This window comes from Xiphophorus couchianus, chromosome 24 (assembly GCF_001444195.1).
Source record: "Xiphophorus couchianus chromosome 24, X_couchianus-1.0, whole genome shotgun sequence".
Lineage (NCBI taxonomy): Eukaryota > Metazoa > Chordata > Actinopteri > Cyprinodontiformes > Poeciliidae > Xiphophorus > Xiphophorus couchianus.
This window is the reverse complement of record NC_040251.1, coordinates 13,462,078-13,534,166: the sequence shown is the minus strand read 5'-3', so window position 1 is coordinate 13,534,166 and position 72,089 is coordinate 13,462,078. Positions and strand designations below refer to the sequence as shown.

The 72,089-nt window shown below is 38.2% G+C and overlaps 1 protein-coding gene across 2 annotated transcripts; it reads right to left on the bottom strand.

Annotated features, from left to right (window-relative positions):
* Positions 1-11,377: 11,377 nt before the first annotated feature.
* LOC114140829 (rho GTPase-activating protein 6) lies at positions 11,378-71,853 on the bottom strand. 2 transcript variants are annotated; one of them, XM_028011074.1, is made up of 14 exons: positions 71,268-71,853; positions 24,988-25,147; positions 22,078-22,149; positions 20,081-20,229; positions 19,165-19,293; positions 18,850-19,045; positions 18,698-18,753; positions 16,867-17,017; positions 16,573-16,721; positions 15,320-15,499; positions 15,004-15,095; positions 14,707-14,921; positions 14,554-14,625; positions 11,378-14,093 (listed from the first exon to the last, which is right to left on the bottom strand). In XM_028011074.1, exons 1-14 carry the CDS (start codon positions 71,742-71,744, stop codon positions 13,597-13,599), a joined length of 2,595 nt encoding a protein of 864 aa, XP_027866875.1. In that variant the 5' UTR covers positions 71,745-71,853; the 3' UTR covers positions 11,378-13,596. The 2 variants fall into 2 exon arrangements, with proteins under 2 accessions (XP_027866875.1, XP_027866876.1); XM_028011075.1 differs by lacking the exon at positions 71,268-71,853 and adding an exon at positions 43,252-43,609.
* Positions 71,854-72,089: the final 236 nt, after the last annotated feature.

Sequence of the window (72,089 nt, the reverse complement as noted above, 5' to 3'; positions counted from 1 at the left end):
GTCAATGTATAATAGAGTCTCTATTTGGCCTCTATAAGTAATAAAGTCGCATCCATGTACAAACTTGCTAGCTGTTATATCAGCCTCTACTTCAGCCGTGTTGGACATTAAATAAAGGAACAACGAATGAATAGAAGGACTAGTAAGAGAGTTGCAAAACTTTATAATTGTTGGTGATTACCTAATTTGATTTTTAGCATGTTTAAGTCAGCTTTGTCCTTTACTTTGAAGTTATTTTCAGATGTTCTTCTGTATTCCTGAGAGGATGTCTGAAAGGCCGCTTTATGGTCCTGTTTTGCATTCACGGCTATTGTGCTAAAGCTTCTGTAGATCAGCACTTTCTGAAATACTCAGATCAGCCAGTCTGGCACTAACATCCATGCCACATTCAAAGTTATTTAAGCTCCTTTCCTTCCAATTCTGATCCTCTGTTTGAACTTCGACATATCGTCTTCACCACGTCAAGTTATTATCTTTTTTTATTAATTTTGCTAACTATTTTAACAATCAGTAAAACAGATGTACCTAATAAAGCAGCCAATGAGAGTAAGTCATGACTAAACCCACATTTTCACTTTTGCAAACAGGAGAAGCTGAGTTTTGTCAGTTAGCTTTAAATCCTTATGGAGAAAATTGCATTTCAGTGGAGTTTGCTAAGGTAATTCCAGAGCCATTGTTAGTTTTAACAGAATGGGATTGACACCAAGGTCCTGGGAAGATAGATTTTGGACAAAAATTGGTAGCAGATGTGTCGGACTTGCCCTTTAGAGCTCTACCAAATAATCAGTTTAGATTTTCATCAGCGACTGACAGAACAAATGTTTGACATATCTGAAGCCTACATCATTATGCTTGTGGTCACTGAGAAAACAATAAGTCAGTTGCTCTGGGTCAGAGAAATGGAAAGGAGTGGATGCCGATTCAGTCAGTTTTGACTAGACCACAGACGTGGACCGGCACGCCCTGCTCCAACCACATGGTAAGTGTTTCCACTCACAGAGGACATGAAGAATTTGAACCAAAATATTTCAAACAAAACAAGAGGAAGTGGTTTTCTTTAAATCCTTTAGAACTGAAGTAGAACTTTCAGAAATATTTTATGGTTTTCAAATAATATCTGAAACAGATCAGCTTCTGTCATCCTTTACTATACGGAAAGGAGTGTTTATAAAGCTCAGGAGATTGAGCTCTACATCATCTTCAGCTGCCTTGAACAATCTCTGGTTTCTTATAAATTCACAGATGCACATGAGGCTTCTGCCCCTGCATTCTGTTATTTTGTTTCTGGTGTGTGGGGACAAAAAATAGCTTTAAAAAATGCTTTATTCAGCTGCTGAAATACAGAAATCCACTTTCTCCGCTTGCTGCAGCACCAATTTGATCACACTTAAACAACATGCCCACATACATTTCAATCCTTGCAGTGCTGTGCAAAGCAATTTAATATATAGCCATTAATTCTGAAAATTGTAAAATTGCCCAAACACAGCTATAAGTTATATTGCTGATTTATTATACGAGTGAAATATGAGAATAAAAAGCACAATTTCAGCTGGTTGGTTGTCTGCAGTTTCAGGCCAACATTTTTTGACCTTGTCCTGATTAATCTGCTGCCAAAGGCTTTTGTCATCCACTGGCCTTGTTTTTTTTTGGGGGGGGGGTTACCTTTTTGAGCCAAAGCATAAAGAGAGATGTCTCACTTAGTGTAGTAAACAGCTCTTTTTTTGTCATAAAATGTTAAGCTTGAGACTTTCTGACCTTTCTTGATTTCCATTGGCATTACACAGGTACATCTCAAAAAGTTAAAACTTTGTGATATTCTCACATTAATAGTAATGTAAATATTTTTTTGTTATTTTCTTTAAAAGAATACAAAAGACGCACTTGTTAGATTAGTTTTTTTTGTAAAAAAAAAGAAAAGAAAAATGCAAGACATTTTCCATCATAATGTTTGGACAGCCATTCTGTTCAGAAAAAATAACAAGCAGACATATTTGATCAGAAAAGATATGAAAAGTATTAGGAGAAAGAATCACCAGAAAGAATCAGAAATGTAGGAAACATCTGAAAATATAATTGCAAGGTTAGAGAAGAAGCAGGTTAGTCAACATGTCAGATGATTTTAAGGTATTCGATAGACTTTATTGAAATATGTTGATAATGTCCGACTGTGTTTCCACAAACACTGATGTGGTAGGTATAAAACATGCTGCAGCATGCATAGCTTTTTTGTTTATTTTTTTACTGCCAAGTAAATAGTCTCTACTGAAAACTCACTGCTAATTCAGTTGCCAAACGCTGAATGTTAAATATCTTGAAGCAGTTAGTATTTTTAACATGACGAGCCAAAAGACGGCATGTTTAAAGTCTCAAATGACAATGAATCTAAGTCATGTGGTTAGGGGGATGAAAAAGCTCAGCAATATGGTGCTACACTAAATTTAGGACCAGTGATGCATCCAACCAGGATAATGAAATGTTTCTTCTTTTTTTTTAAAAAAAAAAAAAAGAAGTGTAGTAAGGAAGTGCAATGGAAAATAAGCCCAACACTAAAAGTGGAGTGGAAGTGACAGCCAGGTTCCTTATATCCCATAATTACAGCTCCACCACCTCATCTCCTCTCCTAACCTCCTGTCCTGTCATTTCTCCTTTTAACACCCGGCTTCACACTTCTGCTCAATCACAACACGCATTCTCCTTCCTCCAGCCCTGTCAACTGTCATTTAATAACACTCTTTCTTGTGACTTTCTCAGCTCCTCCTGGAGTCACCCAGGCCACTTGACATTTTTGCTCACCCTTGGGAATGCTTCTTCTGTTTGTTTGGCATCCAGTCTGTAAGAAGACCTCTGTTTTGTCAGTCACAAGTAACCTGGCAAGAGCCAAATTACATACAAGCTAAGTAGTGCAGCTAGCTGGATCCTTGAGCTATACTGTTTAAAAATGCTAACATCTTAAAATAATAAATATAAATTGATTTCAAAAGATTTTCATTCTAATATTTATTATTCCTGCAAACATTAGTCTTTAATATTTTATGGCAATACATACCAAAGATCATATTTGAGCATGCCGTATTTAAACACTAAAGCAATACTATATAGACTCCTACCTTTCTTTTTAATTTTTGCTCATTAAAAGTTGACAACCAGATCTAAATTTACCAGACTCCAGCACAGTATGGTAAAGTTTGAGTTTCAATGACCAAAGCAGATTTCCTGGCTGCATACTGCAGGACACAAGGTACAGTAGGCCACCGGTATTCAGAGATTAGAGACCACAGCGTGTCTAAAATATCTAAAACACTTTTAGCAGCCTATTGTAGTAGTTAAAGTAATATAATACATTATAGTTGTGGTATATTTGGTGCAAATATACACCAAAATGCATTAATACGCACAGTAATATCAGGTTAATATCATCGAGTATGTATTATAATGTATTCATTTGTTAAAACTATACTAAATGCAACACTCCAGTTTGAAATCAACATATTTTTGGTCTTTTGGAGTGGCATGGTATTGATGTTAATCTGTCATTCCAATTTCTCAAGGACAAAATTGCTTTTTATCATATTTCATATAATCGTTGGCTTAACCACTTACATCAAACATGCTTATCTAGTCTGAAAAGCATTATATCTTGTATGGACTTTCCACAAGAGAATTCAGTAAAAAAAAAGCCTAACCCTTCCTAAAAGTCAGACAACATCCAAACAACAACTTGTAAGTGGTGAATCAATATTTCAGTCTTCTGTGCTGCATTGTGAGCAGAGGGCCTTCACCAAACAATAGGATCCTGACCTGCATTATTCATCTCTCACTCTTTCAGTCCTCTTTGACTCAGATGCACAGGGGAATCAACTTTCCCAAACCACACTTCAGATAAGAAAACCTTTCAGAACACTTGCCTTTTCATCCTTGATTTTTTTTTTTGTGGTACTCCAAGTTACTTTGTGCTGTCCCTCATACATTAATGCTAACCAAGTTGAATAATGCATTACTGCATTATCGTTCCTAAAATCATTGTGCCTTAAGCCATTGGGCCTGACAGAATACCAATGACTCCAGCAAACAAACCCACTGCTATTGTGATCATTTTCATTTTAGCTGGAAAATTTCTAGTTCACATATAAGCTCACCAAAATTTATTTGGTATCTGTGTTTATAAGTAAGAGAATTGCATTAAACCACAGGACAGAACATTTCTCTGGAGCATCAGTCTCTATCTCCAAAGTCTGGCTTGTTGGACTGAATTTCTCTGTCCTCTTCGGTGTTAAGTCTGGCGAATGGAACAACCAGAAAATTCTGTGCCTCTGAGCAAAGACGGTACGCAGCAGTATATTTTGTAAGAAGATTAGATGAGTAATCTGGGGCCTGGTTGTTTAGGGCTCCATATGTTAGTGTGAGAATTTTAAAAACCAATCCTAAAATCCATTGTAAAGAATATAAAATGGAGACAATGTGAGCTTGCTTGCTGGAACACCGGCATCAAATAAATAAGTTATGTTCTTTGCATAAGTGACAGCAGTCAATTACTGAGCCATCCATTAAATTTGGGTTAAGAGTACGGATCTAAAAGTTGCAGGTCAGGACAGGTGCATAAATAATAATGTTCAGACATCACTAGCATATAATAAGTCAAAGTAAATTATTCTGAAATTTTAAGTATTTATGCAAAAAAGCCAAGCCATAAAATAGTTCAGTCGCTACTGTGACTGTAATGTTAAGTATCCAATTAGCATAGTCAGGCTTCAACAGAATGGCTCAAAAATCACGCAGCAGATTTTTAATGAACTTGACATTTAATGCTTCATGGCTTTTAGTAGGTTTTTCCCTAATGTCTTTTCACAGCGTGTAATTAGGCATGGACCTTAAACAATGTGTGCGTGCTAAGGTTTCTAACAGGATGAGATGAGGATCGCTCTGCTTCAATCAGTGTATCATCTGGGTCTGGACTATTACAGAGTCTGGCTACTTAATAGCCTTTGAATTAGATGTGGGGCTGATTGCTCATTGATTAGATGGGAATGAGGGCAGTGGATGTCAATCGCTTTACCCAAAGTGACTTTAAAGATCTCGTAGAGTGGACCCTGGAGGAGAATTTTACTAATGGAGATGTAAATCAGGACACATATCACACCTATAAGTCTGCCATTAGAATTACCATAATAAGACTCAGAATTCTCTAAAAAAAAAAAAAAATAAACTTTGTTTCAATCACCTCACAAATACAGATTTTTGGTGAGGTTCTACTCTGTGCTAAAATATGATAGCAGTCTGGCAAGTGTCAAGCAATTGTTGGTTTGCAAAGTGTTTTCTGGGACTGATGCCTCCAGAAAGGTATCACAGCCAAACAAAAAGTCTGATCAAGTGTAGTTACTACAGAGAGACAAAGAACTGAGAGCAAACATAAAAGTTAATAGTCAAAATGACAAATATGGCAAATCTGAGACTAGTTGTAGAAGAAAATAGTGAGGAAAAGTGTGTCCTTCTGCAGGCAAGGCATAACTTTCTTATTTTTTTTCTTTATTTAACCAGGTAAACCATTGAGTTCCAGATCTCTTTTTCAAGGGGGACTACAGACACAGCTCAGGAAAGCAAAACCCGTTAGAATGAGGCATGAAAGCATCAAAGCCAGGGAGAACCATCTTTCCAGAATGCATTCACCCCCACTGGAAAGTCCATCAGAGACATGTAGGACTGTAGGCCTCAGGTTTGAAATTAGACACCGCTGCCCAAGGCACTTATGGTCTCCCGTCTGTTAAAGTGAAAAACAAAACATCTGTTAAAGACTGAAATAACTTTGAAAGATCACATTTCCTGAACTACAAAAGCAAGGAATAATGTGAACTGGAATAAAATAGTTCCAAGATCTGTAAAAAAAAAAAAAATCTGATCACCTCAGGTTCTACTGAGTGTTTTAGTACCTTCTGTAATTTGTTTGGCATTGCTAAAGAGGCATACCTTAGCCAATATACTTTATCTGTCCTACATAGACTCTTTGTTCTTTCCTTTCTGCAGTGATGTCTTCCTTTTTCACTTCTCATGGAGCTCCTCCGTTGGAGAACTAACATTCAGCTTCATAAATGTCCTAATAAAAAGTGTTGAAAACAATTAGACAAAAAAATTCTAAGTTAGTGCCACATCCTTTAAGTCTTCAGAATTTAACTATTTTTCACATCCTAAAACAGGACTTTCAAGTTGTTTCTTGGTCATCTCTGACTTAATGATGTAATGTCAGCCGCATTCCACTCGGAAAGCGGCGACAGAGTTGAAGACATGAATTGAAACCAAATGGTCACCAGAAACCTGGCTATAAACAGGATATTCTCAATATCACGTCTCGGCATGCTGCACAGCTCTATCCACAGAGGACTCAACAAAAACCAGCTGGCCGTCTCTCTAAGAGGCTCATCTGTTAAACGTGAGGTTGGGTGATGAAAATCTGTCTCTTTAGAAGATTGCTCAAAGGTCAGCGTGAGGAATGTGTTTTTGTAGATGTTAAAGGGAAGTTAAGAAGTAGGGTTGATGGATGGAATTACACATTCGTAGGTGTCCGACGTGGCTTAATATAAGAATTGTTAATGTGAATTCTTCACTTTCAATTTCAGCTCAAATGTTTAAATCAGCAACCATATTTTATTTAAAAAAAACTGTCAATGAGCAATAAACATCAGTCATACTGTCTCTCCTGGTTACTTGCCTACTGTATGAGGACCAATCAAAGCAGAGTTACAGTGTCCTTCATCTTTTACTTCTTTTCTGCTTCAGGGTCATCCTTTGTCATCCTTTACTCCTGTACAACTTCAGCTGTGCCCACTGAGAGAATACTTAAATATGCTGATAGATACAAAACCATAGCCATGTTTCAAAATGTATATGTCTTGCAAATGTAGAAATTACTTGTTATATTTTGATATTATTTGCTAATGGTTTCATTTAACAAAACTAAACTAATTAAGTAACTGAACTCCATTTTTGATCCTGCTTTACTATCTGCTCCTTGTCCTGGTAATAGTATGACATGTAGAATCACTTACAGAGAATGTTTGACAACATAAAGTTGGCTAAAAAATATCAAAGACAAACGATCTAAGAAAATTAAGAAGAGAGAAGAAACAAATTATTACAAAGCCATTTGTCAGGATTTAAGACAGAAGTGAGAACAGTTATTCAAAAATAGAGAAAATATTACATTTGAAAATGGTTGAAATTTTATAGGCTCTTTAGAGATTGCTTTTTAGTCCAGCTTCTCTTGTCTTGACATACCTGTTTGGTCACTGCTGCAGTGCTCCCTCATTAAACCTAATTGCACTGGTTGCTCATTGATTGCAGCCAGATTTGCTCTACTATTGATTTTGGTTTAACCTTTGAACCTTGCTTCATGACTTTGTTTGCAGCCATTCAGACGAACCTCAACAAGAAAAACTAGGTTGTTGGCACAGAACAGAAGGTTATATATGCAAAACGCCCAATCTGAATTGAACACAATAAAAAAAAATAACTGATTAAAGCACTTTATATGAATGTTTTTTTAAATTGTCTTTCTAGAATATTTTTGTGCCATCTAGCTAAAAAGAACTGCTGTAGATTTAAAAATCATACGGGTGGGATGAAAGTAAGGTCTCTCATTTGGTCTTCAAATGGAAATGTGCGTTTTGAATTTTGCCAAATTGTGTAGGAACATGTGTGCATCATGACCTCCTGGGGCAGATCAGTGTTCTGGTTGGCTGGTTACTGCTGCCTATGTCACATGACTGCAGTTGTCACATTCATGAGTGCACGGTGCAAATAATGCTGCTTCTTCATCGCCTTGTGGGCCCTGTAGCCACAAGGGGTTTTGGAATATATTCTCTTTTTAATGTTGCATTCAATTTTCACTCACTATATGACAGTTTTGATTCTTAGATTATTTTTTTTTTGGCTGTTTTATTGAACAAATTGTTGCAATTGGAAGTATGACCATTTTTGTGGGGAGAGCCAGTTGTCTCCTTTGACCTCCCCTTGCAGTTTAGAGCACTTGTCATTTTTACACGTCTTAGCTAAAATGTCCAGATACTTTAAAGAAAAAGAGCTTTGGGTTTAAATTGAAAACACTGCAGTGGAGACTTGTCATCACCTCAGTCTATGCGTGTCAAACAGCCATGCAAGGCAAAGCCCAGCCATGAAGGATGGCAGGTTACCTTTAACACTTTCTCTCTTTGGGGAAAAAGGTCATGAGTGATGCTGTTGGTGTTTTGACAGAATGTCTCATTTATAGGATTCTTAAAATTTTATATGTTTATAGAACTGATGATTTGTCCGAGAAGGTGATCCTGTGGGCTTTTTGTTTGGTTTTGTCTGAGTTCATACTAGTTTTGTTTTTTCTTGAGTTTTTGACATTTGGCTTTCTTTTCTTAGAGTTGCTTGTGAATAGTAGTTCTGCTACTAATTTTTTATCATATGTGGTGTTAGCTCACTTTTGGAAGCTATAACAGTTTCAACTTCACAAGGAAAACTTTAAAGAAGGCTTAGGAGTGTGTTTATGGGATATTTTGATTGTTCTTGAATAAGCACATTTGTGAGGTCAGACATGAATCTCAGATGAGAAGGCCTGGCCTGTGCTGTTTATGCTCGAAAGACTTGACTGGTTTTCTGGGTGCATGCCACACAGCAAACCAGTATGCACACAACCTTTCTACATTGAACTCGCTCATTTGTTTTTAGGAACCTTCCTTTGTACACTGGTGCACCGCCATGTTGGAACAGGACGGGAGCATCCCCACCTGTTGCCATAAGGTTGGGAAAATGGCATTATCCAAAATGACTATGTATTCTGAACTCCTTGGATTTGCTTCCCTCACATCTGCTATTCATCCTGTCTATTTGACTAACTCGATTTATTTGATCCTGGTCTCACTAAGCAGGATCAAACCTTCCCTTTGGGCCCTCAACAGATTTTCCTGTTTACCAGTCTTCCTCTTGTTTTGTCTGGTGTCACCCTGTTGTCCCAGGGATTTTGCCCCTCTCCTCCCTATCCTATTTGCCTGTAGGATTTTTCCTTTTTCCAATAAAGCACCTGGAACATGATCAGATGTCCCACTGTCTGCATTTGGGCCCATTGCAACAAACCCATGACATCTGCTATTTAAAGAAGTATCCATTTTCTAAGTGGAATAATTTAGCACTACATATGTTAGGTGCATTGGGTTAAGCAAATGCTGTGAAATTTGATTCAGTCTTTCTCTGCGTTAGCCAGAGCAGTGAATTTTGGTGCAAACTATAAGACTAAGCGGTCTGAAAGAAAATCTTGTAGATACATGAGTCATGCAACCTCTAAGCAGGTCATGAACTGCAGCTCTTTCAACTTGTCTTCCCTCCAGTCTTGAAAAGAAAATATGAGGTACTCAAACATTTTATTTTAGCTTACTTTCAAATAAACATTTTATTTTCACTCACTGATTTCCAAACGGGCCTAAAAAGGAAGGAAACTTTTTCTGTCTTTTGGTCTGCATGAAGCAAACGCATGACTAGAATAAACCAACTGTGGCCACTAATGAGGACCTTGTGGGTACACATTCCTTTCAGGATGTGTCTGCGTGGAAATGTTTCTGCAAGTATGGGCAAGAAGAAAAAATGTTTTGCACACTGTCCAGATTGTTGCACTCACAAAACATTACCTCAAACGACCCTCCTAAAATATGATCAAAGGAAATGAAATCCGCATTTTATTTAGTGGCGTGCATGAATTCTCCTTTCCCTTTGGGGCTGAGCTTTTGAACTGGCAATTTCAACTCTCTCCGTGTGGGCGTGTTCATGCGTAGCTATACGATTTTCTGCCTAATATTTTTTTAATTTTTTTTTTAGCTTGGCCAACTACATAGCTTTACTCCAGGCCAAGTCATTAGCCGCTACAATAAAGCAGCTTTGTTTTGTTGTCATGGTCCGCAAAATTCTATTTAAAATCCGGCTCCTTTCCAATGAGCCGACAAAGAAAAACAGAAGAAGCGCACTTGCAGTACGGAGTGTGGAACAAACTGCTTCTGTGTCTACGCTGATCCCAATTAGTCAGAATGTCCTGAAGCAGACATGCTCATTTCAAACATGAGCTGCATGAGAGAAGTTTGATTGTCTTCTAAAGTAGAGTTAGTGTTCGAAAGAGTCAGTGGATAACCTGAATAACCTTAACATAAATTGATTTCTAAAGATATTTATCTAATCGGAAGCTATTATTATTCCAAAGGCCCACGTTGAGAGTATAGTCAAAGTAAATGTTAATTGAACCTTGTCACTATCGCAGTTATCAGATTCTGCCCTTTCAGCCATTGACTAGCACAGCAAGTAAACACTCAAATCTCGATACTATATCTTGCCAGTATGCTAACTGGTACAAGACCTCTGATGGAGTCTGTAAAAAGCTAACAGCCAAAAACCATAAAATCTTACTCCTCTTTTTTTATTCTCTTTGCTCAAACATGTTTCTATTCACTAAACTGAGGAAGACATCTTTAGTTTAGACTTTGTCATTTCTGTGCCGTTTGTGTAACTTTATTAATCAGCTGTTATTTTGATGTCAAATAAAAAGGTTTTGAAGCTCTTGACTGACCTCTAGTGGCAGTCTTGGTCAAAGACAACAGATGGAATAGCAGCAGATGGAATCGAAGTATGACTGATATCTCAATGTTACCTTGAAAACGAGTTTATTGGTTGGTAATGAGAAATATTTTAGGAATTTTTACAAAAAACAGGGATATTTGTTCACATTCAAACTACAAAATTCTATATTTTTAGATATAGATATAGAGTTGAATCCCTAAGCAAGTAGCCTACTTTCTCCATTTGCTGATCACCAAACTTTTTTTTTTCCCCTTTTTGTTCTTTACAGTTTGACCACAGATATGTTCTCTCAGGTGTCATGCTAGGTGAAAGCTCTGTATCTCTAAACCACTGGAAGCAGATGCAAAAACTCCCGACTCGGGCCTCGATGCCTGACATTTAGCCGTGAAGAGACTTAGTCGCTTTTCTTCTTCTCTACATTTTCAAACGAGCTGTCACAGACGAGGCGCACAAGGACGTCATCACTCTCTCTGACTTCCTGGCTGATGCTACTTTTGTTGCTTCTCTGCTGGCTTGCTTAAAAAAGCTTTCACAGCCTCTTTGTATCCCGAAGCACCTAACAAAGCACAGCCTAGAGGTCGCTTTGATCTCCCGCAGCAAAAGCTGCCGAAATAATGCAACAAGGCACACAGACGGAGGCAGTAAACTCTGCAGAGAGTGCATCTTGGACTTTAATCTACAGGTTGTCTATTGGGATTTGCTGCTATATATATAGAGAGAGACTGGATAGAAATGAATGTTCATGAAATGTAGTATGAAAATATTAAAGGACATCCAGGTGTAAACTTTATCATATTTAATTCAATGGTAGCATATGCTGATGAGGACACGCAGTACAAAAGCAGTAACCAAACACAACCTTTGACCCCGTAAAAGCCACCAAAACAAACAGGCTCTGGTGGTTTAATAGTTAAGTCAACAAGACATGACATTAAATGAAGACCATTGCTTTCTTTTTTTCTTTCTTTTTTCAGTTCAGATGGATACATTTTATTTCATATTATAACAACAAAGAAACCCACAGAAGTATAAAATAAAATGAGCTATACATGGAGATACCAAACCTATGGCACACTCAATTCCTAGCATTTATTCCAAAAGGTGCTTTAAGTCACATGCTTCGAATCTCCGTACTGATAGGCGGGTGGGTTTCCATGGAAATTTTGCAACGTGGGAGGCAGGAACAAGCTGGAGTGCGTTTTTCCAACACTAGATGGCACCACCTGCATTATGAAAACCATTTCTTCTGTTATAGGGCTATATTTTGCTGACCAATAGAAATCAAAAAGGGCTTTATATGAGCAAATATGATTTGTGTAGAGAATAAAAAAGTGAAATATTTGCCTGCAAATATTTCACTTCAGAGTCAAATCTGAGAAGAGTAGGCCAGACTGGATCAATGTCGTTAATCAGTTGGGTCTGTTTGGCATTATTCAGTTAAATGTGTGCTATGCAAAAGAATCAATTAATAGCTCTGAAAAAAACATTTGAAAGAATATTTCCAGCACCCTACATGACTATCAACACTCCTGGTAAAGATCTGTAAAAGATCTCAGAAATAAATTATTTTTTTTATTGCAGTGCATTACCTTTAGCTGTTAAGGTTTGCCCATATCTACAGTCAAAGGGATAACTGAAAACATTTTACAAGTGCTATGACAAAGGCACACATTTACCTCAATACAGTCCATAAATCTCCAAAACTAGTTTTAAAGAAAACTGCATCAACATGTGCCAGTTTGAATTCTCCTTCTCTCCATAGCATTAGATCCTATCAACATGTTGCTGTTTGGTAGGTATTATAGGGGGAAAAAACCTGTTTGACAAATGTAAATGATTGGGAGTTACACTGCAGAATCAATACAGAGACAAACTTAAAAAAAAAAAAAGAAATCTCTTCCCGTCACAATCCTAGTCCTCACTTAAATTCTTTGGAGAACACAACTTTACCAGGGGTGCCAATAATTATAGAAGAGGCTGTACATTTTTTTTTATTTAATATTTTACATTAAGTATATATATGTTTTTTCTTCTTTTACAAAAATCAATAATACCATGAAAAAATATCTTCTTTTTTTTCCAAATTTGTCATATTTTGAAATACTTGTAAATATCAGTATCTATGCATGGTGTCTAAGGCTAAACTTTGTGTTTTTGCATCAGAATTTGATTAATTTTCTTTTAATGACCTGACACTTTGCTTTTAAAATCAGATGTTTTTTTATGCTTGTGAAATAAAGGAAATATTTACAAAACCTGTCCAAATACCCATCTTGAACATTCGACAAAGCTCCCCTAGTGGAGCTTTGTCACATTGTGTCCGCAGTCCAGCAGGCGGCAAGAGCGCACAACTTACAGCATTTAAGCCAAAAGAGAAACTTTCCACATTCAAAAGGAAATATGGTAACAAAAGAGAGACAAAAAGCATCTAGACAAACCAGCAAAGCAGGTGTCTTAATTTTACGGAGATACTCTGAGGAAAACATACATATGTTACATTATCTTACATATTGTACAGTCCAATAACATTTAACATTAAAGCATAATTAAAAGTTTGATCTTTGCAGAAACGTGGCTGAATTACATCAACAGAATTCTTATTCACAAAACAAGTTAGCAGCAAATAATGATGCGTACATCTTAGAGTGTGTGTACAAAATAAAAGCAATAAAATGTGTTTACAAAATGGAAAATAGTTTTCCATCATGGAGGATAAGCTGACTCATAGTGGAATACTTGGGTATTTTCTCTACAGGGGTATATATACTTTGAGGTATTTTTGGTGGACTCCTATCTCACAAAAAAAAGAGAGGTCACAAAATCCATACAAAGAAGAAATACTTGTGGCTCGTAGATTTAAAAAAGTCTGTATAAGGCAGGAGCTGCGCATGTAAACATCTTCAAGGCGGTGAGATGCAAGAGCTCAAAGAGGGTTTCTTAAGAGAAGGAAAAGATGGAAGGGGGGGTCAATGAAAGGTTTTGGAGACTACAGTCTTAAGATCACACCAGCGTCTCCGGCAGTGTGTCGGCGTTGTCTGACGAGAGCAGCTGCCAGATCTGCCACCGTTCCCGCTGCCATTCCTGCCACTCAGAACTCTGCGGAACCATCTGGCCCAAGTTGGTCTGCGGCGTTGTCGGTCTGCCGGGCTGCGGTGGGGGCCGAGGGGGTGCAGCAAGCTGCGGCAAGCTCTGAGAGCCTGCCACACGGTGATGGGCGTTGTATGGGGGAGGGGAGCGTCCGTCGCTTGGTGACTGAAGGGGGCCTGGCATGCTGTTCAGGTGGGCTGTCACAGGGGGTTTAATGTTCAGGTGGAGGCGCGGCCGCCCCGCCTCCGAGTGGGGGGCCGTGCACAGTCGGGTAACAGGGGGGTGGGATCTGCACTCCGGTGTCCTGTGAGTCCGTTTTGCGTCGTTGTGCAGTTTGACGTCACCATGGAGTCCGTCAAGACCTTCCTGAGAGCTGCGGGAGCTTTCCTCTGACATGTTGCCATGGGAACCTAGGAACAGCATCACATCATGAGAAAAACTCATTATTTTTAATAAATAAGAACACAGAAATACCTGAACACTTAAAATTAGTAATAGAAAAAATATTTTTTATTAATTATATATAATTATATATATATATATATATATATATATATATATATAAAATAATGGTTATGATTAATTTTCATAACGAACTTCCAAAATCATAAGACTAACATTCTACAGTTGCGTATTTAAAAAAATGAAGTAATTTCAATAATTCAATTAAAAATGTAAACTAACACACAGATTCAAGTGTTTATCTCAGATATTAGCTTTGAGAAAACTATAGAACTTTTCTATTTTGCTGTTATATCAGTAGGTTGATGACCTCAGGAGAATCCATTGAATATATTTCATTTTGTGGTATTAGTTTGAAGTTATAATCCTCATGGTGCTCAGGGCAGTAACTGATTTCAAAATGGTTACCGGTATGCAATTGATTCTTGAGAACTGGCTTGAGAGTGGTGTGCCATGTGCCCCAAATGTTAGCATGCTCCTCTGAAAAAGGTTAAAAAATGTTACTTAGTACCATAGGAGAAAGAAAAGACTTAGTGAGTTGATAAGTTCTACAGAGCTGACCTTTAGAAGGCTCTCGACTCCAGTCGGCCACCTGCTCCACTGCAGGGAACTGCTGGTCAGCGGCTGGACTCCCTGGATCTCCTCTTCGCTCGCTCGGCACCGGCGAATTGTTGTCGTAAGGAGAAACTTCACCACTGGACACCTTGTTGGAGTCGCTGGACGAACGTCGCTCGCTCAGAGCAAAGGGCTCCTCAGACTGAAGGAGGTCGGGACTCCTGTGGTAAAACCAAAAATTAGGGAACATACAGACGGTTGAAGAAAAATGAGACATGGAGACGGTGAATGAATGTGACTCACTGTGAGGCTTTCCTCCTGAGAAGATAATCAACCACATCTGGATCTGTCTCCAAAAGGCTCATCAAGACTTCATTTTGCAGATCGGGGGGCACCTATAAGACCACAATCAATCACATTGAATTCTTCAATCAATGCTTGAACACTCACTAAGACCTTAAATCCATATTTGTGGGAAAAAAGTTGCAAAAGTAAAATAAAAAATGAGAGCTCAGTCTAAAAAGTTTAGTTCTTCTCAAGTTATTGAGGACTCTTAAAGTCAAAACAAGCAAGCAAATGTGAAATTGAGTGCATATGTGCACCAAGCAAAGCTACAAACCATGAAGAGGGTTTGGCACCCTGCGATCATCCTCTGCAGCACGGCGATGACGGCAGTGCTCTCCTCGGCCCGGGCAGAGCTCTGGACGCTGAACTCCTTATCTGAGCTCTTCTGTTTGTGGAGCAGGTTGGGCCCGAAGATGGTGGCGAGATTTAGAGACGTCATTTTGTTCCCTGGAATCTGAAATAGAATCGATTTAGGCAACAAAATTAACATTATACTCGTTATACATTTATATACTAAAGTACTAAGAGTATTTTTGTAGTTTTTCATAACTTCCTAGCACTTTCCCATTTTGATCATTTGGTCTCGTTTTCCATGTTGTTCCTAATGCCTTACATTCTACTCTAATTTTGAGTGCTTGGGCACATTTAACACAGTGTTTTCTTTTGTGTTGAGGCATAGTAGCTCATATTTGGTAACAAAATGTACAATCCCAGCTCAAAAATCTGAATCCAGTTAACTTTCTCTTGTCCAGTTCACTCCCTTTCCACACCCAGTCTCTGTGGAGGGATGAGAAGCACCAGCAGCCAAAAAATGTAATGAAGAGATCTTCACAATCTGATGTGGAACATCCGGACTTCCTGTGACAGGGTCAGGACGTGGGAGCCTTAAACCCACTTTCAGTGTTTGAGTTTATTGTCATCTAAACACATTAACACACACACACACAAAATACATTTTCATGTGCATAAGAACTTGAGCAAAAACCACGAACACTCCCTTGAAGAAAATGTACTCCTTAAGGGAAAAAGTAAGAAAAACAAATCTTTGAAACACGTATAAAAAGGTATTGGTGTGGAAAAGTGATGACAATCACAAAAAGATGTTGCTGAAAAACAATTGGAATAGGATAAAACAGTTTCAACGTGTTTTTATTTTCTCTAATCAGTCTATTTCTGAAATGAAAACCTCATATGTGCCTATATGATTCCCCGTCTTTAGGCTGTTTCTGTTGCAGCCAATGGTAGCTAAATGTCAGTTTAGTTTGCAGATCTGGGTGTAAGTGCAGCCATTCACATAATATCTGATGTCATAGCCACTCCAAGACCACTTGGTAATCTTCCATCAGTGTTTGTCCAGAGCATTTTCTCCTCCAGGGCTGCAGATAGAGCCTGGTTAAACAAGCCGCTTCCTGTTACTTGTTTTTGGTTATTTCCACCAAATGAGGTGGAAATAAACCTTACACAAACCGCCCAGAAGATATTTAAGCGCGTTCTCTACTCAACCTGATACTTCTGTTCGGTCCTCACCTCCTGACCGTCCTTGGTGTGCTGGTCATTGGCATGGTCCGCTACGGTGGACAGAAACTCAAGCAGGCGGTGAAGAGTGTCGCTGTTGCATGCTGGGAGAAGGTAGATCAGCAACTGCATGACGCTCTGCTGCTCATCCAGATCCAACACTGTGCAGCACAGATCAGGAGGGAATAAGATAGAGGAAAAAATACCCGTCTGGGGAAAATGTTCACTTTCTTATAGGTTTGATTTGTTTTTGCAGTTTTTAAGTATGGTATGGTAACCAGAAAGTAGCAGGTTGGTGAGGCTCACATGTGGTGTTGATGAAGGCTGTGTAGAGCTCCCGGGTTAGAAGCGGGTCAGGCATGTCCCTGAGGAACTCCTTCAGCAGAGCCGCCACATCGTGAACGCTGTGTTCCTCGTCCAGCTGCACGTCGATACCCCGATCGAACTCCTCCCGCAGCTGAGAGCCAAGGAGAGGAAGAGCGACTTTCAGAAACATCCTCTCCACTAAACAATGGACATTATATTCTTTGAAGCGACACACCCGTACACATTCCCAACCTTTTGACCCTCTAAACGACTGTATCCAGACCACTTCTGCCAGTATGAGTTGTAATCTTGACCATCTAGCCTTTTGGAGGACATCCAGACGGCTCATTCCAGTTTTGCTTTTCTTTTTTTAGGAGACGATATAAAACACATCACTTCCAACATATTTTGATTTGAGAAATTTGCTCTAATAACCACGAATCATCCAGAACTATCTGAAACAAACTCAAAAATAAGTTACACACTCTCAGGTATTGGCTTTACATAAATAATATGATTTATGCGCAACAAAAAGGTTGTTGATCTTCAAAAGAACGTCATCGCTTCTAAACACAACATACCACTCTGACTAAATGTTCTCCCACCTAAACGCCATCCCCTCCCTAAGCAGCCGTCCATCCATTACCTCTGAACCATTACAGCAGATAACACCAATGCAGCTGACGGTTTACAAGCTGATTATATATCAGCTCATGCTACAAAAAAAATGTAAGAAATGCAAATTTATGAAAGATTTGACCTGTTCTGGTTGACTGAGCGAGTTGTAAACCATCCGGGACAAAAACTGATTAATTTGAAGATCAAAGATAATCCTTAAACCTCTTCCCAAATAAGACCTGGCTGTTGTTTTTGAGGGAAACAATAGTCAGGCAAATATATATAAAATAACTTATGTTTACAACAGAACTTGTATACCTTCAACTTCAGTTTTTTGGGGGGGTTTTTTACACTAAAACCACAAAACTCAGTGTATTTTTAGGGCTCCAACAGAAAGTAATGTTGAATTGTGAAGTGAAAAGAACAAATATCTAGTTTTCGATACTTTTTTTTACATCACGCCTTTCAGATTTGTGTGTTGACGGATGTGTGTTTGTGTTAGCATCCATGAAGAGCCAGAAATGCATCAATCAGATTGGGTGGTGCTACAAAAACATGTTGCCACCATCGCAGAGCTTGTTCATGTTTGACAGCAGGTTGGTGAGTGTGCATCTGTCCAAAGGGTTTTAAAGCAATAGCATAGTGATAAGAACTTTTGTACGAGGAAAACATCAAAGACAGACTGAAATTCATTACGAAGCACAAGGATGAACAGTTAAAGATGAAACCTCCCTTAGATTGATTGGAATCGGTGGAAAATAATTTCTCCAGAGCAGCAAAAGTGGCCGTGCCAACCATGAAGGACTTTGATTGAAACCATGTGAGAGGTTTCCTTTCATCCAACAGAATGGTTTTCTTCCCAGTTCTACCTTAGAGCAATGCCATTAATAAATGCTACTTTTTTAAATAGTCCAGGTATTTTTTTGTGTGTGTGAATTTTCCCATGTTATATAGAGCTGTGTCACAATGTAGAGATAACAAAAAATAAGTCTGAAATTTTGGACCACAAAACTCAAGAATGAACCACCATCAGACAGGATTCGGTCTAGACGATGACCTGCACCCCAGCATGATTTTGTTAAGTCATAAATAAAGAATTTGCTAAGCCAGTGCCAATATTTCTGAAAAACGAAAAATTTCTGGATTGAAGTGGATAACTTTGTACCAACTGAAGAAAAATCCTGTCAAATGAGAAACATTTTGGAGAACTCACTTGTCTTACTCTCTTCTTAGAGCTTCCCACTCTGAAGATTCCCACAGTCTGCAAACCTGAAAAGAAACGAAAAAAAACCCCAACAAAAATGAGTTTGAAAACATGAAGTGCGAAATGTTTTCACCAACTGCTCAAGTTGGGCATATGCCTACCGTATTTCTCGATGTGCTGACAGCAGCTGTCGACCACCCGGGGCACCTGCCGGTAGATGGGGTTCAGGCTCAGACGTTTGTCTCTGTGCTTTTCCTTCTTGCTCTGCGTCTCGGCCGGCAGGGAGAGCTGCAACGCCTCGAGGAGGCGGGACTGGTTGTCGTCCAGGTCTGTGATGGAATCCACAGACATGCCTCCCTGGTGGGTAATCATGCATTTGATTCAATCTAACTCCAGTGAATTAAACAAACAAAAACAAGCAGGTCCATGTTTGGGATTCGAGGAGAGGAAGGAGGACTTTTAAAGCGCTTTCTTACCCTCCGGCGGACTCGTGGTGCAGACTCGGGGGTGTTGGGTGATGTTGACTCATTGGCCGTCTCTGACGTGGAACTGAGTGAGGAGTTACTGCTGGATAACTCTTTGTTGGAGGGTCGCTTGGTGGCGAACTAAACAAAACATCCATCCAGGGTCTTAATTTGTGTTTTTCTCCACAATTGAAACCCACAATTGCTTGTTTTTGTCTTATTTTGTCCCAGTTAAATGCTTCAGATTCGACAGATATAATTTGAAAATTATATCTAATTATATCTATATAAAATTATGACAAAATGCAATTTTTAAAACATTTTCATTTTCATGCCAAATATTGCAGGATCACAAGCCTGTTACACATTTTCTAAAGAAACATCTTGAAGTTCATCAGAACCTGTGGAAAATGTTCAGTGGATTTTGTGTTTTTGCAGCGTTTGAATTCTACAGAAAATCCTCAAAAGTCCAGATTGCATCTTTAAACTCGAGCTAATTTTGCTTTGGTTATGTGGTCCAACAAATGATGAAGATACACCAACAAGTCAAGCTCCCAATAGCTAAAAACAATCTAAATAAAAGTTTTGGAGTGACTTAATCAAAGTCCAGTTAGTCCTTCTTCAAATGACTCGTATATATTGAAATTAAAACAATTCTTAAACAAGTGGACCAAAAGTTTTCCATAAAGATGTAAATTATGTTTTGTCAAATTTTTTTTTTTTTTTGAAAGGCCAGCTTTAGTTCCTTCATAAATGACATAATCGTTTGAAAAATCCATTTTGTATTTTTCAAGTTATATTTGTCTGGTATTAAAAGCAAAATTTAAAACATCTGTGAGGGAGCAATCACTTTTCTTTCTTTTTTTTCACAGCATTTGTGTAAAAAATTCTGTGAATTTCCAAACAGTAAAAGTAGATGATTAAAGACCTGCAAAATGGATGACACAAGGTCGGAGGAGTCTTTGTGCTCCTCCCTTTGCGGAGGGTCCAGGCGGTAAGCATCCTGGCGCTGCCTGTGCGCTCTGTCATTAGCAATAACCTGGGACAGGGGTATGCTGAAGGCCTGGGGTACACACTCTGTGGAGAGGGGGAAGAAGCAGGTTCTTTTAAATCGAGACAATAAAACGTATGAGGCATGAAACTACCAAAAATAGTCCTGAAGATGGTAAGCAGAGGCTCTGCGTCCCATCTGTTTCGGCTTGGCCTTTTACGCAGACGCAATAAAAAGCATCAAAAAGCATGTTTACCGTGTCAGTAAAAATCTTGCGCGGTGATTAAAGCGCAACATCTGTTTTCCAAAATAATACATCAGAGGAAACGTGACGATGCCGCCTTATTTTAGCTTTCTTGACCAAAATAACATGGATGGCTTCCTGCCAAGCCATCCCGTACTCCGCCTGCCCATCATCTACAGTTGAAGAGGATCGTTCTCATTGTATGCTTCAAACCTTTTTGAATATGTTCATAAAGACTAAATTCTGTCTGGAGAGTCCTGTAATGCAAAATCTAAAAGCGCAGGTCTACGAGCGACTAAGAGAGAGAAGAAAAAAAATCCATTCCACAGCCACAAATGCAGGCCTGCGGTTTTTAGACAACATGATGGCTTCCATTGTGACACAATGTGTTTGCTCTGGAGTCTCACTGTGTTAAAAGGCTTTACATAATTGCACATAAACACAGAAATGCATTTAGAGTCGATGTGACTCCCGATTATTGGATTTCACAGATGAATCCACAGCCAAACCACATTTCTCATGCTGTCAGTGGTATCAAAATAGCCCTGGGGAAAAGTTGGGTATGGTTTGAATCGTGTATGCTAACATGTGAAGGTAGGTGGGGATTAACTTGCAGTTCAACAAAAGTGCTAAAAAACATATGAAGGAAGGATTATTTTGTTTACCAAGATGAGTCTGGATCAGACTTTTGTAACGCTCTGCGTAGGATAAATGGGCCATATTTGTTCATGTTGATCTCCCAAGTCTTTTCAAAAATACTTCTGCCAACCAGATTTCTGCAACCAAATTAATATCTTCCATTTGTCCATTTGGCTGTCTTGCGTAAAAGCCTCTAAGTGAAAACCAAGGTTGATATCAAGGACCATGAAGAGAAGAAGTAGTTTAACACATAGATGCATCTGAGCCATGTATGCAATGGTAGAAAAAGATGACTACACCAGATTTATGACTCTTTCAAACTGACATACATCTTGGAGGGACAAATGAATCACCTGACTTTGTTATTCTCCTCAACATGAGCTCACATGTAACCCAACTAAGTATTTGCGCAGCTGGAGTGGAGAAGCCTCAGCGTCATTTAGGTCTAAACCTGGACTGAAGGAAATAATGTTGTTTCTCCAATTACAGTACAAATATAAAATCTGTACACCCCTGTTCCACTGGTTGACTTTTGTGATGGGCTAAAAATTAAACACTTTTATATGTTTTTCAATCTTTAATAAGATTTAAAATTTGCACAACTCAACCAAAAAAATAAACTAAAGTGGTCACATAAGTTTGGACAATCTTAAAACTTTCTAGAAACCCCGTTTTATATTCCTGAACTACCTCTATTTGCATTAGGAGACTATTGGTGTGGTGCATTTTAGCCCTCTTCAGATCAACCCACAGATTGTAAAACCAGATTTACTTTTATGTTCTGGCAGGGCTTTTCCTCCTTCTGGTAAAGTTGTCTTTTTTTGCTGTTACTGGTTGTTACCAAAAACTGAAGCTCCTCTTTAGAATGTGAAGTGTTATCTTTGTACCAAACATACCTCAGTTTATGGCTAAAACATTTTACTTTGGTTTTGTCACAACCTAACACATTTTACCAAATGATTTTGGGAGTCTAACTCCCTTTCAGACCCTTTTTTTTCTCAGAGAATTGAACTCCTGTCGATTTTTAATGTTTTTAAAACACTTTACTTACCTTTATCTTTGCCCTTTTCTTTGGCTAGAGAGTCCAGCTTCCTTCTTAATGACTTTTTCCTCTTCTGTCCATCTGTCCCAGGCGGGGGAAAAAAAACAATAAACAAGTAAATAAATCATGTGAAACAAATAGTTCCCATATCTTCGCTTTCTTATCTGACTTTTATGTTTAATAAAATTATGCCAGGAATGCAGACATAAATTAACCACAGAGGAAAAACCATTTCAATGAACAGTCAGGTTAGAAATAGTAGCTGCCACCACAAAAAAAAAAAATAAAAATTAGTGAGACACAATTAGTGAGATTGCTTATGCAAACACTCCGCTGTATCTTTTATTAACTTTGGTTATTCATTGCCATACATGGTCATCTTGGACTGTCTTCCTCTTTTGATCTGCCTGGATCTCTTATCGACTCATAAAAATGGCAAAAAATAAACAAACGGCAACAAAAAAGTAGCTCGGCCCAAAAGAAGAAAAAAAAAATAAGAGTAACACACGAGAAGTTCAGCAGCAAACGGCTCAGTTACGGCTCGCAATCACATGAGGATATTTGTGTTTGGATGGAAGGAAGCCACTCTGTCAGCTCCCAGCATGATAAATGACTCTTGGATCTGCTGATTAACAGTCAGGAAACTCTGGAAATCGAGACACAAGCAGGTTTCAAGTCTTTCAGGGCATCTTGGAGCATGATGTCATTTGTTGGAAAGCTTTTAACTCCATTGTTTGTATTGGTGCTGTCCAAAACCGACTGCTTAATGCATGAAATCCCTTTTGGTTAAATTAGGATTTCTGGCTTGAAGACTTCTGTTTGAACCTCACGAGTTCTGAATAAGAATGAATCTCATTTAAAGTGCTTTGGAAAAAGATTTATTCCCTTTGAGCTTCTTCATATTTTGTCAGAATACACTGACAAAAGTTAGTCCATTTGTCATAAAAGCAGTCAAATAAATGGCCCACAGTAACTCTGGAGGAGCTGTAGAGATTCACAGCATAGATGTAAAAATCTGAAAATGTTTAGTTTCACCAGTTTAGTTTAGTTTAGTTTTATCTATTTCTCACTAATCTGGATATGTTGGAGCTCTGAATGCTACCCAAGATCCCGAAATCTTGTTTATTTGTGATCTATAGAACAGCAAAGAAATTCTGGGTCTCCGTGACACAACACCAGGGAGGACGGGGTGCAAACTGTGAGGAGAAACTGCAGCAGATGTTGTGATGGAGGCCGAGGGAGAATGAGAGAAGGGAGATAGGAAATGGTTTGGATTTTTGACAGATGGCTCCCAAAGCCGTACGGAAATCCCCCAAACCTCCGCACTCTCTTTCTGCTCCAGACCTGTGTTGCAGCGCCTTCTGATGAACCTCCGCTGACTTTCTGTCTCATCGCATCGTCTTCTCGTCCGTTCTTGTCTCTCTTAATTTTGTCTATCTTTAATCTGCTTTTTCGTCTTGAAGAAACGCCAGAAATTCAGCCCTGTGGCGCTCGCACAAATATTATCTAAAAAAATCTGGGACTGGAAAACAAGCATTAGCTGAAATAGCCCTCACAGATGTGCACACTTGTCCATTTGAGATATTTCCCTCGCCTGCACATGGCAGCAGTCAGGAGCTCTGAAATTCATAAGCAACACAGACAAGTATGTATTAAATCATGGTGGGGAGAGGTTTAACCTTCAGCTGGAATGCAGAGCCCTGGATAATCCATTAGCTGCTCAACACTGCTGCTATGAAACTAACTCCAGCGCTATACAGTGCAGTGGAACAAATGCAGCCCTTAGTGTGCATGACGTGGACTGTTGCAAAAACAAGACGTAATCTCTGAAGGAAAGTACGGAAAAATGCGACACTGAGGAAATCCAGAGATTTGGAAACATGGAAAAAATATCCATTGATAAAAAATAAGTTAAAGGAGAATATAAATTGTTTGCACCACTTGAAACCAGATCAAAGGCTCATGAAAACGTTGTGAGAAAGTAAAAAGCCAAGTCAGCATATCAAAACCACTGGGTAGGATTGCAACTTTTCTTCTGGTATTATGACTATAATCTCATGAGATTCCGACTTTATTATTATTCCGACTTTATTCTAAGTTTATTTTCATAGTATTAGAACTTTTTATTGTATTATTACAACTTTATTCCTACTACTATGTTTTCTCTATTATTACGACATATGATTTTATAATTTTGACTTTGATCCTGTAACATTACTTTTTCTCATGATTACAACTTTTTCCTCATTAAGACTTCTCATAATATTATGACTTTTGTTGTTTGACTATATTCTTGCACAACTCCTCATATTACAGACAAGTATGTCTGTTACATGTCTGTCTTCATATTACAACTTTATCCTTGTGGGGTTTTTTCAACTTTCACAAATTGATTTTATTCTCATACATTTTTTTCTCGCAAAGTAAATATTTTTCTGTCTTTTCTTAGCCTAGTCCTAATACTGTTGTAATACAAACAACAATTATGTGGTTAAAAAGCGAAAGAGTGGGAAGCTGTCTTCGTCAAAACGTCTGTCGGCATCAAAACGAGTTTGGAAAAAATGTAAAATCTGGGAATCGCTAATTCCGTATTCCACGAGTAGCAGAGGGTTACTTGGGAAACGATTTCCATCTTGGAACTGTTGCCCCCCAAGACCTAATCTTCGCTACAGATGGATGGCACACTCTTTTGCTTAAAATTGAGTGGAAATTATTAAATTTTTCCCTTGTACAGTTTTTGACTCATAATGGGACATTTAGGATGGGCGAGTCCAGTAGAAAACCACCGACTCCTTCTGTATTCTCATGTGCTAGATTTGCAACAATTGTTTAATGTTGTTATTTTGTAATAAATGCCAAATTATCAAGACTCAAATTTTATAAATCATATCAGAAAAAAAATGCATGCTTTGCTCCTACCCTTTGGGATGGTTATTTGACATCCCAGGTCATAGTCCTGGAGTAAGCGGGTGTAGGCTACTTCCTGCAGCCTGGCTCTTTCCAGCTCTGACAGGCTCTGGACGGCGACCGGAGTCAGACGTACACTCCGCCCCGACAGACTGCTCCAGGTGAAATCTCCCTGAGATGGAAACAACCGGGGGAATGTTTAGACAACATTAACAAAAGACTGAGACACAAAAGAAGGGACTAATGCACCTTCTGACAAAGAAGGACTTAAAGACCCACTCTCCTGGGTAGTTGAGTTTTTCTTTCCAACTCTGCCAGTATGCAATTTACTCACGAACAAAAGAAAACTAAGCACTCAAAAGTCCAGGTGCTAAATAAAACAGAATTGTGCATTCTTTGTCGTCATTTTTCACCCCTATAAATCTTTCAACACAGATGTTAACTAAAGATATGTGGTCCTTTTGTTGCTGTTGTTTTCCATAATTGCACAAAATTATGATCTGTTTCTGGTAAAGAGGGAAAACAGAATCACGATTAAGCATTGATGAGGGGAAAAAATGAGTTTAAACACAAAAACACACAAAACTATCCTGATGTTTGGACTTCACAAAGTTAGTTTTAGTTTTTGGAACTTATCTGAATAAATCCAGTGTTAAAACACAATGGAAACAGTGGACAAATGGAAAGAAATTACATCAATCCTCAAAATAAGCATTCATTCCTTACTTGTATTTACAAAAAAATACATATAAGGGGGGAATAAAAACATTTTTCATCAAAGTAAATACTTGATTCATGATTTTATGGTCTGACATCAGCAATGACTACTTCAATCAGGGGAATAAAAAGAGAGGAGAGTAATAATGAGTTGCTTGAAACCTAAAGATGGACAGTGGAGATTCTCAATCTCCGGTCATGCATTCTTGCGTCTAAGTAGAAGGGAAAGAGAAGACTTTGTAAAAGTCCCTTTAATGCCTCTTTCAGACAGATGGCTTAACAATGTCCTCTAAATGTGTCTGTTTACATAATTTTGTAATTTTGCAAGCAGACAGCACACAGTTCACATAGAGGATATACTTTTTTTTTCTCCAAAAGCAGTAACTGTAGATCTCCAAGCAGCAATCCTGAAAATCTGACCCGCAAATAAAAGAACGGTCACGAGTCAACAAACCACGCTGCCGCCTTGCTGCATTTCATCCAGCACAGCTGTTCTGTGTTGTTGTGAGCGCATGCCTGTGTAGGCCATTCCTTATCGCTGGCTGAGGAAAGCCTTTTGCCTCCTGAGTGACCTCACTCACGGCTCAACGGTGCACAAAGATGCACATGCCTTTGCATGACCACGAGTCTCCAGCGAAAGAAAAGACAACAGGTCGGAGAAAACTGTGATAAGCGGGCCGCCGACCGTCGAGTCGGTTCCGCCCAGCAGGATGTTTGACGGGGATGGATGAGGTTGAGTGAAACTACGGGAATGCTGGCGGTGAGTGATGTGGGAGATTAAACGCAAGCGTGACTGCTGGGCCTTGGAAGCCTGATTGACCTGTAGTGGCGTCCAAACCGAGATATTGGTTTAGCCAACAGCTAACTTTGTTTGCTACGTCATTCATGCTGCACAGCTGATGAACAATAGTACATAGATTGTCCTCTACATGCCTAGACTCTTACTCATGTGAGTTTTTTGTACAATTCACAACGGGCTGCAGCTACAGATTGATGGATCAGGGCATTTATCACATCTGTGATCGAAAACAAGTGTTGAAGTTGTTGTTCTTGAGTTACAGGTTCATCATTCTTCCAGTGCTCATCTAAAGTTAATGAGATTTCGTTTATGAGATCTCTGCAACTTCTGTTCCCAATGGGTGTCAGTCAGGGCAGGGGAGTTTGAATACCACGGTCTTGTTCAGAACTGCTCACAAGGTCTGACCAAGAGATTTTGCGATAGATCGGGCCCTTCTGATTGGTAGAAAGGATGATGTCTCTGTCTTTCGTAACAAAGGAATGAAGCTAACCCATTTGTCTTCTGACGCTCACCTAATGGTAATTACTTACTGGGACTTTTAAAGAAGAACTTGGCTGGCTTATTATCATTGATGGCATGATAAATTTTAAATTTTAGCAAAAAATCTTTAAAAAAACATTCTGCTGGTCTGCGCAACAGTGAGGCCAAAGAACAGAACTATGCAAAAAAACATTGGGTCAGGATCAGAAAACAAACACCAAGATGTTGCTCTCGATTTTACTCATTACAAATACTGTAATGTTACTTGAATTGACTGGTACACAATCTGGGCATTCAATGTTTATAATCACTGTTAGAATCTTGTTTATACTGAATTATAATCTTGAATACTATTTCTCTTTTAAAGTGGCACTTTGCATTACGAAGAACAACCACCTTGGATTTGTTTGAACTTTCAAACCATCAACTTTCGATGTTAATGGTTGTTCTTAATGATGGCTCTTCACAGCAGATAAAAATGCTGCTCAAAATGTTGCAACACATATAGTCCGCATGGTTACATAACAGACAGAAAATAAAAACACTAAGCTGATTAAGAGCTTGGTTTCTTTACTCTTCTTGTAATGACAGCCAGTTACTATTATGTACATATTAAACAGAACCCATGGTAATTAGTTTCTGGCTATATCAATAGAACAAATGAGCAGTACAAAACACACACGCATGATAACATCACAGCCAATTTCCTAATACTACACTGAGACCCATTAAGGTTAATGAGATCATATATTACTGGGCCACAAATTCCATTTAAAGACAAATGTCAGGCCACTGTGCAATAATAGCTCTGATGGCATTCATTCTGAGAGATCTGTGTATGATATGAAAGCAAACAGTTTGGATAGTTTGTGTAAGGACAAATCTGACAAGCTATTATTACAAGCTTCTGATTGTATTTGATAGACATTTCAAAATATTTGTGGCGTCGTACCGCTATCTCTTTGTGTAACCCGCATGCGCCTCCCACAAAGAACAAACATGCCACCAATCTGTGTTTTTTGTGACCTGAGTTGGCTGTTGTTGCAGCTTGACAAATACAAGCAATCATAACTTCTAATCTGCTTCTAATAAAACAAGCACCAAACTATGATAGCTAGTATTGTTTTCAATTGAACAAAATGGCGTTTGAAGCTTTGTTATCCTCTCAACCAGCAAACGCCGGCTAGTTAATAAGCTAACATGAAATTGTCAAGGTGTGTCTTGTTGCACAACATCAACTTTTCAGTCTACCTGCTTGCTTTATTTTCTACAATAGAGCTTAAGCTTGCACTTAATGAATCTTAGTAAGTGATAAAGGTTTGGTATTTATTGACTAAGTTTATCATTCAGTCAGAATCTCATCTCGGCCTTGGACTAGACTCAAAATGCAATGTTTAGTTTTTACTTCCTTTAAACATGCCAGAGATCCATAAAAAAAAAAAAAGCCTATTGAGTTGATTATTGTCTATCAATTTTATTACTTGGCCAGACTAATTATAGAAAGCTTTTGAAAAATGGAAATCTCTGCTCAGAATCCTGTATACAATTCTGAAAATACCAAGCCATCGTTGCTGCAGCTATTTTGTGCTCCCATGTGACAAACGCTTTGCTGGAAAGATTAATAACTCAAACTGGATGCATACCATGCAGTTAGATGACTAATGCCATCTGGAGATTCAGTACAGTGCTGCGCAGCATGTGGTTTTTGTTCTATTTTAGACAAAGGGAAAAATGGCGCAAAAAAAATGTCAGTTTCCATAGCAGCATATACATACAGAAAGGGAAGTGAAAAAAATATTACTATGGCAACCCACTTGGAGGTCACACAAAGGCAGTGGGACGCATGTTGCTATGACGCACTGCTCAAATTATTGAACAACACGACAGAGAGATTTAAAACATTAATGGCAGCCATGTAAATGTTTTAAATATGATGTAAATCATTTCTGGCATGAAAAGTGTGCCGGAGGTACATTCACATTTGAATAAAAATAAGTATGACGGCAAATAATTTTGTTTAGGCAATTTTAGAGATCTGTTAAAATGGAAAAATAACTCACGAGGAAAAAGTTTCAATCTCCTGTGGTATTATATCTTATCTTTTTTCAATCATGTTATTTATTTTCATAAGCCAACAGATGTGCAAGGCTTTAATGACAGCTAGCATCATATTTTGCTTTTTTTTGTATATTTTTATTTAGTCTGTTGATAAAATGTTTCTTTTAAGCCATAATAGTTGTCTAGTTTCCTGTAGTCTTAATACAATCTCGCTTATAATGTAGATTTTATATGTATGGCAATAACCAGATAAGCTAGCAATAAACACAAAGTAAGGGTGGGCGATTTGGACTTAAAAATTTATTAGGATATTTCGTGGTACTGTTGTGATGACAGTAAAAGTTATGATAAACTTATTATTACCTCTTTAAACTTTTAAGAAGTGTGTTTTTTGAAGGTCAAGGAAGGTTACGGAGAAACTTTCTAACAGGGGACACTAAAGCACAAAAGGAGCTTTCCAAAATTTCACATTGTACTCGTGGTTTGTTTTCTTCTGCTTTACGTTTTGCAGCTGGTTTTAAATGACCCTTGAGCAGAGATTTGGAATCATAACACTGAGCTGGAGGAATGTACAAGTATGTTCCAATGCTGCTTCTTATTTCTTTCTTTCTGTATTGTTTGTTTTTTACAAGTTGGCTTCACACATGCATGAGTAACTCAATAATACATGGATTTTACTGACCTGGAACCTCCCCAGCACTCACATCTGCTTGTAATTACTGACCAACTCACCCTGCCAGCTAGTGATGATAGTGTGTGCTGCAGTGTTTGTACACTTATCTGTCCCAGATTCACAATTAATGGCCTTTTCCACCTGTTTTTAAATGGCTGAAAGGAAAACAAGGACATTTATTTTGGATCCATGTTATGCATGTTAAAAAAAACTCCTTGCAGAAATAATGTATCTGTTTTTTTTATTAACTCAAGAATGTTGAGGTTATTTAACACAGGAATATGACATACCATTGCTTTGGATGACGAAAACAGTCTGACTTTCTAAATAAGAGTTATCATGGCTTCCATGGTGCTTAACAACACCATGATTAGCATTGAGTGCTGATGATTAGACCTGGCCAACGTCAGGATATTTTGAACTACAGGGCTCCAGAGCCCAGCTAAGCTGATGTGACTGTTAAAAATATAAAAAACATTTTATGTTTTTTGGCATTATAACTGCCTTAGAATAAATATTTTATGAGGATAAAAACTTAAATGTGCAAACTGTTAGAACCTTTAGTAAATTATTGCATAGTTGTTACAGATCTTATGAAACACAGTTTGTGATTCATTAGTTTGTCTCTATTTACGTAAACTAAAAACAGGAAGTCCTAGTTTTCCCCAAAATATTACAAAATTCCTTTATAATCTGGTTATTAACTGTGTTGTTTATTATCTCATCTCAAAGCTGCAGTGTCAATAAAAAGACATTTAAGCTTCATTAGTCATAGCACTGGCCAAGACCCAAGGCATTTACTAAAGAAAAATGTTGAGTGGATTAGTTTTGGATTAAAAGTATTAGAGTGGATTAAGTGTTACTAATTCATGAAATGTATATTTCCTGAAGATTTATCATTGTGAAATACTCTAACCAGCATAGAAAATGATATTAGCATTGAAGATATGTAGCTTTAAGTTGTGCTAAAATGACTGTTGTGGAGAACACTGAAAAAAAGCACTTTCTAAATCCAGAGGAGTAGAAAATGCAGGAATTTTACATTTTAAAATCAGTTCTCTTCAGTTAGTAGGGCATCATTCTCACAATATTGGGACAAAGAAAAAAATGCTATGTAGATCCTATTGCTTAACTTTCTAATCATTTTTGAAAATAACTGAACAGAATCAATTTGTCATGACACATATTGATAGTGTTACTGTTTATATGGGCATAATGTGCTTTGTTTAATAGAATTTACACACTATGAACATCTTGATTTAGCTTCAATTTAACAAGATCAGAGAGTAATTGCTTTCAAAACATACATAGTGCACTTAAAATGTCTGTTTTAATGGTTGTTTAACAGACCCAGCAACCACCTTTTTATTTGATTCACTCTAAACTTCTTCTAGATGACGTAGGCTGAGGCATTAGAGTGGATTTACATGATGTCAACACTAGCTGTGAAGCAGTTAAAACGAAGGTTTCAACTTTCACCGCACATTGTTGCAATAGCTCCCTTTGCATTTAATGAGTCCTTGCTGGCTTGGTGACAAGAGTGAGCAACTTGGAGTGTGTGCTCCAGATACCCCCCACCATCACCACCCGAATCACTGGCAAGAACATCTAAAGCCCCAGGCAGGCTTCAAACATCTCTTCAGACAGAATAATACGAAGGGCCTGTGGCAATAATGAGGGCCGAGCTTCAAGAATTAAAGCCTTGCATAAATGTTACATAAGCAGCGAAGGAAATTGAAGCATCGCGACCCGGTCCCGAACGTGGAAGGAGAAGTTGAGGAAGTGAATGGGCTTTGTGTGTTTTGTGGTGCTGTTATCTGCACATGACAGGCCGACCACTGATAACATACAAAGATATGTTGAAGCATTCTCTTAATCTGCTGTCACTGACAGATTGGACTATGTTAGAGACATTAGACCCCATCTTGGGACACAGACCTCAATGACTCATGGGGTTAAAAGCAATTAAACAAACCAGGTATTCCCAGTAAAAAAGAAAAAAAAAATAATTTGAATTGTAGTTTCAGTTTGCTGCTGCGGTATTAGTACTTGCCCAGAAGGCAAGTCCAAAAAATGTTCACAACAAGCTGGGAAACCTGTTCCAGCTAACAGGGCTAGAGTAGGGTTGCTGCCAGAGTAGTAGCAGAGTGTGACATAGGGCCCACCTCATGGACCACCACCACTGTTGAACCCTGCACCCAAGACTGTAATAAGCTGCTACTGCAATCTCATCATAGAAGTTTTGTGCATGCTCAAACAAGTCAAGAAAATCTTACATCACTCATATTGGTTCACAAACTTTGTTCCTGTCGCACCTTAGAAAAACTCAAGAGCCTGAAAAAGGTAACCAAAAACCCAGTATATAAACAGGAGGTGTGACTGTTTTCAGTGATTTAAACTTGTATGTTGCAATTATTTTTGCCTGAAGCTTGTGCTATTTTTTTTATTATTTTGTTTTGTTTTTTCGATGCATTACAATTGGAGCCATCAGTGACTTGTCCTTGAGCTGTGAGTGTGTAAAAGGGTGTTTGAGAGCCTGATGTCTGCTCTGGGATTCTGTGGTATGAAATTGAGGTCAAAACTCTGTGGAAGCCTAACCAATGCCAAACACTTCTAAACCAATTACCACTCCTGGCTTCTAGCCAACACAAGCAGTCAACAGTCATCTACAATGGATAAATGGAGAAGCAATCATCAAAGCCCTTTTTTTTAAATTTTGAAATCATATTTGTATGAAAATGTTCCTTTATATTTTACACATCAGCACTGAGGATATTACAGTTGCAACAGTAAGAGACCAAACACCAGCCATGTGAGTTTAAAGCAGTTTGTGTTCCCAGAGTATTTGCAAGACAATATCTCCCAAATGTGCCTCCATAGACTGAAGAATCTAATGCAAACTGAATAAAGAGCATGCCTCAACATTTGAGTCGAATTAATCCGTCAATCAGTCAAAAAAGTTATGTAAGTAGACCCATGGGTATAAGGTTCCCATCAACTTTTTGCAGCCCAAATGTTATGCCATGCTAGCACCGTGAGAACTGGATCTCCCGCACACACACACACACATTTATATGCATGGGCAAAACAGAAAACACTCCCAGCAAAGTAGTATGACCCATCAATGCAGGAATGTTTTTAAAAATTGGATTCAAAGATTAGCCCAAAAGGCTGCAATGTGTCAGCCCCCCGATGTTAACTTGGAATCTAAATCATCCTATCTTATCTTTTGACCTGACTGTGAATGGAAATATCCAGGCAATTGAAATACTTTCAGCTCCAGTCATGCTTCCTCGGGTTTCATCTTCAGGCTCAGCAATGCGCACAATCCAAACACCTTCAAGGCTGAGAAGTTTCTGACTTTCAGCTGTCGACATATTTATGTGGCAAGCATAAAAAAAACTGTACATTTACAAAATTCACTGCTTGATCTCAAGCCCTCCAGAGCGATGACGGCAACAGAAAATGTGCCAACAACACACCTGGTGTCGTGTTTTTCAGCTGCCATTAAAAGCACAGAACAAACTGTCCAATTTGTAGAAATTAGCCTCTTAAGCTCAAACGTTACATTAATGTTGTTTTTTTGTAACAGGTCCCATCTTCTAAGCACTGCTTTAGCCAAAAGCTTGACATTTCACGACAAACTCAACTGTCCACAGTCTGCATGTAGGCATGTTTTAGAATCTGCTGGTATTTCTTGAGGAAATGGGGCTACAACTGTCATTCATGATAAGGCTAACATCTCTGAAGTGCTTCAAACGAACTCTTGTACATGGTAAATCCAGCAAGACGAACTGTATGACCTCACCCTTTCAGCAGCTGTGTTTAAACAAACTTCCATTTCCACATAGCTTGGACGCATTCAGACGAGTGATAGTTTTTCATGGATATGAGATTATGTGTTGATCCTCTTAGGGAATTATTTACTTTTCGCACCAAGAACAGAAGCTTAAAAAGTTGCAACACAATTTCGTGGTCTTGCCTCTGCTTTTTTTCCCCACCATATCCTTTAAATGCAATAAGATCAGAGGGAAGATTTCATAAGACTCTTTATGTCCCACGTGGGTTCTGGGTTAATCCTTTGAGGTAGCTGAAGAGCACGGATTATAAAACGTTAGGTCTGTTCCTCACAATCGTGATGATGCTGGTGATGAAAATGACAGAGTAAAAAATAGAGGTGGTCACTTTAATACTAGCTAGTATTTAGTTGCTGTGCTTATAGTTCCACATAGAGAAAAAAAAATTATTTTCTTCTGCTTTTGCTTTGTCACAAATGTTTGAGATCACTCAACTAATCAAATATAAGACAAAGATAACCACACCAAATAAACCACATAAAAAAATGCAGTTTTCTAATCATTATTTCATTTCATATGAAAAAACTATCCAAATCTGTTTCCTAAACCTAAGAACTGCTTGTTCACCATAAAGCATTTGACATAACTTTAAAAAAGTCTTTTACATCCCCTTGGAGGATTCTTTGTAACGTAGTATAATTAGTTCAGGTAATGCAACAGCATATTGATTTTCAATTAAGTGGACCACTCCAAATCCTTTGTATTGCTTTTGAGCCATTCAGAGTTGAACCTGCAGGTGTGCTTTGCATTATTGTCCTGTTGCAAAACCCAAGGATGTTGGTCAGAGATTTTTATCAAAGAATTTTCTGTTCAAGAGCAGAATTCATGGTTACATTAATTACACCAAGTTGTCTAAATACTAAAATCCAAATCTGGACTTCCAGACTGGCTACAATGAGCTTAGATAGGGTCATAATGTGTTTTTGGAATTTACTGAACATTGTCGGACACATTTTATTTTTGATTTTACAGCTCTGGCATTAATCAGGCTTGGGTGTGACTCGTGAAACTGAAGTCACATTATGTTTCAAAGAATCTGGTTGATTGGGATTGTGAGGCAGGGAATTACTTTTTGTTTCTCAACTTAAAACATTTAGTGAGCGGCTAAATGCTTTTTCACAGCACTTAAAATGCAAGCAGGAAAAATCATTGTGACAGAAACATTTTAATATGTGCTAATGTGCTAACAATGCAACAAGCACACTGTTACCCTAAGCAATTGTGCTTTGGCTGGGTCTCAACATCTTTAAAAGTAAATGTGTAGAAGAAAAAGGCTTTTCAATTCCATGCTGTAATGACAGCTTAAAGTTTCACCTTGTACTACAGACAAGACTGAAAAAGTTTAATGTGGCAGATTATTTTTTCACAACAAATAACCAACCAACAAGTAATACATAATAATAAGGAAGTAGCCCATCAATGTACAGTATTTATAAAGTTACAACACTTAACCTACTTAACTGTTTAGTTGCATAAGAAGCTACCACTCCAAATATTTCCTCTCAAGCCTTCAGCCAGTTATAATAGTGTTTCTTTTTTGGAGCTAGCTATGCAAGCTAGTTATTGGGCAACTGAACACTTATGTCACCCAAATGAAATGACTTTTTCTACTCAATAGGTAGTTTTTACATAAATGACGGTGGCTGGTTGAGCATGTCCTTCTACTGGCATTCATCCAACCAAAATGCAGGAAGACAAAAGTGCTACTAACTGTGCGACTCCTCTGTAAAGTCTGTTAAGAGAAATAAAATTAGCAATTTAAGACCAGCAGCCTTGTTTCAGTTCAGGAAGTTTTCTCCAAGTGTGACTTCCTGAAGACACACACCACACCCGATACGACCCGGCGGAGCTTTGTTCTCTCTGCACAGTAGCTATGACTGTGCATGTGTTTATATGCATACGGGTTTGTGCACGTGTAACAGAGGTCACTGGCAGAGCAGCTGGTTTATTATTGATTTCATGACGGAAAGAGAACAAACACAATGCTTCAATGTAGCTGTTCTTTGTAACAGAACCAGACAAATTTTAACTGATCACAATGTGTGGGTGTCGGGGTGCGTGTGTGTGTGTGTGTGAACAGAAAGCTAGTAAACAATGGCTATTAAAGAACAGTTAAAGTAGGTGCTAATAAGTGTTAATGGGCTGTTTAATGTGGTGCTTGAAGAAAACCTTCAGCTCTCAGTCAGTGGATTGGTATCAAAAGCTTGGCTTAGATTTGGTTTGATTGGGAGTCTAGACCCAAGGTATCTACAGAACATGAATGCGTTATTAATCAAAATATATTAATCTGCTCCATCATATCTGGTTTAGTGTGGATGGATGAATGTTGACATGGTAAAGTGATCAATGAAATGTTTTTTGGGGTTTTTTTGTGCTTCATAAGGATAGAATCTCTGCTCTATGAAAGGAGTTTGGATCAGTTCTCTGGTACAGTCCTGGTACTTGACAATGGTGACATATTTTATATATTTTTTTGAACAAGAAGACAGGGTGGTGCACAAATAGAAATATATTTGAAATGCTTGTCTTAAAAACTTTGCTGCAGGTCAATCAAAATTTAATTAAAATGAAAAATTAGGACAAACTCACTCTGCATTTGATACATGAACCAAAAAAAAGTCTAAATATGCAGTTGGAAAGTTAAATGTCAAACCCATACATACGAGGATTAAACTGCTAATTTAACAGGAATCACCTTGTTAGCAATTTACTAATTTAACTGGAACAGCTTGTGTCTTTTTGTCATTTTGTTCATTTTATGTTGGTGACTAGGCTGCTAAAGTATCAAAAATACATTCACAAAGCCAGGTAGCAGGATAAAGACATGATGGATGACTTGAATCTACTCCATGCTGTCGGATTGCTGCTGTTGTAAGAAATTCATATTCTTAATGTTATAAGTTAAGGTTAAAAAGATCAGGTAGTGTCCTTTAATGGTTCCAACCACTGATACAAAAATGTCATTTGGCCTCCATTTACATTTGTACAGTGCTGTCCAGTTCTGTAAATATTTAGATCACCAGGTTTGTTGAAATCAATTTTCACACATTCTGGCAGTGAGAACGAAGACGGGAAATAGCCTTTGAGAACAGCCAGGGTGTATTAATAAAGAGTGATAATGTGGTTGGAAAACAGTCACTGAGCCGCGGTGAGACGAGCTTGTGAGTTTGAACGTGTACTGCCACAACAGACTTGATCCCCACATTCTACTCACTGCCTTGAGAGAAGCTAATCCAACTCTAGGAAAAGACCCTCTGAAATCCTGGGACACACACGCCCACACACACGATGCACGTGCACTGTTCCTGCTACTCTAAATACGTGCGTGATTCTTGACCTAAATATCTGTGTTATTCTTGGCATCATCTGCATTGCTCTGTGTCTGGATGGTTCCCTCGGTGAGGCTCTCTGATATGCCACCCGGCTGGAAATTTGACTTCCGACTTCCTGTCTGTCAGCAAACCTGATTGATGCTATCTGGTCAGAAAGACTCCAATATGTCTGACATTTCATCTTCTCTACAACCCTGATGATTTGATTGGGCTTTCAAGGGCAATCAAATAGTCAGACATGAAAGTCACAGATATAGAAGTAATGTCAGATAATCTTTGACAGTCTTCACTCACCATCAGGCTATCTCTCTACCTTTATTAGTAACATTATAATAAATAATGGATTCTTTTGATAAATATTGTATATGAAACAGCTCGGATCATTACGGCCAGCTAGCAGTAGTTTAGTTATTAAACTCAAACTCAAAGTCTGGATTTCCTAAGGAATACACAAAAAAACAAGGTCATTCACCAATTTGTATCACCATCATGCATTGTTCCATTCTTTGCAAAGTACCAGCACTTTTTTTTAGTAAGAAATTCATAAAACAATTACTCGCGATTGCTGTTAAATAAGTCTTAAAAGTCTAGTTTACTTTACTTTTTTTTAAAAAGGAGCCTACATAAAGGTTGCATTTAAATCCCCTTTACTCAACATACAAACGGCAGTTGGTGAAAATAAAAATGGCACTTTTTGCCTAGTAGGAGATTATTAATTATTAATCCAAAAAAGTAATCAACAGATAAGTAAACAGTATTTATTTAGTTGCAGATGCATCATTTGTTGCAATACTTATTTTAGGTAATAATCTGTTTATTTTCCCCATTCAAAAAGAAATTAAATCATTTGTTTTATCTTCTAATACTAAAAAAGCTTTTGTGGTTCAATGAAAATTTTTCAGAATGTACCTTTTTTTTTAATCCAATTAATCATTGGAATAATTGTTAGAATTGAATAACTGAATAATGGAGTACTAAAATAATTTGCAGCCCTGTATAAAAGCAAAGCTTTACTTACTAATTGGGGTGAGTCAATGTTAATCAACATGCTAGTGATAACCCATAATCTACTTGTGCTGTCAACATGCTAGTCGCTCAACATTCTAGTGATGGTCCTCATGCTAACAATATCCTTGTAACTAAAATATGCATTATAGCCAAGTTTTAAAACATTTTTCAACAAGAAGATGGTTCTACTAATTCAGTCAACTAAGAAACTCCCAGAAAGTTGTCCAAGAGAATCACACATCTGCCTCGTTCAAGTAAAAACAATCAGACCCAGCTTGTCAAATGCTCCCTGACCTCAGGAGAAGCACTGAAGCAGCACCAGATGACTTGATGCTTGATGTAGTGATTCCACAGAGACCTCCCTGCCTGACCTTTATGGCTTGTTGACTTTTTTCCAGAGAGGAAATTTTTAACCCAGTTTGAGCATAAAAGTTTATTGTGCGGGTGGAAGATCTGTTCTCGTCTGTTATTTTGCAACTTGAGCAGGGGAAATAGCTGCATTCTGATCAGATTCAGCAGCTATTGTTTGGCATAGTTGTGCTGTTTGTCATGTATGGAGCAACAGCTGTCTTGGGGTATTACTACATAGGACAGCACAATCTGTTCTCATTAGTTACCATCCAAGCGTGTTTTAGTGCTCATAAAGCCCAGAATAATCAGCTATGCCTTTCATCCAAGTCACTTCACAATTCTGCACCATTGAAGTCTCTGATTTAAGATATTATACAGTGACATGTCAAATGTTGCCATGTCAAACAGCTTCTGCACAGTGAGGGCAAAAGGGAATTTTTGCTCAACCAATTTTTCCCAGCTATGAGAAGGAAAAAAGACGCCTTTGGGTTAAACGAAAGCATGGCAGGAGTGTCAGGTACAAATCATCCTCCTGGCAATGCATATTTCGCTACGGTTAGGAGACAGACCCCGGCAGTTGGAAGCACATCTGGCTCTGCGCACGCTGGATCCGATCTCAACAGAACTCCCTCTCCGCCGCTCTCCCCTCAGCCTTCTCGGTCCGTCTCCATAAAAAGACAAGTCTCGAGGAAGGGCGGACTTCTCCCCGTGCTGTTGATAATAAAGCAAGTGCTTTTAGCCTGACACGGTGAAAAACGAGGTACGGGCAGCATTGTCATGACGGGCCAAAAGTGACAGCTGTGGAATGCTCAGAGCGGTGTTCATTTCTAGCCATGCCATAGCGGCTGTCCGCTTTGCAATATCAAGACTGAATCCTGTCAGATTCAAGCTAAGTGGATAACCTGTGAACTGACCTTACAGGATGCTAATGCTTTAAACTTGTCCAGTGAAGCACAAACAACAGAGGGTAGTTGCTGCCACTAGAGGAGGTACCAACAGCTTTAGATTTATTTTCAGAATTTACCAGGTTGGTTAGCATTTTCCCTTAACTAATGGCACATAAACTCTCAACAAGACAGAATTGGTGTCTGCAAATAAAATAAAAAGGGGTTCTATTCCCAAAAGTAGAACTAAGAGGAGATTGTACTCCAAGCTAAACTTTCTTTCAGCCTACACATTCCAAATAACAGCACCCCTGTAAGCTCTCCTCCTGGGTCAGGGTGTGCTTCGGAAAACATGTAATCAATGTAAATAAACTTAGTCTGCAGATGACTAGAGACCCACATGTGCTGTTGATTCACCCAAGACCCAGGTTTTTCTTTTTTTTTTTTTTTTTTGTCTTTTACAACCTTAAATTAGACAAGATGTACTTATTCAGTTAAATCTAATTGTCGGTTTATGAGGCAGCGCATTGTAAACTTTTTCGGGCCCAAGTTGTTTGTACTGGGAGTGGCACAGGAGTAAAGCAAATACTTGTAACTGCTGCTAGAAGGTCGTCACACATCATCAGGTAAGCAGAAAATGGTGTGCTGCAACATGTTTGCTCTTGGCATTACTGAGCAGGAAAAGGAACAAATTGAAATTCTTGGAAAAGTCACACTCAGACGGTAACAACGGTGGGGTGGGCTTAAAGAATACCCCACTTCCACAAATTTTCTTACGTCTCAGACATCTATAGATTTTGTAACATAGTTACAATCCAATGTAACTATGAAACCCAAAATAGTGGTAATTATGATGTGGAGTCCAAACATCATAATTTAAAAAATATTTTACAAATAAAAACCATTCTATGAATATGAATCGATCTAAACCAGTGGTTTTCAATCCCCGTCCTCAGTAACTACTATATTGTTCAGCAGGTTTAGATGATTCCCTGTAACCTGACTAAAATGAACGAGTGACACAAATTTATACAAGACTTCGCACTCCTCTAGAACGCAAAATTCCAATGACTATTAAAAAATAGTCATTGTGACATAGCAAAATGTCAAGGGTGCAGAAGGAAAAAATTCCATTCTTCCAACAGTTGCTGGTCAGCTATTTGAGCCACTGAAGATGCTGTTGCTCTACACAAAAGAACAGGCTCTCTCACAAATCCTTTGTCTAAATGACAAGTCTTTCTATAGAGCATGCAACTTGTACCAAAATGCCAGCACTCGCAAACAAAGAGCAAGGTTCCAAGACAAAGGCAGCCTTGATTTGACTATTGGCATACCATCAGTGTGGACTGGCTGCTCTGCAGGCTTGGCTTCCTTTAAACTTCCCTGTTCATTAATTTCTCTGCCACAACCTGACAGAGAGACAGCAAAGTATCCCCGGGTACACGCGACCTCTACAGCTTCTCGTTTGAAATAACAAATTTGGAACATGAAGCCCACTGTTGTTTTTAGTGTTATTGGAAAATCAAATTTTACGGAACAGATAGAATTCAATATACACCTTTTATTAAAACAATAAATGTGATTAACTGCTCATGTGGTTTGAATTTTCCACCGAACGCAAAGGGGTAGAATGCAATTTGCCTGATTACATTCGTTAGAGGTTATCTGCCGATGATGATGATGATCTAGAGGGGCGAGCAAACTGCTCAGCTGATCTAGATTGACTAATAAAATTTAGCTAGCTCAACTACACACACATGTGCAGACACAGAAACGTTTTGGTGAGGAGCTTTTACAATGCTGTGGCAATCAGAGTTGGAAATGGGAGTATCTTAAATTGACTGAAGGCCTTTTAGGTGTGGACAATATTTTCTACATCACGAAGCTTAGATGATCTAAAACTGGGATCTTGAACCTCCATGCTATTCCCAAATCTAGATCAAATGGAACATTTTTCCAAATGGAGTCATTTTAGTTCCCTATTTACTGGTGTTTAGCTTTCTAAATGATTTATATAAGCATACAAATTGGTAGAGTTTTCTGAGTTGTAACTTTATGGGGCCTTTGTAGTTACATGACACGCTAAATCTAACTAATCTATATTTGATTCTTGGTTTCTGCTGTGCTAAGAGGAGATGATAACACAGGTGAATAATTAATTTTAGGCCAATAAATCACTCTATCTTCTGCTACTAGTCTACTTTTTTATCCAGAATGCCGCTCCTAAGAGAACTTATCAGGAAGCTTTCTGATAAGTTCCTTAAGTGTTTTATTGGGCTGAAAAGAGGAGGAAAGAATCTTAGTCCAACAAAGGCACATCCAAACACATCAAATATAATCTCCTAAGGATGATGACATGCAGCATAGCTGACAATTACATTGAGAAAAGGTTTGTTGGATTTTAGAAGTTATTACTGTGGGCAGTGTGGCAGAGCTTCCACACCACTCAGCCCAGCTACAAAGCCCTAATTCAAACCACAACATTGTGCCTGTAAAGCCAAAGAAAAAAAAATTGTTTCCCAATCAGTGCTTGATGTTTTATGGGGGACTTCCAGCCACAGAAACATTGCTCATAAAGATCCGACAGACCACTGGAGCAGTCCGTTTCAGATCCCTCACGACTGGGGAAATTAGGGAGGTGGGATGATGGGGATAAGAAAGGGAGGACAATAAAACACACTTGTTTGTGGATATATATATAAATCAGTGGCTATTCTTGGCTTTATGACATCTCACCATGTTTAATATAATATCCATGTACTGTACTGTAGAACAACCCAGATCAGGTTTTATCAGGTTAAGTATTTTAGATATTGAACCATCCATCCATCTAATAACTTGTCCCTAGTGGTTTCGGGAGGGCTGCTGGTGCCAATCTTTTCGGTTGCCAGTCTGTCGCAGGGCAACACAGAGACAGACAGGACAAACAACCATGCACACCCACACGGACAGCTAGGGTGAATTTGGAGAGGCCAATTAACCTGACAGTCATATTTTTGGACTGTGGGAGGAAGCCGGAGTACCCGGAGAGAACCCACGCATGCACAGGGAGAACATGCAGAAAGACCCCAGGCTTCTTGCTACAAGGCCACAGTGCTACCAACTGCGCCACTGTGCAGCCCCAATATTAAACTAGAAATCATGAAATACCATAGGTTCTTTTTAAAACATTGAAGTAAGCTTTTTTTTTTCGTTTTTCATTAGCTACGCTATGGTGTATAGTGGTGATTTTGTGATGTACAACAGAGGGCATTTTAGGTATGTTGCCTTTTTATTTTGAAGTATCAGTTGGCTCCAAAACAATTACCAAGCCCCTGTGATTTTCTGATTTGTGTCAAAACACTCAACTGAGGTATGATATTCAATATTGATTACACAATATGCACATATTACGCTGATTCTGTGTGCAATTGACTTTCACCTCTTTAAAATTTGGCTCCTCTAAGCCCTGGGCAATGAACCACAAATCCCACATGCAAAACAGCAACTGATTAAACCAACTCCACATTTAAAATGAACCTGCTCTGAGAACCACCTGCTGTCTTTCTTTCTCACAACCTTGGCCTTTCTAATCTTTGCCACAAATATGCTAAATAGTCAACTCCAGCATCTGAGAATTGCTGTGTGTTTCAGTTTGAAGCACAGTTCTCAGTAACCCTCATGCGTCCTCAAAGCCTTGACCCATATCTGCGTGTTTTGCCTTCATCCCTGTACGCTTTGAGGGTGTAGCATGTAACACAACACCTGTTTCTCTGCACAACCTTGCACTGAGCTCGCAAGTTGCTTCATCTTTTTTGAAATGTAAAAAAAAAACAAAAAACCAGGAGACATGTGGGGTCTTGCGCCTCCTCTGAATGCATACTTGGTCACTTAAGACGTTCCACCACAGGAAGTTTTTGCATGTTGGTTTCACTGGCAGTTTAAGAGGAAGTCCGTTTTGATTCGTTTTTAAGTCAAAGTCGTCAAAGTAATTGGCACACACACACACACACACACACACACAACGCTTTAAAGGATTCAAGCCACAGTGTTACTCACACACGCGCGCTGTCAGACAAGGAGATGAATGCGCTCAGGGAGGGTTGAGACATTACAATGTATTCAGTTTACTACTTACAAGATACGAGTGCTGCCTGTCCAGGAACACAGAGTCTCCCATCATCAACAGTAAATTTCCACATAAAGCAGACACCAAAAATCTAGAGGAGAATAAATAACATCCAAAGTCCAGGAAACAGGATTGGTGCGCTTTTGGCAAAGCAAAACAAAAAGTATCCGCGAATCACTCTTCTGTTTTCAATGCAACCGGAGATCGAACTTTATGAGTTTATTTTTCAAAGCTCGGCTGTCTTAAAATGCACTAAGAAACGCGCGTAAGGAAACCGACTGTGCCAAAAAGGACACCGCGGTGCGTAATGCGTAACGGATCCATACTGCGCGCCCCGCGGATTCTGAAGGCAGATGCTTCACCCGAGCAGAGGAGAGCGACTATAGTGTTAAGGCAGCATCGTTACGAAAACAACTTCCGGTAAAACCTTTCAAAATAAAATGTAATTTGTAGGTAGGCGTCTATTTTTCCCTCTTTTAGCAAAACATACTCATGATCTTTGGACTTTTTTATTTTAACTTGCACACTTCAAACAATAACATTGTTAAAGCAGTTTGCACCCCAAACATGCTGCTGACCAAGCTGCACTTGTTTTTATTGATTCATTATCAGTTATGAAGTTAAAGTCCCTGCATGTGATGTTTTCATGACGAAAAACCTTAGAATCATTTCTCTAAATTGCCATTTGTTGATATGCTTTTATTTTAAAGGTGGGGATGTCTTTTTCCTGTATTTCATTATGCTCCTCCAAAAATTCCCAACGGGAGAAGAGAATGGTGGGCGGGGCACTGGAGGAGGAGGGCCAGCCATGGAAGGAGTCTCTCGATTATCAGCAGCAGGACTGCTCAAATGTTTTCATGTCACTGACCCACAAATGGGGCTTTGCACATGATAAGATTGGACTGCAGAGAACCCCATGCAGGAAGGCTGCTTATTGTGCAGGAGTTCACTCTGCAGGGAGAAGCTGCTGTATTTAGAATGAACTCAAGTGGAAAAGACTTTTTTTTTTTTTGACAACCTCTTTTCTGAAGGTGTAAATAGCTTGCTGGGGCCGGATGGTTGTGGGAAATAAATGGGAGCAAATAAAGCTGAAGCAGGCACTCCGCGGGGCCGAGCTGGAGTGAGACGCTTCAGATGCAATTATCAGCCATCACTATTGTTTATTAGCTTCCCCCTCTTTTAAATACACTCTTAAATCGGCCACTTTGACTCATCCATCCTTGTGTAATAGTTAATGTTGAACCAGCGTCGGGCAATCTATTTCTAAATACTCCACTTGCATCCAGTCTCATTAAAAAAACAACAAAAAAAAAACAGAAGTTGATTTCATCGGGGATATGACTGCTGAGAAATGAGCTAGACTCACACACACATAAAGTCACACGCACTTGAGTTAATGAAAACCATCTGCTTTCTTCAGTCCCCCACCACCACCACTTCTCTTTCCGAAGCAGGACACCAGGTTCTTATGCTTTTAATTCAATATACCAAATGTATGAATGGCCTAGCAAGCTAGAAAATCCTAGCTTGCTCCTTCCCTGCTTATCAGATTGGGTGGAAAACCATTTGAAGAATGCAGAGTTAAAAGTTAAAAGGGATGCTTATTGTGAGATAACAGACTCCAGAGGACTGACTCTGCTGTAAAGTAGCTGCTGTGATGTATTGTTAGGGAGTGTGTGTGCATGTGGGGGGGAGGGGTGTATCTCTCACACTGGCATCATGAAAACACTTGCAGTGTTAGCAGAGAAAGAAAACCTGTTTTTCTAAAGCAGAGGCTTATCAGATCTTTCCTAAATGAGGTTTAGAAAGCTGCAAGTTTAGAACCTAAACTCAATCGCATTGAGGCAAAAATTGACAAAAAATGTGGCTAATCAAAACAAATATTTTTTTTATTCCTGTAATAAATAACATTTACGTTATGTTTTCATTTGTTTTAGTCATTCTGTTAAATTTTCTTGCCACATTATAAGCATAACTTTTAAATGGCTGTATTTGCATTGCACTTTATTTAGGGGGGTTAGAGGAAAATAAGCTGAATACAAATACTAACCACACTTTTCAGATTTTTATATAATCATGTGTCCTTGTTTTCCACTACACAATTAGGTACTAGTTGTGTCGGCCTAACATAAAATCCCCAAAAAAGAGACACTTATGTTTGCAATAACTTTGCAAGACACTGTATTTATAATGTACATATGCTTGATTTGGACTGAGATAACATGCAAGAAATCTGCAAGGGCTGCAAACACTTTCCAGTCGACTTTGGCTCTTCAAGATAGAAGTGCAATGATTTTCCGCTTTGGTTCGGTTTTAGATATTTGATCAACAGCTGCAAGCAATTTGGCTTGTGCCTTACAACACTGACTAAACAAATTACTCACCAATCAAAACAATGTCGGATCCAAATCCCAAATAGTTGTCTTCCTGCCTCTACAATTTGTTTTGAGCAAATGACATTTTAGTTACTGCGTTAAGTATCGATGATCTCCATGGCGATTGCAAACACCGTGCCACGGCTACTTTTTTCCCCGTAAATGTCCGTAAAAGATCCCAAATGCAGGATTTTGCGGCTCTTTCCACACATTTGCACAGATTTTCACCAGGTACTCCAGATTTCTGCCACAGTTAATGGACATCAGGTTTAGTGGTGTTGGAAAAAATAAAATTTCCTAAGCATAAAAAATAATTTTGAACATATTGCACGAGGGAACTATGTTACTGTTTGTCAGTAGTTTTTAAAATCCACATTGTGATTAAAAAAAACAAAAAACTGTCTAACTTCCTCATAAGTACCACTGCAATGATGCTTGTTAATATTTGCCATTGCTTTTATTTTTGTAAGCATATATTTTTTGTTTATGTTCATAATTTCTTAACATTAGTCAACTTGTCATGTAGCTAATAAGGGAATTTCTTGTCTCTTATCGTGTTGATTTTTGAAATCTCAACCTACTTCGTGCTGTGATATAGCTCCTGTTTAAATACATTATTAGAATTATTTCTTGGTTCTGTTGACCTGATTACTTTTTCCACATAGGTGTAGTTCTGATTGCATCGTTTTGTTTTCTTTGACTTAATAACTGTTTCTACTTTGATTATTTTTGTTTTAGGTTAAAGTTTGCTTGCTGATCTGAAATATTAAGGTGTGAGAAAGGAGTGAAAAACAAAACCAGAGGACACCTGAAAGGGGTAAATACTTTTTCCCAGCAGACTTAATATTAAACAATGACAGATGTGGTGAATTGCGTGGTGTACAGGAGTATACGTCTTGCCATGGGAATGCTAAAATTACTATTTAATATCAATTAAATGGTCTAAAGAAGAATTTAAGGCTAATAAAGAACTCAGTCAGTAGATTTCTAAACAAAATTATTTGGGTCCAACCCCTGTGGACTTACAGGGAAATTGCTTTTTACAATTTTGACTTGACTATTTGGCCAATTTTAATCTCCAGAATCTGTTGAAAGGATTTGGAAAACAGTAGCTAGAATAATATGTACCACGCTAAAATTATTATGTTTGACAGCTTAATTTCAAGGTTGCAGAAATTTATAAAGGTACTAATAAGGGACATTCATAAGTGTCTAAAATCCCAATCAACTCTTCCCTTTGCCTGGGTCAGCCAGCATCTGAGTACTGATCTATAGGCGAGTGGTTCAGATTTGCATCTGGCTCGGCCATCGCTGCTGAGCTGCAGCCATGAACTGAGTTTCATATGCAAACTCTCTTTGTTGTCTGCTGCACAAAGCAGCAACCATTGTTGCATAAGCCTCCGGCCTCAGAGGACATGACAAAGTGAGTAGTTAATAATGCTGCCAAAAGCAATAATTGCCAAGTCTATTTAAAGCGTGGAGGAGAAGTAATGGTGCAACAGGTTCGCACTGCCAGTGATGCTAAAATCAGCTCCTTCAAGTCCACATTTTCACTTTGCCAATAATGTTTAATGAGAATTATGAGCTCAGCCGACTGCACCAGAGAGAAATCTTATATGGCTTTATGAGACTGTTTACTGGCTGCTCAGTGGCGCAGTTGGTAGCACTGTTGCCTTGCAGCAAGAAGGTCCTGGGTTCGATTCCCGGCCCGGGGTCTTTCTGCATGGAGTTTGCATGTTCTCCCTGTGCATGCGTGGGTTCTCTCCGGGTACTCCGGCTTCCTCCCACAGTCCAAAAACATGACTGTCAGGTTAATTGGTCTATCTAAAATTCTCCCTAGGTATGAGTGTGAGTGTGCTTGGTTGTTTGTCCTGTATGTCTTTGTGTTGCCCTGCGACAGACTGGCGACCTGTCCAGGGTGAACCCCGCCTCCCGCCCGGAACGTAGCTGGAGATAGGCACCAGCAACCCTCCCGACCCCATTAGGGACAAGGGTGAACAGAAAATGGATGGATGGATGGATAGAGACTGTTTACTTGGAAGGTGCAGCATCCTTCCAAATGCGAGATGCCTGAATTGTGAAATCACTCCATTAGGCGGAAAGTATTTTTGCTAAAGTGGTTTAAGCCAGATCAGTAAATGACAGAGAAAAATCTGTGCAGGTCTTTGATTTGTTTATTAAACACCAAACACGCTATTGCAAGCCTAAGGATTTGCAACCATGGCTGACTTTTTGAGGACGATGGTTAAAATCTCCAAGCACAGTGTTGAACAAAAATTGTCAGAGGAAGACGTGAAGATTTTCAAATAATCAGATTTCCAACTATGTGAATCACCTACTTGTTTCATAATGCTTCTGCAGCTCAGGAAACTGCTGGCTTGAACAGTACTTTTTTTAATCATTTTAATAGAGTTGTTGGCCATCAAAGATAAACCAGCAGAGGTTAATCTGGAGGGAAAGTTGTTTAAAATGCTAGCAAATGTACTTGAACTTATTTGCTGTGTTTAATCTGAGTTTGGAAAACTGTGACTTTCCATCAACATTGAAAATAGCTGCGGTTTTCCAATAAATTTTTTAGGAGTTTTTTGTCATTAGGCTGTTTTTTTTTTTTCATAATCAACTTTTTAGGCTAGGATTGTCTGGCCAAACAACGATTTTGACCTCTATTTCAAGAGCTTATATTTTGTAGATGTTGGTTTGACCTTTTAGATCCACTGTACATTACGAAATATATGAAAACAAGCCGTTAGTTTGGTCAGTTCTGTTTTCTGCTCGCTTAAAATAGTGGAAGATGAGAACTACAACATTGCAGTCGCATGTTTTCCAGCTTATTAGCTTATGGTCTTTAGGGTGTTTATCTCGTTCTCTCTGATGTTGCACTTTGACCTGCATTTTTACAAGACAATCCTACAAAGTGTTTTAAAAGAAAAAGGACCAAAATTGAAGAGAAGAGTGGCTGGTAAAGAGAGAGTGTATGTAAACGACTTTACAGCAGGAGCTGCACAAAGCAGCTCAGGGTGATGACCTCAGAACTGGAGAATGCGTGCTTGTGTCTGTGCGCAGAAGAAAAAGAGGAAAACGACAAACGTACGCTCGAGAGTTAACTTGGGGGGTAAACAGTGTATACAAGCATATAAAAACAAATATGACACAAAAATTTGCACTTTTCTGGGTTCTAAAACTGCAGTAAAACATGAGATAACACTTGGCTAAATTACATTTCCCCCCCTTCTGTAGTTGATTCTCTGAGCGTCCTCCAAATCCAGGACACACAATCATGCGCGCACTAAGTGACGACGGCATGGGTCTGGATTCAATCTGGATGCTTCCATTAACAAGCCAACCCACTTGTCCTAAATTTTTATACTCAGTCCTGAAAACCAAATGGCAGAGAAAAAGAAAAGAGAACACTCAGAGAATGTTGGACATTAGTCCTTTGTTTTTATTTAGCTCTCATCTCTTTCTTATCGCCATTAAATCAGCCTTATTCAGCCCCTACCTGCAGACAACTTGTTAAATGCAGCATGACTCTTGTGTACAGTAAAGCAACACTTAAGCACCTGCATATTCACCCTGAAAACGTTTGATTGCTGCAGGCTTTGGGTTGATGGAATCATGCAATGTAATGGAAACACAACAAGTGGATGGAGATAAAACTTGCTTGGATGCAAATAAAATTTTAAAAATCTAGCCAGCATTTTTTGAGAGACACTCAATGGTTTAGAGTTCATGCTTTAGTGTTTTGCTGCACGCACCAACATGCAAAAAAAGTCAATACCACAAATGAAAATAGTCTACAGATAGCAACCAGACAGCTTCTGCATCCTCCAGTCCAGACTAGCAATCCATTCAACTACATCAAAAATATGTGGAAACGGGAAGAAAATGTCGTCTTTATGGATCTTCCTGACACCGTATAAACATTTTGAATGGTTGTGATGTAAGCTGTTGAAATCTTCAATGAGATCCTATTTAAAGGCTTGTTGTACTATGAGAAAAAGTCTAACTGAGTTCAGTGGCGCCAGGGGTCTTCGGGGAAAAGGCCAGGCCTATAAATTAGCCGGCTTGTGTACTGGCAACCCTGGCTAGACAAACTTGGAAGCCTTTGATTTGTTAAACAACTTCAAGGAGTTTGAAATTTTTTTTAATTTTTAGTTTATTTTTGCTTTCTAGCCTACTGTTTTTAAAATCCATCAGTCTGACACTCCAAACCTTACATTAGTGGGGTTCAGGTCAGGTAAGTTTCCTGGCCAGTCAAGCCCACTAGGTGCTAACTAATGCTGGAAAATAAAATCTGCATTTCCATAAAGTTTGTCAGCAGAGAAAGCCGTAAGTGCCCTAAAATTTTCAGGTAGAAAACTGAGCTGAGTTTGGACTTGATAAAACTTGTTGCACCAACACCTACAGAAGACATGATGCCCAAATCATTGCTGACTAACAGATATAAGCGCACACTTTCTTATTTTATGTTTTTTCTTGACTTCGTTTAGCATCTTGTGCTCTGCTGTCTAAGTGAACTTGCTCGGACTGCCAGACCAGGGGGTTGGCGGTAGTTTCCTGACTGCTGATGCTGTTATCTGCCCGTGTGACCTGCCACCCCTCTGTCACAGCTGACGCATACTTTCATGTCAGCGTTTTTTTTCTTTTTCCTTGCTGGTTTGTTGACAGATTTCTTCCCGTGAATCCGCAAATAATGCTGCGCCAGTTTTCCATAAGGGGTTCGGCTGACATGAGCTGTGGTGTCTGATCCCGGTCTTTGAGGAGCAGAGATGTTGCTCTGCTTCGACACACTTGATTTAAATTAGTGGGCCATTAAGAGTTCTCTACAGATGTAAATTTGTTTTTATTGATTAGGAACATGGTGAAAAAAACTTTCTGAAGTTCTGAGCGTCGAAATGGCAAAGAAAGAGCATTTAAGTGACTTTAAATGTAACCAGATCTGCAGCAACTAAAAGGATAGACAGTATGGACCAAAATCTCAGAGGAATGTTTTGGAGATGTTGAATTTATCACCTAAAATAATTAGAGCAGTTCTGAAAGCAAAAGGTGTCAGGGCCATATATATTCTTTGAGCATGTTCCTTTAAAGATTGGACAAATGAAACAACATAAATTTTACTATTGACTTCTTCTGCTACTACTATTCATAATTAGGAAATATCAATAGGTTTGGTAGTAATGCGCAACTTGCTACAAAAACATAATTAAATCCTCGCTGGCATCATTTACTGATCCAAATGCTGACACCAATCAGGTTAGGATCAAATCAACTTCAAAATTGAAAATCAGATTTGATTCTTTTATTCAAGTAACAATTCATTTTGAAGTGGTTTACAGTTTATTCCTAAGTAAAATGATGTCACAGATGTGTATTTCAGCATTATATTTATATTTATCTTGGACCTTTGCCCAAACATAAGGTTACAATGTAAAAAACAAATTCAACATAAAACTATAATTCAGATGTGTAGACTATTTAAAAATGTACTGCCGTTCTATTGCATGTTCTTTTTAAACATGTCTTGCAAAATAAGAAAAATTTAAAAAAAACATGGCTATATGTTTAGGTTTTATAAATGTGAAACACTTGACAAGCTTTTGAATTGTGAACTGTATCTGAAACATAATTTGTTATATTTTGTGCTTTTTAATCATAGTATTCCTTGGTTATGATCAACATGTATCGTTTCGATGGAGATATAATTAGAAGGTGAAGCATTCAGATGGGAGCCAGGTGCATTACTAAAACACAACCTGATTGCTCAAGTGTGACTGAATGGCATCAGTGTTTAATTCAGGCTCGGTTTTTTTTTCTAATAAACATATTTAGTCTCTCAGCTTCAGCCTCTCCACATTGACACACACACACGCTAGTACCCACTGTTATCAACCTCCTACGCCTCCTTACCGTCTTCTGCATCAACAGTTGCCATGGTGTCTCAGCTCGCCTGCTGCTCTGGACGCCACATTAACAATGCGTGGATTTTGATGACGCCATGCGTTATGACACATGGGTTTGCTTTCTCCGTTTAGTAGTCGAGTGTGTTTTAATGCCTCGTAGGGAACTAATGACGCATTTCACATTTGAGATATCACAGTGCCTGGCCAAAGTGTTCAGTTTGTGTTGGTCAATCACAGAAAGTCCCACTTTGATACACTGAAGTCTAGTTGTTGTGGCAGGATACTGTACATGTAAAATATGGACTTATGTTCAATTTTCTTCCAAAAAAATTCAAATATTAATCATTCATCGTCTTTCCAAAGTGTGGTAGAAGTGTTGAGTAGAAGGGTTTTACTCTTGGTATGCCATAACTTTTTACATTGTACCCTATTCCTTTGCACTGATCATTCTGCCTGACACTGAGTGGAAGGTCTCATGAGTAAATACCCGGGTCGGGTTTGTAATAGCGTGACTCGCAGAATAAAATATTGCGCCATGTGACGCAAGTTTTGCTGGCTCAGCCTGCTTGAGAAGAAGGAAAGCACTTATCCTGGAAAAAAACTGTCCTAACATTTCTTATGTCTCTAAGTGCGTGTTCCTACCTAGTCTTTTGTATTTAGGAATCTGCCATTGTGATTTGTTTGAGGTGTTTTTATGGTTGTTCGTGGCGGTTTGGAAAGTTAGAAATTCAGAATGAGTTTGAACATCTTTAGCAAACAAGACGCTTTTTTGTCAGTTCAACTCTGTCTCCTTACATTTTTTAGCAACTTTAAAGATTACTTCTAAGCATTTGTATCTTTAGATAACCTATATGACATCTATTCATTTCTTGTTGCAGTAATGTTATCTTGTTTCCGATCTTTTGTTTATTTTGTAATTTAATTTTAGGAAATGAATGTGCTACAGTGAAATGCAAAGCTACCATTAACAGATCTAGCACTTGTTCACAGACATTTTGTTGAGCCCTGTTTCCTGCTTGATCATGTTTTCTTCCATCTTTTCTAATTAAATCATACTCCATGTACGAAAGCTAGGTCACGCATATGTCAGGTAAATAAACAGATTCAACTCTCTGTATTGTTATGCTTGTTTCCTATGATAATCTAATCAGCCCGGGCTGCTCACAATTGCACTTATTCCACATGCAAATCAGCTTCTCGTGAATTTTTTGTTGTTTCTGGATGATGACGTAGGTTGCTGTCCAGAATGTCGTACTGTAGTTGGTCAATTTGAATTTGGTAGTTCTGGTGCTGAAGGATATTGGATCAAAACAATATCCTTCAAACTCTGGCCACTTGTAGCTATAATATCATATAATAAATAATGCAGTCGTTACATTCAATAAATTAGAATATATGTCTTGATGCGTCTCATTTGTCAGATTAAAAATACCTTTTGAAAAAAAAATACCTTTAAGCAGGTATTAGACTTTTCATTAAGCCTGCATCTCTTTAAATAGATTTTTATTGGTCTGATATGTAATTCTAATTTTAAATGCCATGTTTTAATTTTTTTTTAAATCACCATAATTAACAGAAAAAAAGGCTTCCAAACAACCATATGTGTATAACTACATGTATAATGGGTTTCACTTGGTGAAAAAGTTTTTAAAATTAATGGAATGTTCAATAATAATCAAATTAATTGAACATATCTTGCATAAATGAAACTCTTTGTGGACGTGGGAGCATTTCTGTTGATGTGGACTCCACAGATTTCTGTTCATTATTGTTTTATTGCTGTGTGAGCCTTCGTGCCTGTGTATACGCAGACAGTGCCAGTACACCACATGTACAGCAGAGATTGTTTGCATAACTGTATAAACATCACATGTGGGTTATGTGTGGTCTGTGCAGCATGTGGTCACCTGTCCTGCAGGGAATCAAAGCTTTACCAAAGGCAGAATGAGCCGTTCTTCTCAGCTCATATGATAAATATTTAGTCTGCAGTATAAATACAGCAGCCTTCTAGGAATGCTGCGCTTTAGTGTGAAGCTGATAAGGTTTTAAAATACAATAAGTGGTGCTTTTGTTTCATAGGTAAAAACAAATGTTGTAGAAATTCACTTCTAGCAACATCAATAAACATAAACTTCTATGAAAATAGTACAAAATGCCCCAACTTTTATTGTGCAACCTTTTTTGCTAGTTTGAAGCAATGATTAGTTAAATATTGAACATGGAAAGAAAGGAAGAAAGAAAGAAAGAAGGACCTGGAGAAGGGAGAGAGGTTGGAGATGAGAAAGGAAAGGAAGCAAGAGCCCGAGTGACGGAGGGAGGACACAAGAAAAGAAAGGACACCACGTTCAGACAAAGGGACAGTGAATAAAATTTGGAGATAAAAAAGGTTGTCATTTATCATTTCTATATATTTTTCTAGATATAGAAAACATTGAAATCAAGTTCCAGGCTGCTTAGAAATCATGCAAAACTGTTTCCTGATGATTCAATGCTTTGAAAGGCTTTTAGCATCTTTCACAATCTGTCTAAATATAAATCCTTCAACTTTGTCTCCCCTTAATTTAAACTTGTGTTTCATCTTATTCGTGGTTGTCCAGTGTCATAAGACGCATGTAAACACAAGTTTTGTTTTTGTTTTTTTTTTCTTTTCATCCAAACAAACTCACTTAAACACATAGGAAGGTTTCATGTTCCCAGAAGGGTTTTCATTTCCCAGACGGTATTGTCAGGAGCTCTAACATGAGCCCCAGTGTTTGTATTTATGTGCGACTGGTTAGAGGTGAAGAATGAAAAAGTAAGATGTAGAAGAAAAGGACGGGAGGCGGGGGTTGACAGATCCATCTCATCTCTTTTTGTATCTCTGGAATGCTGTTGGAATCCAAGCTTGCCTCCCTTATTGGCTCCACACACTCCCAGCGCCTTGTATCATGCTACAGTGCACACGCATGCACCCATTGCACTGGTTATTACTCTGGTTGGGTCATTTTAACCATGAAATCACTGAATAACAGCTGGAGCTTTGCAGCTGATACAGAGATGAGATCACTCCTTGTGTTTGAGAGGGAGCAACTTTCTATGTCTGGCACAAAGCTGGCTGGAGCAGAGACCCTGGCCTCCACTAATCAACCTTAATGGAGTAATTAATGGTTGCTGGAATTTCTTTTTTTTATATACTTGAGCACTTAAGGCAGGGGTGTCAAACATCAGTTCTCAAGGGCCGGTGTCCTGCGACTTTTAGATGTGCCTCTGCTGCACCACCTGAATAGAATAATTAGGTCATAAAGGCTCTGGAGAACTGATCTACACAAGAAGGAGTTCATTAAATTATTTCATTCCAGAGTTTTGTACCTGTGGCACATCTAAAAACTGCAGGACAGCGGCCCTCGAGGACTGGAGTTTGACACCTGTGACTTAAGGCCTTATAACAAAAGCATGTAAATTAAGATAAAATAAGATTTTTCTATTTAAATATATGGGCACAGTATGATGTTAGATTATGTGAAATTAAACTCTGCAAATATACCTGGTCCTAGTCAAAACAAATCAATTTACAGGTTCCAGTTCTCTGATTTAGTGACTGACTCGAGAAATTGAAATATGTACAGTACAGACCAAAAGTTTGGACACACCTTCTAATTCAATGGGTTTTCTTTATTTTCATGACTATTTATAAGGCAATAAATCCCACTTATTAACCTGACAGGGCAGGTTGACCTATGAAGTGAAAACCATTTCAAGTGACGACCTCTTGAAGCTCATCAAGAAAATGCAGAGTGTTTGCAAAGCAGTAATCACAGCAAAAGGTTGCTACTTTGAAGAAACTAGAATATAAGGGGTATTTTCAGTTGTTTTACACTTTTTTGTTTAGTGCATATTTCCACATGTGTTATTCATAGTTTTGATGCCTTCAGTGTGAATCTACAATGTCAATAGTCGTGAAAATAAAGGAAACTCATTGAATTAAAAGGTGTGTCCAAACGTTTGGTCTGTACTGTATATATATATATATACTGCTCAAAAAAATAAAGGGAACACTTTAAGTGTTAAACACCTGTTTAAGTGTTCCCTTTATTTTTTTGAGCAGTGTATATATATGTATAACAATTGTTCTGAAAATTCTGGCGCAAAGGCTTAACCACATTGAAATTCTATGAAACTCCAATTCTTTTAGGGTATGTTTTGCACCAACTTTGCATGTCTAGAAATTGCAATTCTTTTCAGCAAACTACCTAAATCTCTGTAAGGTTGGAAGAACAGCATCTAGAAATGCTGTTTTTAAGTTTTACAAATAAAAATGTCAATTTAACTCAGCTGTAGACAAAGGTAACCTCGTATTTAGTTCAAAGAGTTTAATTTTGGTCAAATATCAGAAGAATAAATATATTTCCTGTGTCCTCTGCATGAACTGTGATAAACTGCAAATGGACTATGTAGACCTTAAACTAGCTTCAGCTGATAACTACCCGAGGTTTCAGCATTACGTGACTTTTTATTTGACTACCTTGGATAGGACATACCCTTCTTCACGCACAAGAACATGATAAATTTTACTCTCTTCATCAATAGGAATGTTTATAATGGGGATGAACCATAATAAAACCATACTTCATAGATATGAGTTTCTGTTTCACAGTTCTTTACCCTTAGAACTATCTAAGATGTGTTTTTTTTAGATAAACTAATAGCCAAGAAACAGCTTCAGCACAGAAATCACAGCTGAACCTGTGCTCCATAGTTATCAGACATGTAAATGTTCTCTGTAACTCCTACAGTGAATCACCTTCATGCATAACATTTTGCTCCTGTAATGTCAGTGAAGGCATAATAGATGTTAGAGGTGCAGTAACTGACGTTTTGTCCTCAACTTTCTTGCTATTTTCCAATCTATTTATGCTTAGAGCCAAAGTTCCTCACGTCTTGAGTTTTTTATTTTTTTTTTCCATTGCCTAGAAGTTGTGCCGACTGCGTCAGAGCCTTTCGACATATAAACTATCTCCTGATGCTTACGTTTGAGAAAGATGCTTTCTTTGTTCTCACTCCTACTGCCGGGGTCAGGCAGTAGTGTTTACATCAGCGAGCCGTTGCCGTGGCAACAGACTGAGCCCAGCAGTCAGACGGCTCGAGGAAGCTTGCGGACTTGGATGGAGAAATCCTTGAAAAATGAAAGGAAACAGAAAGCGTGACGCATTTTTGTGTTTGGGGAACTGCTTTTTCTTCTAAGCTCTTAAAACTGAGCCGCCCTCGTTTTATCATGGTTCATTAGTGAGTGTTGCCTTTGGACAATTTGAGCTCTCAAAGAGCTTTTCATTTGAAAAATTCAAATATGGTTTTTAAGCAACAACAAATGTTTCTCAAACCATCTTAAAGCCTTAGAAGAAAAACAATCGAGCATCCTTCGGTCTGGCATAGATTTCCACCTTATTCAGTTCTGTCTCCACTGTCAACAGAGGGAAAATGGAAAGATTTAATAACATATAAAGCCAACAAAAGCCCCAAAATATACACGCGTACATTCCGTCACACACTGCACGACTGCAGTAAGTCATTTCAGAACCTATTAAATCTCCATTAACACGCAGCCTCCCTCCTAGCCACAGGTAATATAATCCATGTGTGTGTTGAGAGTGTTTTCACCTTTCCCCTTCTCTGTTTTGCCTTTCTTCTTTCTTACCTTTCCAAATCTCTCTTTCCCTACTTCCCTACTTCTACTTCTGGTTTATGTCTGCTCTTCAGTTTTTGACCATGCACTCACATTAACCTGACAAGCCTTCCTTTAGACAATCATTTTATAATTAGGTCAAATGATGGCAAACCACTGTTTCCAGAGGGGGAACCAGTTAAAGCCATCTTGCCTTCAGTTTAAAGAATAAGGCTGATGTTTTCACCTGACTACTCTATGCCACAGTTCCTATATTTTTTGACATCTTTCAGCCCTTAATTTTCATCTGAAATGTTGAAGAGCAGGACAGAAAAACAGACAGATAAGACGCAGAACTAAGGCAAAACATCTGCTTCTTATTTAGCCGCTTTCTCAATATTGAGACTGAAAGATGATGCACAGTGACAACAGGCTTATAAAAGCAAGCTATGAACTCAAAGTAAGGTGAGACATATCATTGTTGCCCAACTCTCTTCAGGGTACCTCGGCCCCCCGTTCACCATTCCTTTCGATTCTCAAGATTTTTCACCCAGAATTTTTCACCCACTTTCCCACCAACTCAATTTCAAAACATGAATTTAGAAAGTCATATTTGATACACAGCATTTTCATATCAACTGAACTTACTTACTTGTTTATCCATTTTGCCATAATAGAAACATTGCACAGCAACATGTGAAATATTTGGGAAAATTAACTTCTTGCAGAGCTGTCTGCATTGATTAATACATTATCAAACATATGCTTGATGGAGGAATCAATTGATGGCAGTTAATGTTAAAAATCCTCGACTGAAACAAGTCTTCCCTTCCTTGCACACTCACACTCATGCCCCCTTGAACACACACCCGTGGATGTTCTGGGAATGCACACTGCAGGGGAGAATCTGATCCCTGCTTGGAACACTGTTCCCTCAAACAGTGCAAACACACACCGTTGTGTTGGTGCATGGACGTGCAATCGTGTTTATGCACATTTGTCTAAATGCGTTGCTGACAGTAAAAACAACTGTGTACTCTTCAGGAGTTCACGAGAACACCAAATAAATGTGTCACCTTACAATACGGGCCTCCGTTAACAGGAAGGGGGCGTTAAAAAGTTGCAAGGGAAACTTTGCAGCTTAACAAGGTTGAAATGTCTGAGGCTTGTAAAAGACCCAAACAAACCCGGATCAAATAGTTTGGTTCTGTTCTCCCATTGCGCTGCATTTGAAACAGTTTGGTTTGGCCCAGGCACTCGGAGGTATGCTGTGGCTGCAGCTGCTATCAGCAATTTTGTTGTTTTTGGGAGATAATTATGAAGCAGAGAGGCTGAGAAGACAGACGTGTGCAGCTGTGGCAAGCCACAATGCAGCCCACCCACATATTACTATTATTATTATTATTAATCATTTCGGTATATATGCATTTTAGTGTGTGGGACAGTCAAAATACATTTTAAAGGGTTTGTTTTAATAACCTGGTACATATTGGGAAAGCTCACTGCTGCCCTCTCTTGGTTAAAAAGCTCTTTACATTAACTTTATATCGTATTAAGGGAGAATATAATATTTGAAAGCAGTAAAACATATAAATAACACAATAAATATGCACAATTAAATCATAATTAGGGCTTTCACATTTTTTTCAAAGTTGGTGAGATTCCAAAAGAACTTTTTGACTCTATTCCTCTTACAAAAATGAAGTGTGTCATGTAAAGTTGTTGTCACATGGGTCTGAAAGCACACAGACTGTTTACTTTTTAAACAGGAGGACTATGTAAAAAGAATAAAGAAAGTCCCTACATTGCAAACAATTTTAGCAATTCTTTGGTATGAAGCAATTGGAATTTTTATCTTAGGAGAAGAAAATAACAAAACCTAAAGGACAGGGACACTAGACAGCCCATGCCACAGCTAGCTTGAAAAGGAAGTAAATAGCCAAATCACAAAAGTGACCACAGCTTTCATATGTGATTGCAAAATTTCTCTGGTAAAAATGCTTCCGTTTCCAGCAGTTTTTACTTTCTTTCAAAATCAATTAATATCTTACCTGAAAAAAAAATAACAATACGATGAATAATAATTACTTGTTGAATTAAATGAATAAATTTAAAAATGAAAATAATTTCACCAAAACTGCCCACTAGATGGCAGTCAAACATCCCAAAACTGATCACTTGTCATGTTGCTTGCTGATTTCTACTGCATGGTTATTAGCACTTTGCTTTGACTTGATGTTAAACCCACCCAAACTTCACCATGCAGTATGTTATATTGTATGCATGAGCCATTGTTTCTTTTAGCCTCTCACATTCAACTATAAGCTACAATATCTTTCTCCGTTTCCCTCCTGGAACCTGAGCGTGTCAATCCATTCCTCTGCTGAGCTGTTTTCTATTTATAGCTGCAGAACTCTGGCCTGTCTCTCTCACTTTTGCTTCCTTACTGTATGGGACAGTTTTGTGGGGGTGGCATAAGAGGTGAGGGAAGGTCAGTCATGTCTTCTTACATTAAAGCTGCTTCCTTTTTTTAAAATTTGGACATGGATTGCTTTTTATCTTTTAGTGACAAAAGTTTTGACTTCTGTCAATTTGAGAGTTTCTGAGCGATTTATTATTATTTATTTGTTACAAAAGATGTAGTCCCACCTGACCCATAAGTCAGAGACTTAATACAAACCCTTTCTTTTTTCCACGTAAAAACACTTAGAGTTTGAGTTCCCTCAAAGCTAAAAATGCACAGTTCTATTTTCCATTAAAATGCCGATTTAGCTGCTAGCAGACATAATTATCTATCAAATTAACAAAGTAAGAAAGTGAGCTTCTAATCAGAGAAAATAAAACCATGCGAAAAGGAGAGGAAGCCATCAGGGGGTCACCAGCCCTGGGGCATCGGCACAAAGCTCTAACCTGGAATTCCAAATAAATAATTCCCCAACGCAACCGCCTTCCCACTATCACACTGAAAGAGGCCCAGGCACGCTAACACACAGCACAAGGTAGTGCCTGAACAAAATACACTGTTTAATTAGTAATTTCTGTTAATTATTATCTGATAGGATGCAAAGTAGTTTTAAAGGGCACATATTCCAAACTTTCCCCTAGTTTTCTGTTCAGGCTTGTAATTCATAATATTTACTTCATGGACCATGAACAGTATGTACATTTATGAGGGGAAACAGCGAGTGATAATGTTATGGTTTGAACTCTTAACTCGGGTATCACTACCAACAATCTCCGCCCAAAACAAAAGTACAGAAATTTCTGCTTGCGAAAAAAACTGCAATTCAAACACAATTTCTATCAGAATTTCAGATTGAAATTTGCCCTTTATTTATGATAGAGTAAAATGGCTGTCATAACTTTATAGTGGGGACTCAAACAAACCTTCATTTGGCTCAGAGAAAGGAAAAACAATTGTACTTGAAGCTAATTTTCATGGCAAAAACTGCAAGAGGTAGGAGTGTTAATATTCTAGATTTTACGTAATTTCAAATATAAAAGTAAAAAAAAATGTAGAAATGGCATGTTTTTGTGGATTACCATTAAAATCCTTATTGCTCATCTTTTTTTCTAGGACCTTTGGAATAAACATGCTCATTAGATCCTTTTTTTTGTGTGTTGCCAATAAGAGACCAAGCAGAAATTTCAAGTTTCTAATGAAAACTTTATGAATAAATAAAAATCAGGTACTCCGGTACCTTTTCTGTAAAAAATAAGTGGTCATAAAATGACCTTTCTGTCTTGAAAAACAATAAACAGGCTGATTTTGACTATTGTATTTCATAAGTGGAATATTTAGAGGTTTTATATAAAAAGTATGATGTTAGTTTTTAATCAATAGACATGCAACAAACATGACCTTAAATTGACATGAGGTTAAATTGACAAAAGTGAATGCAAAGAAGCAATTACAGCCTATACATTCATTATGGAGGTAATAAAATGGTAAATGGAGGTACCAAAGGCAAGTAAATATGTGGCATGTCTTCTACTGGACTTATTAAATCTTGCAAATCAGCTCAGAGATAATAAAGCAGTGCAGATAAAATCGAGAACAAATTTTTGATATCATTCCTTTCGGCTCATTTCTCAGCAACCGGACAGGATATGAACAGAAAGCATTTCTTTGAAATACTCACATAAACACACCCACAGCCTGCAGCCAGTAAAGCGTTGTACATTCCTTTTTTGAAAAACTATAATTTAGTAAATAATTAACGAGAAAGCCACTGCCTATTGTGTGCTTGCATCAAATATGTGTTCACATACTGTTGGTTAAACACTTGGTATGTACAAACTCTTTGTTGTGAACTCAACGGCTGAATCTTTTTAAAGGCCACTTATGCATGTATAGTTCGCTAAACCAGTGCTGTAGCATTTCAAAAAGCAATTTTCCAGATATGTGAAGACGATCTTTAATGTTCCCACAATATCTGAATCATTTCTGTTGCAAATTGCTCATGCTTTTTTAGATACTTTTTCAAATAACATACACAATGATGACACATTTTTAGTTTATTGGTGAAGTTTAATTTAAAATCCCCACTTTATTTAAAAGACTCCATGAAACCATGCATGTGCATAGCTACTTTTTTATTGAAATTTCCTGACTCCCGAACATACTTATTTGCCAAACTTGAATTCCACGTTTTTGGTTTCACATGTTGAAGAAAGTTTCAGTAGATCCCTGCCTATTCACTGGTCAGTATTGGTGAATCAATGCAACTCAAATTATTTTCAGAAGATTTGCCTGCTTGTGGATGTTAGCATTTTTAAAAGATCTAATTACATCCAGTTTTTATACATTGCAAATCTCATATGAGAAAGGCCAGTAATTGAAAGAAAATGAAACTCAGGAGTCTGAAATATTTAGGCAGGCACAATGCTATTTGTCACTATTGATTGGAGTTTGCAAAGCAGCCAATCGTGAAATGCCATTTATTTATTTAAGCATTTTTAGAGGGGGTATTTTCCCAGATTTGTAGATTTTAGCTATATGAGAGTGACTGTGACCTCTAATCCCTGCAAAATGACATTAATTATTGGGAGTACCTGTGGAAATATTCTTTACTAGCTAAAATAAAATAACCAAAGATTTGTAAGAGTGTTATTAGTTAAAAAAAGAAGAAGAATTGGTATGAGGAACCATGAATGAAGTGTGATGCTAAATGTATACATTCAGAACTCCGTTCTATCGTGCGATTTAAAAAGACTTTTTAATTTTTTGACCATAAAATAACTGACTTCAAAACATGCCCTGAACTACAAATTTTGTCTACAATTTTGCCCATGCTTTTAACTCCAGAGCATTATTATTTTTAAACATACGCTTTTTTCACCAGTGTAAATTCTGCTTAGTTAAAGTGACCTCAAAAATGGCATCATTCATTTGTTTTTCTTTCTCATGAAGACGAAAAGTTATCTTTACGACTAGCGGTTTTAAACTAAAGGGTTAATATTATTGACATATTATATTTCTTCCCAAAGAGTGAGTTTAACCTTTTTCACATTTCTCTTAATACGTTTAGATTTTTTAATTATTTATTTTTTTTAAAGATGGGGTAAAGTTCATGTCGGAGCCCCTCTGAGGATCAGATTACGTGGTGCATTAATAACCAACTAAAACACAGTTTTTCCTAATGTGGATAGTTTCCACTGTGTGTGGCCTTTTTAATTGGGTGACCTGCATGATAAATTTCCAATTCAAGTATTTGTGTGGTGATTTCCTAAATCAATCATTTAGTCAGAGTTAATCTTTTCCTAGAATAGTTTAAGTGTGTTTTGAGATGTTATGAAACATTTTCACTCAGTGTGTGTGTCATATCAGCGCAGTTTATACACAGCCTCAGATAACTGCATGATATCCCTACACCCCCTCTGAGCCATGACAAACCAGATTAGAGAGCATATTAGCGAACATTAGCATCTGTGTAATACACACACACAAAATACACATGAGGGATAGACGTCTAGCCTATAGAGAATTGGATCATCCGCCCGCTGGTTTTGGATTCTCTTCCAAGTCACCCATAAGTGCATTTATCGACACAAATAGTAACTCAACACTGCAGATTTCGAACCAAAGGAGAGGTTTAATCGACAACAGACAGACAGATTCTGACTACGGAAATTAATGTTTACTTTACAGCCGTCTCTATTTCAGGCCGCTCGCTTTGCCTTCATTGTTGAGAAAACATCCCAGAGGAGATGTGAGCTTGCTCAGAACCAAAACAGTGCCAAACAAACCCTGCTGATTCATATGGTTCTCTTCAGCAGCGTATCGTGGAAACTTGTCAAAAAAACGGCCCTGAGAGGGATTCAGTTACAGAGCACAAACGAGACGAGGCGCAAAACATATTTCCACGCACATTTTATAATATATTTAGAGTCCTTTGCAGACCCAAGCTGATTTCATCATCCTGTAATGGCCTCAAAATAGCAAGTTCATTCTCTAAACTACTTAATTTATCTGATTGGCTCATTGGTCAAAAGTCTGAGGGTGCTGTCAAACCAACAACTTCCCAAACCTATAAGATTTGATACCTCTCTAAACTTGGCTACCAATGATGCCACACTAATACCGGTGTACTGCATCATCATCTTTGGATAAATTTGCAGTTGGCAAAGCAGACTTTAAGGTGCCTTAGCACCACTAACCCACTCTAATGTTAACTGTAGATTGGACACAAAAAAATCTATCAATCATTTTTTGGCTTCTGTTACTTTTTCTAATAGCGTCCCTACAAGACTGTTGAAACTACATGAAAAAAGTGAGGCTGATTTTTGATAATAAATAGTTTGATTTAAAACATTAAGTGATGTGCAACGATCCTAAGATCTCTTATTTAGCTGGCTTGAGTCCCACAGCAGTGAGGTCTTACTTTACCTTTAAAACAGCTCTACACTGTTCCCCAGTCCTTGTCTCAAGCCAACAAAATCAAGCTGTACTTCATCATATTTTCAGTATTGACAAAGATGGCGGCCCTTGCAACGCAGTGATGACATCCTATTCTCAACTCCTTGAACTAAATCCTGTGATCTACTACTAGATTGCCCTTTTTTTTCTGAAGCAGCAGAAATCTACAATCCACAACAAGAAGCAAGCGTGTCAAAATCAGTAAAGTTTTTCAAATTTTGTCTGGACTGCTTATGGTTATCTGATTTGATTGTTTTTGGGGGTGTTTTTGCTATAAGCATTCCACAGATGTCAGCTTGCGAAGATCTTGTTCCTCCAACGCAGCCTCATCATTTTGAGGGAACGTAGGGAGGAAATAAGGGAGGAAAGGCAAAATGGACAGCAGTTGGGTTCACAAGTTCAAGCATTAGTTTCTGAAGTCTGTCCAAGAATCAGCTGCTTGTCAATGTACCCTCAACTTACAGGTTAGTGTCCTGCTTTAGTCAACCGTTTCATTAGCATGATTGGACTAATAAAGGCTCTTAATTGAGGAAGGAATCAATTACAAGACAAGATAGATTAACTTTGGAGTGCATTTTAGAAAATCAGACTTTCTTTCCAAGTTAAATGAAGCTGAAATCGTCAATGGATGTTGAATTCTACAGGAGCATTGGTAGGATATATTTTATAGAGCTGGATTAATTAAGAATACTTAATGGCTCAACAAACTCTTATTTAGGTAAAAACTGATTATTCATTTTGGAGAATAATGTGAAATATTTTTATTCTGTCATGTTTGAATGTTTCAGGTCAGACAAAGACAACAGGAGTAAACACGAAAAGCAGTCATCGAATGATCATTTCAAACGGATTACAGAATATGCTAAATATTACTGCTCATTTTGTCAAATAAGGAATTAGCGCTGGTTAACCACAATGTTGTGGTTCAGTTTCATTCAACTTACCCAGGCCTGATTACTACCAGACCTGAGCAATGAATGAATCGTTTAAATAGAACCTGTCTGAAAGCACGTAGTAACCTAAAAGATCCCTAAAAGCAACAAATTATTGCCCGTAATTTACAGTACAAGTCTTCAGGAGAGGTCCAAAGCCCAAAACCCAGCTTGAATTTGCTAAAGCACATCTTGTTTGATGGCTAACAATGTGATGGGACCATAAATTGTGTTCTACCACCTCAACCTCTGAAGAAAGAAAAACACAATAAAAGCTTTGATGTGATCTAGTCAAAGTGTTTAGATTTCAATTCAATCAACTGAAAATCCTCCAATGTGATTGAATAGTATGGCACTATCATTATTATTATTCCACAACTGTTTTGTGCACCTCTTATATTTATGCATCCTTAATATTTGCTCCAACAGACACATTTTCGACATCAAAAATGTTATTTATACTGTTTTTTATTACTAGTAGTAAAGCAGATGGGTTAAATGTTGAAGTAGATTATGTTTGCATTTTCAGAGCTCACGTTTCACAGAATACAATTACCTTGAAGGGAGTTGTCACTCCCAAAGATATTTCAGTGAGACTGGACCATGAAGATATAACCAAGAATATACTGCAGTGCTAGCTGCTTCATAAGGCTCCACTTAAGTAGGCATCATTACAGCTGGGTGCATGACAGCTTCAGCCAATATAACATTGATTTAAAGTATGGGTAAGTTAATAAGTAAACTGAAAAACTTAGAAGGAATGAAGGCAAACGGACAGCTTAATGCAAATAGATTTACATTTTTAAAAGGTATACACTGTAAATTGAGAGTGTACAGTTTATACTCTCAATTTACTTGCAAATGAAAATGAGTGAGATAATTTTAATTGTGTTAACTTCTGAGCTTATAGTTAGAAACATCAGCTGAAATGCCCTTCTGACAATGAAGTTCTGACTGGGAATATCTGGTGAACCCAGCAAATCTCCAGTTTAGAATCCAACATGGCTGCCACCGTATAAACTTCAGTGAAGGTTGTAGTAATTAACTGTTTCTTTGACCTTTTTACACTACATAAAAAGTTCCTTCTAGTGTTTTAATGTATATGTTATTATTAGCTTGCATGGCTAAGAGTATTTATCCTTGTACAGGCTGTACAAAATATGAAAATGATTTGTTTTAGTAATCTGTATCAGGGCAAATTATTTTTTAAAGCACTGGTCTTGAATATTTATATCTCCTCAATATTACCACCACTCAATAAGTAATGTATTCAAATTGCAGAGATTGACTTTTTTTCTGAATAATTTTCATCACGGAGTCTCAGAAGCATTAGGGTTAGTGCTGTAGACCTAAAATTAGAAGTACAATGTCAACATTCTGGTTCTCCATAAACAGTCAGGATTTAATTAGGGAACCACTGCTTTCCCTCTGGTGTGGGGGGTTATGTGTGCATATTATTAGTGAAAAAAGTTAGCAGTAGCTTCAGGATACTCTTCACAGACTAAAGTTTGGAGTTGGCAAGCGCTCACCAGCGTCTCAGAATCACTCATTCTGTTATGTGTTAGCTATCTCAGAAGAGCATATGCTGTCACAACCAATCACTACTAATCACTGTGAGGTATAAAATAAAATAGATGGTTTCACATCACTGGTCTTCCAACATAGAAAAATGCAACTATTGAGATCAATCACTGGCAGCATACCTGACAGACGTTTTCTTCTAACCATTATGCCTTCATTTGTGTTTCTTTCTCCAACTCTTTCTCTCTCTGCCGCTCTGCCCTCTCCTCTCTCCATAAAAAGGCATGAGGCGATACAAATCTGGGCAGGTTGCCTTATGAAGAGTACACTCTCAATTTACAGTGTATACCTTTCAAGAATTTACAATGGGGTCTTCATTCAACAAATGTTTGGATAGTAATTTGCTGACTTAAACCGACTGCATATTAAAAATCTCTGCTGGAATTCAGATTCTGGATGTATTGGACTTCTGCTGTTCATTTTACTTAATTTATAAGGAAGAAATAAGCATTTAAGTATGTTTCAATGTCTTTAAAATAGAGATGGATGTCACTATTGGGGGGAAATTATTTAAAAGTAAAAAACAGGTCATGCAAATGGGCTCATATCACATAGTCGTGATAAATTTCAGGGTTTTCCCTTCGACGACCACATTCAAGCCCTGTTAGAAGTTGACTCAATTTTTAAATCTGAAACAATGTACTGATGCCCAAACCACTACTCCTTTTACAGTTAAAAAAAATAAATACCGTTTATGACTTATAATTCAGCATTTCAAAAATGCTCAACTGCAAAAAAATAAAATAAAATACTCCAGTAAGCATACTCTGTTATACTCTGAGTTTCACTTTCTGGCATAAAATTTAAACTTTCTCACGATAAGCTAGTTTTTTAGCTGAACTTGTATCTTTTGTCCTGTGAAAAAATGCATATCTGCTGCAAAAAGTGAAATATACACGTCAGGTGGTAGCAATAATGTTTTGTCATACTCAGAAACTTTCATACTTGGGTTTTGTTTTCATCAAGGCTTTTAAAATATATACGTGTTGAACTATGTAGCCATAATAGTCTTATACTGAATACTAAATTGTATGAATCTTTAAGTGATCTGCTTTCAGGAGTTTGTCTGGATGTCTGTCAAAAAGTCAAATGCTCTCTTTTATAAATAAACTCTTGACTGACTAATTTAAATAGTGGTTAAATGTTTGACTATGAAATTTAAAGCTGTTTTCTTCTTTAAATTTCACTTATTTTTCTTTACTGGTTTACCTCTGTTCCACTTATGTTTGCGTTTCTGTGCACCTGATTCTGTCTCAGGCATACACAAATTGTCTGGATATGTTAAAAAAAATTTATTACACCAACTTTTAAACTCAGAGACATTAGGTATAGAATACAAATTAGGTAGTGCACTTTTATTCTCATGGTATACTATGCAGACCTTCTGTTTGCACTGCTGAAGATTCAACTCTTGAGCACTTGGCATAGATGAGGAACTCATTCATTTTGATCAATTTAACAGCAGAACTTAAATCCCTAGAAGGTCATGTCATTTTTGGAATCACGTGGAAAAACGGAACATGAGACCGAGATGTAAATTAATTTACTTTATCCCTAACTGGGAGCACTGTACATTTTATACCCTTCTCTAAAGCACAGGTGCAATATACAAAACTGGAGTGCATCATAAAGAAATATGTAATTCATGTAGGTTATGGGGCATGTTTCATAACAATGGTTTGTGTTTCTTTGTGTTTGAACCCTAGAAAAACTACATTTTTACATGTGCCAGCACATAAGGCAAGAAAGAAGTAATGTACCAGCAACTCAAAACAAACTACAATCAATATCATGGATATGTCTGGGTGTGGAGGCTCTAAAAGTACTGACTTGTGATAATGCAGGCAGTACTGTGCTTATCTATGTTCCTTTTGCACATTCATCTTCAAGACATTTTCCTTCCACTAAACTTTCCATAGATATGCTTGGATACAGCATTCTGTGAACCCCTTTCTTTAGTAGTTAACTTTTGTGGTTTATCAACCTTATGAAGAGTGTCAATAACCGGCTGCTGGAAAAAATGAAAAATCCTCCCCATCATTTTGCATGCCATAACATTTCTGCATTACAAATTTATGCATAACTTTCATTTTTTTCAACTGATTTACTGAAATTAACTAACCTTTTTCATTATATTCTTATTTTTGGTGGATTTTGATGGATTTTGCAATTTTATTTGTCCTAGTTCCCAGATAAGAGTTCTGACTCTTAAGGCAGTAGTTAGTTAGTGGTTAGCAAACAACATTCCTACAGTGTGAGGTGGATGGGCAGTTAAACATCTGTTATGTTATATTTCACCTTTTGTTGGTATTTTTGGAAGTGGGAACTATACAAAAATTTAGTTTGGGATTATTCAGATTCCAGAATTTCAGATTCCAGCAGAACATTTTAGAGTTTATTTTTATTATTAATATTCTGATAAGACGATTGGTGCATGTTTCTTTCCCAGAGAGATCTAGACACTGCAGGTATGGACAAATGGTATTGGATTGGCACACTCATTCCTACGCTATCACTTGGATGTGGACCAAAGTTTTCCCGATGAGCAGACAGCATTACAACAAACAGAGCAAGCTTCCACTAGAGCTGAAAACAAAGCTGGTATGCAGCTTACAGCCGTCTCTGTCTCCCCATGTTAGTATAGCTGCAAGAAAGAATGTCCTTTCTCTTAAATAAACCCTGCATGCATATCCTAATTGGGCAAAAGCATATAAAATTTGACAATTCTCTCTATGACTGTTGTAGTTTATCCTTTATGTAATCATTTTTCTCCACAGCGAGCAAAGTGGAACACATCCCAGCACACCAACAGCAACGTCTTAAGTCTGGATTTCTATGAAAACCCTGAGGTGCAATAACTTTACGGTCTGGATTGGACCAATGACTCCATGCTGATGGCCTCATGCTACCCTCGGTGGGCCTTAATGTGGAGGGGAGGGGGGTGTAACTACATGGAAAATACACTTATTGTGGTGGGAAATGCTCCATAGTGAGATCCAGAGAGCAGATGCATGTGCGTGTAAACAAGCAACAGAGACACACTGTGAGAGAAGTAGATTAGGGAATGAAGCGAACGCTGCTGGGAGAGCTGAACATGGGCCGCATGGTTTTTGACCCTGTGACCCCCTCCCAGTCGTGAGAACTTTCTTTTCAGACCCTGAAACGAGCGTTGCACACCCTCAGCACAAGGACAACAAAGCTTGAGCAGAAAAGGAAAACACCTCGTTTTCTAAAAAAAAAAGAGTAAAATCATCATACCTTTCCACCAGTGCAAGTGGACTCGTGCCAAGTATGCAGCCTGTGAAGCACCCCCCTCCTAGTTCACTTAAAATAAGTCAACCAAGTATGTTTTGGTTAGGATTTCATACCTGCCTGCCCTTCATTCACTCTCAGTTTGAGGTTCTTATGAAGACAAAAGGTTCCCAAAAGTCAATGATGGCAACAGCAGGGGGCAAACTAACTGCACTTCATTGCACCTTTTGTTGGGTTGGTTTAATCCTTAAAAGCTCCTGGGTCATTTTCTTATGCTTTCCCACAGGTACAGTGGCTCGGAAAAGTGCCTCTTCACATGCTGTCCCTTCAAAAGCGCAAATTTAATGTGGTTTATTGGGATTCTGTGTGATGACCAACACAGAGTAGTACAAAAATGGTGAGGTGGAAGTACAGTGATGCGTGGCTTTCAAATTTTTTAAAGTTTTTTTGTTTTGTTTTAAAAACAATTCTTAGAATAAAGATAAATAAAGACAATAAATATTTATCTCTAAAAGAAATGTGAAGTGCTTTTAGTAAGTAATATGATGCCCCTAAATAAAGCTATGATAGCTAACCCAGTGCATTTAGCTTCAATTTTGATCTGCTTGACCCTTGTTGTCACTCTTAAAAGAAAACATCCCCACAGTCTGATGCTTTGAGGTCACAGAGAACCATCTTACCAATATGCTGAAATCAATATGATGGTTTGTCACTAGAGGTGTATGATACATTTTGATATTGATCAGAATAAATGTTTTTGTGGTTTTTCTTTTTAATTATTTTGTTAAAAGCTTCTGAGTGTCAACATAATAACATACTAACATGATAAACAGAAACAATAGCAAAAACAGCACAAATTTGTGTCCATTTTCTACATAAAAACATACAAAATATTTTTCTTTCAGAACAAATCAGAGTAAGATCCTTTTTTTTAACAATAGCTGAGAGTTGGTCTGTCCACCTGCAAGAGGTTTATGGTAACTTTGGAGGAGATGCAGAGTTAGAAAGCTCAGGTGTGAGAATTTCTTTTGACTGGATGACAAATAAGGGATATATATAAAAGTAGAAATAATGTGTTAGTTTCTACAAGTCGTGCAGGGAGACATGGCAAACAAATGGGAGAGCATAGTCTCTAATCAGATTAAAAGCACTGAGAAAGAAAACAAACAATTCATATCACCCTAAACACACCATTCCAACAGTGAACCATGGTGGTGGCAGCATCACGCAGAGGGGATGCTTTTCTTTTATCATGCAAAAGATTAAGGAGAAAAATACCTTTTTTTTTCTTTCTTTTTTTTGCAAATTAGGACAATAATATCAACCGAGCAGGGAGAAGAACCCCTGCATTTGGTTAACTAATGCCCTCTTTAAAATAATAATGAAAAAATTACAAAACTTGTAAGGCACCCTTGTTGGTTTCCTTACCTCTGATTTCCACACAACATACGCATGAGGGCAGGTCGGCTGAACTTTCCTCTGGAGCCACCTCCGCGGCGAGAAGAGCGCGCCGGTGCTCCCCGACTGCGCAGCCCCGGCTCCCCTCACCATAAACGGTAAATCCCCCGCGGTATTCCTTTTTGGGCGCTTCGCGATATCATAGTCGAAGTGGAAATTGGAGGATGGAGAAACGTCCGAAGGTATGGATGGGGAGGAGACCGACGGCGTGATGGGTTCTTTCAGCGTCGGGATCCTGGCTCGCAAAGCCGGCTTCGCACCCGGCGGAACACCTGCTTCGGCGGCCGCAAATTGCGCCCCGCTCATCCCATCGGTCCCTGTCCCGCAGTGCCGTATGATAGCCGGGTCCAGGCTGCGGGTTTGGCGCAGCCTCCTCTTGGCAATTGCTTTGGAGGCAGGAGAGGAGCAGGAAAAGACGCTGTTGAGAAGTCCCTGCGCGGCTGACATGTCGCCTCAACGTTGGATCAGCTCAGCAAAGCCTCCCCGGCGAATACAAGTCTGGAGTTCAGAAGTGCTCCATTGAACGCAGAGCCCATGGAGAGCTGCGTAAAGACTGATCAAGTGTTCCTCTCTCTTGTGCGTCTTCTGAGGAATGGGCGTGAGTGGGGGCTTGTGGGTAGAGGGGAGGTGGTCTGAAAACTGTTTTAGCCAGTGTTGAACTTTCACTTTTAAATTGAAAGAAAATAGTCCGACCCAAAACCTCATCCTCTGAAATATTTTTTTTTAAATTAATTTGTGCAGTTTATAATTTGTAAGTATGGAGTCATCAGACAGGCAGTAGGTCACACACAG

What these genes read in the sequence shown, in the direction of transcription:
- LOC114140829 (XM_028011074.1), bottom strand. Translation starts at nt 71,744, where the DNA reads ATGTCAGCCGCGCAGGGACTTCTCAACAGCGTCTTTTCCTGCTCCTCT. An exon ending in AGAAAAGGGCAAAGATAAAG is followed by an intron (nt 20,230 to 22,077) that starts GTAAGTAAAGTG and finishes CCCTCTCCACAG; the next exon opens with AGTGTGTACCCCAGGCCTTC. An exon ending in CACCACGAGTCCGCCGGAGG is followed by an intron (nt 19,046 to 19,164) that starts GTAAGAAAGCGC and finishes ATTACCCACCAG; the next exon opens with GGAGGCATGTCTGTGGATTC.